Here is a 71907-nt window from a genome sequence, read left to right as displayed (position 1 = left end):
GACAATGAGAACAGCAAAAGATACAAGTGTTGTTAGAATGCATGACAATAACACTTGCATCCAACAGTTATGGGTGCCAGCCTATCACAAAAGTAGACAGAGTCGGAAGTGTTTTTTTTTTTTTTTTTTTTTTTTTTTTACGTGAACACCTATAGCGCCGGTAGGCTTTCCTGAGGGGCCTGGATGGTAGTCGGCCCCAGCCCGTCATGGCGCAGGCAAGTGTTTATAGTGGCGCCATCTTCTCTTGGCTCATGCTGCCCCCCGGAACTCGTTCTTGATTCACTTGGACGGCTTCCTCTAGAGTCCGGGTTGATGGGTGATCTTCAGGACAGCATGTGGGTAGTTTTAAGCCACTCGGCGGTGACTGAAAAATCCCAGGTGGTAGCGTGGGGATTCGAACCCGCGTCGTCCATCACGCGGTGAATGTGGGCCCAGCACGCTACCACTCAGCCAAAAAAAGGGAAGAGACAAAAGATCAAAGTTGACTGTCCACACGTGGTGACCAAATACAACAAGTGGAGTGGACCGGTTTGGTCGGAATATTGCTGTTCAGAGAGTGTCTTTCAGAGGGAAGAAATGGTGGTATCCTCTACTTGCTTTTGGAATTGATGCAGCTTGTCAGAATGGATGGCAGATACATCGAATGTGTGGGAATAGTAATATGACATCTTGCAAGCTTACTTAGGAACCTATCAGAAACCGTCCACAAAGTCACCTTACCGCGGTGCTAGAGTGGAGAAAAGAGTGCATGAGAAGGTACGCACCGATGCTGATGTATCTGGTCATGTACAAGTCATGCAAGCAATCCCGCGGTGCAGAGTGCCACCAGCGGACCAGAGTCATGTGCAGAAAGTGCAATGTTCCTCTTCATGTTCATTGCTTCTATGTTTTCCATAACAAATAAGAGAATGGATGCACAGGACTTTTGTTTTGCACGGATTACACATGTTATTCGGTAGGATTGGAAGTTATCAAGCAGGACTCACTTTTGTTTGGAAGTGTATCAAGCAGGACTTACTTTTGTTTGGACGTGTATCAAGCAGGACTCACTTTTGTTTGGAAGTGTATCAAGCAGGGCTTACTTTTGTTTGGAAGTGTATCAAGCAGGACTTACTTTTGTTTGGAAGTGTATCAAGCAGGGCTTACTTTTGTTTGGAAGTTATCAAGCAGGACTTACTTTTGTTTGGAAGTTATCAAGCAGGACTCACTTTTGTTTGGAAGTTATCAAGCAGGACTTACTTTTGTTTGGAAGTTATCAAGCAGGACTTACTTTTGTTTGGACGTGTATCAAGCAGGACTTACTTTTGTTTGGAAATGTATCAAGCAGGACTTACTTTTGTTTGGAAGTTATCAAGCAGGACTTACTTTTGTTTGGAAGTTATCAAGCAGGACTTACTTTTGTTTGGAAGTGTATAATGCAGCACTCACTTTTGTATAGAGAAATTTAACATTAGGTCTAGATAGCTCATATGCTAGCCAACAATTGCACACACACACACACACACAGAGAGAGAGAGAGAGAGAGAGAGAGAGAGAGAGAGAGAGAGAGAGAGAGAGAGAGAGAGAGAGAGAGAGAGAGAGAGAGAGAGAGAGAGAGAGAGAGATCCCACAGAGTCAAAATATATTAGTTCCCCCATGTCTAGAGAGAGAGAGAGAGAGAGAGAGAGATCCCACAGAGTCACAATATATTAGTTCCCCCGCAGATTAATGTTGACATCTACTGTTTTGATGGCGCATTAAAACATCGTCTCACCCAAGACATCAGTAGCCTTTGGAGTCCCCCAAGGTTCAACACTGGACCCAACATTATTCAATATACTCATATCTACCTATTTCAATAACTGCCTTCTAGCCCAACACGCCAATGACACACAGTTCCCCCACAGCGGTGATATCAACGAAATAAATATACTTTAATTAATCAAGCTGAGATCACTTTGAAACAACTAAGGACCTATTTTCTACAGACCGGCCTTCAGCTAAACATCAATAACACAATGGTTGGTTTTATAAGTCACTTCGCTTCTCACATTAACAATTTCTAAAGGTTAAAGAAGGGTCAGTCGGGTTCTAATGAGTGTTTCCTTAGGTTCACGGTACAGAGGAAGGGTCACACTACCACCAGGGTCATAAAACTACTCCTGGAAATGCCCACAACTCCTACGAAAGCCTTGTCAAATGTGTGTTTCCTTAGGTTCACGGTACAGAGGAAGGGTCAGACTAACACCAGGGTCACAAAACTACTCCTGGAAATGCCCACAACTCCTACGAAAGCCTTGTCAAATGTGTGTTTCCTTAGGTTCACGGTACAGAGGAAGGGTCACACTAACACCAGGGTCATAAAACTACTCCTGGAAATGCCCACAACTCCTACGAAAGCCTTGTCAAATGTGTGTTTCCTTAGGTTCACGGTACAGAGGAAGGGTCAGACTAACACCAGGGTCACAAAACTACTCCTGGAAATGCCCACAACTCCTACGAAAGCCTTGTCAAATGTGTGTTTCCTTAGGTTCACGGTACAGAGGAAGGGTCACACTAACACCAGGGTCACAAAACTACTCCTGGAAATGCCCACAACTCCTACGAAAGCCTTGTCAAATGTGTGTTTCCTTAGGTTCACGGTACAGAGGAAGGGTCAGACTAACACCAGGGTCACAAAACTACTCCTGGAAATGCCCACAACTCCTACGAAAGCCTTGTCAAATGTGTGTTTCCTTAGGTTCACGGTACAGAGGAAGGGTCAAACTACCACCAGGGTCATAAAACTACTCCTGGAAATGCCCACAACTCCTACGAAAGCCTTGTCAAATGTGTGTTTCCTTAGGTTCACGGTACAGAGGAAGGGTCAAACTAACACCAGGGTCATAAAACTACTCCTGGAAATGCCCACAACTCCTACGAAAGCCTTGTCAAATGTGTGTTTCCTTAGGTTCACGGTACAGAGGAAGGGTCAGACTAACACCAGGGTCATAAAACTACTCCTGGAAATGCCCACAACTCCTACGAAAGCCTTGTCAAATCTGTGTTTCCTTAGGTTCACGGTACAGAGGAAGGGTCAAACTAACACCAGGGTCATAAAACTACTCCTGGAAATGCCCACAACTCCTACGAAAGCCTTGTCAAATGTGTGTTTCCTTAGGTTCACGGTACAGAGGAAGGGTCAGACTACCACCAGGGTCATAAAACTACTCCTGGAAATGCCCACAACTCCTACGAAAGCCTTGGCAAATGTGTGTTTCCTTAGGTTCACGGTACAGAAGAAGGGTCAAACTAACACCAGGGTCACAAAACTACCCCTGGAAATGCCCACAACTCCTACGAAAGCCTTGTCAAATGTGTGTTTCCTTAGGTTCACGGTACAGAGGAAGGGTCACACTACCACCAGGGTCATAAAACTACTCCTGGAAATGCCCACAACTCCTACGAAAGCCTTGTCAAATGTGTGTTTCCTTAGGTTCACGGTACAGAGGAAGGGTCACACTACCACCAGGGTCATAAAACTACTCCTGGAAATGCCCACTACTCCTAGAAAAGCCTTGTCAAATGTGTGTTTCCTTAGGTTCACGGTACAGAGGAAGGGTCAAATTAACACCAGGGTCACAAAACTACCCCAGGAAATGCCCACAACTTCTACGAAAGCCTTGTCAAATGTGTGTTTCCTTAAGTTCACGGTACAGAGGAAGGGTCACACTACCACCAGGGTCACAAAACTACCCCTGGAAATGCCCACAACTCCTAGGAAAGCCTTGGCAAATGTGTGTTTCCTTAGGTTCACGGTACAGAGGAAGGGTCACACTACCACCAGGGTCATAAAACTACTCCTGGAAATGCCCACAACTCCTAGAAAAGCCTTGGCAAATGTGTGTTTCCTTAGGTTCACGGTACAGAGGAAGGGTCAGACTAACACCAGGGTCACAAAACTACCCCTGGAAATGCCCACAACTCCTACGAAAGCCTTGTCAAATGAGTGTTCTTGAAATGTCTTATAATACAACCTAAATGTATCTTCCTAGGTACACGCGAGCTCCGGGCACACATACTTAATAACACCAAGGAAAACAATGTGATCCTTAACTTTCCTGAACAGACTCAAAGATCTCTTCAACACAGAAACACGCTTAACGGTTATACAGACTTTGGTGTTGAGCATCATAAAATACGGATTCACAATATGGGGGACAGCAAACTCACCTTTAATAAACAAAAACTACAAAACTTCGCTATAAAAGTGTCAGATTGGAAAGCCAGGAAATACGATCATGTCTCTCCATTCTTTAAAGATTTACAATGGCTTAAAATCAAAGACCTAATCATAAGACCATAAGAACGCAGGAGTCTACAAGAGGCCGGTAGATCTGTACGAGGCAACTCCTTTAACCCAGACCACATCCTCTCTCTCCCAGCTGTTAACTCTATGACAGACTTTTCTTCTTATGTTCTTATGTTCTTATGACTCAATAACAAGACAACAAAACAATCTCTTCGTCCCCAGAACCAATATCGACACAGGTACAAGATTCTTTCCTGTATTAGCTCGTAAATTATGGAACCAATTATCGCATGAAATAAGACTCTCAAAATCTGACCACATTAAAATCAATTCTCTAAACGATGCTGTTGACCTCTGCATGAATGTGTTATCTACTCCACTGCCTTCTGTATACTCTACCATGTATACTTAGATGTATAAAACAACATGTATATTTAGATGTATAACCTACCATGTCTATTTAGATGTTTAGAATAACCAGTTTTTAGTGGAAATAAAAGTTTCTCTCTCTCTCTCTCTCTCTCTCTCTCTCTCTCTCTCTCTCATCCATAGATATATATATGAAATTTGACTGGAATGTAAAAATAGTTTATACTTTACTATCAAGACTATTGAAAATCACACACACACACACACACACACACACACACACACACACACACACACACACACACACACACACACACACACACACACACACACACACACGCACACAGATCGGGAGGGTACCTGCTGGTGTTTACGAGCCCAAAACTTCATCAGTCTGTGGTGAATTACACACATTCTCTCTCAATGTTTCTCAACTATTTCCTGAATGTATCCAAGTTGTTTCTCAAGTGCTTCCCGAAACACTTGGGAAACTCCTGGAATACATTGATGTCCTACAAAGATTCACATTTTAATCCTAACCCTTTCCCTTCTAATCCCCTAATCCTTTTCCTATTCCCACCTCCTCCTTCTCTCTCTCTCTCTCTCTCTCTCTCTCTCTCTCTCTCTCTCTCTCTCTGTCTTTTCTTTTCAATGGATCTTTACGTTTTTGTTGTTTTTTGTTGTTTTTTGAGAGAGAGAGAGAGAGAGAGAGAGAGAGAGAGAGAGAGAGAGAGAGAGAGAGAGAGAGAGAGAGAGAGAGAGAGAGAGAGAGAGAGAGAGAGAGAGAGAGAGAGAATACCACAGAGTCAAAATATATTAGTTCCCCATGTCTAGAGAGAGAGAGAGAGAGAGAGAGAGAGAGAGAGAGAGAGAGAGAGAGAGAGAGAGAGAGAGAGAGAGAGAGAGAGAGAGAGAGAGAGAGAGAGAGAGAGAGATACCACACAGACAAAATATATAAAAGATCCCAACACTCGAGAGAGAGAGAGAGAGAGAGAGAGAGAGAGAGAGAGAGAGAGAGAGAGAGAGAGAGAGAGAGAGAGAGAGAGAGAGAGAGAGAGAGAGAGAGAGAGAGAGAGAGAGAGAGAGAGAGAGATACCACAGAGTCAAAATATATTAGTTCCCCCATGTCTAGAGAGAGAGAGAGAGAGAGAGAGAGAGAGAGAGAGAGAGAGAGAGAGAGAGAGAGAGAGAGAGAGAGAGAGAGAGAGAGAGAGAGAGAGAGAGAGAGAGAGAGAGAGATACCAGGAAGAGAGAGAGAGAGAGAGAGAGAGAGAGAGAGAGAGAGAGAGAGAGAGAGAGAGAGAGAGAGAGAGAGAGAGAGAGAGAGAGAGAGAGAGAGAGAGAGAGAGAGAGAGAGAGAGAGATACCCCCCAACCACACCCACATACATGTACACACAAACAGACAAACACACACACACACACACCTACACACACCAAGAATCCCAGACCACCAAAAGTGCACCTGGCGGAAAAACATCAATGAGAACTTACCTGCCTTGCTAATCTCTTAATCACCTCCACCTGCTGCCGCACCGCATATAGGCCTACACGCGCCCGCCCTCTGTTTCGGCTAGCATCGCGTCGAAGTTAACACTCATGTGACCCTAGTCGGCAATAGAGGCATTTTTGGTCTGGTCTGGTCTGGGCGCCCTTCTCGCGGCAAGCTCTCCGCGTCTGTCTTGTGTTGGGGCTGGGTGCAACATGGCGGCGCTCATACAACAAGAATGACAGACAGTAAGATTGTGGGCCGGGAGTCCGAGGTGCTGGGATTACTGGAAGAAGCCTAAATACTTGTGGGAGCTGCAAGATAACTTCTCCGCGTCCGTCTTGTGTTGGGGCTGGGTGCAACATGTCGGCGCTCATACAAGAAGAAATAACAGACAGCATGATTTTGGGCCTGGAGTCCGAGGTGCTGGTATTACTGGAAGAAGCCTAAATACTTGTGGGAGGTACAAGACAAGTTCTCCGCGTCCGTCTTGTGTTGGGGCTGGGTGCAACATGTCGGCGCTCATACAACAAGAAATGACAGACAGTAAGATTGTGGGCCGGGGGTCAGAGGTGCTGGATTACTGGAAGAAGCCTAAATACTTGTGGGAGCTGCAAGACAAGCTCTCCGCGTCCGTCTTGTGTTGGGGCTGGGTGCAACATGGCGGCGCTCATACAAGAAATAACAGACAGTAAGATTTTGGGCCTGGAGTCCGAGGTGCTGGGATTACTGGAAGAGGCCTAAATACTTGTGGGAGCTGCAAGACAAGCTCTCCGCGTCCGTCTTGTGTTGGGGCTGGGTGCAACATGGCGGCGCTCATACAACAAGAAATGACAGACAGTAAGATTGTGGGCCTGGAGTCCGAGGTGCTGGGATTACTGGAAGAGACGTAAATACTTGTGGGAGCTACAGGATAACTTCTGTGCGTCCGTCTTGTGTTGGGGCTGGGTGCAACATGGCGGCGCTCATACAACAAGAAATGACAGACAGTAAGATTGTGGGCCTGGAGTCCGAGGTGCTGGGATTACTGGAAGAGACGTAAATACTTGTGGGAGCTACATGAGAACTTCTGCGTCCGTCTTGTGTTGGGGCTGGGTGCAACATGGCGCTCATACAACAAGAATGACAGACAGTAAGATTGTGGGCCTGGAGTCCGAGGTGCTGGGATTACTGGAAGAGACGTAAATACTTGTGGGAGCTACAGGATAACTTCTCTGCGTCCGTCTTGTGTTGGGGCTGGGTGCAACATGTCGGCGCTCATACAACAAGAAATGACAGACAGTAAGATTGTGGGCCTGGAGTCCGCGGTGTTGGGATTACTGGAAGAGACGTAAATACTTGTGGGAGCTACAGGATAACTTCTCTGCGTCCGTCTTGTGTTGGGGCTGGGTGCAACATGTCGGCGCTCATACAACAAGAAATGACAGACAGTAAGATTGTGGGCCTGGAGTCCGAGGTGCTGGGATTACTGGAAGAAGCCTAAATACTTGTGGGAGCTACAAGACAAGCTCTCTGCGTCCGTCTTGTGTTGGGGCTGGGTGCAACATGTCGGCGCTCATACAACAAGAAATGACAGACAGTAAGATTGTGGGCCTGGAGTCCGAGGTGCTGGGATTACTGGAAGAGACGTAAATACTTGTGGGAGCTACAGGATAACTTCTCTGCGTCCGTCTTGTGTTGGGGCTGGGTGCAACATGGCGGCGCTCATACAACAAGAAATGACAGACAGTAAGATTGTGGGCCTGGAGTCCGAGGTGCTGGGATTACTGGAAGAGACGTAAATACTTGTGGGAGCTACAGGATAACTTCTCTGCGTCCGTCTTGTGTTGGGGCTGGGTGCAACATGGCGGCGCTCATACAACAAGAATGACAGACAGTAAGATTGTGGGCCTGGAGTCCGAGGTGCTGGGATTACTGGAAGAGACGTAAATACTTGTGGGAGCTACAGGATAACTTCTCTGCGTCCGTCTTGTGTTGGGGCTGGGTGCAACATGTCGGCGCTCATACAACAAGAAATGACAGACAGTAAGATTGTGGGCCTGGAGTCCGCGGTGTTGGGATTACTGGAAGAGACGTAAATACTTGTGGGAGCTACAGGATAACTTCTCTGCGTCCGTCTTGTGTTGGGGCTGGGTGCAACATGTCGGCGCTCATACAACAAGAAATGACAGACAGTAAGATTGTGGGCCGGGAGTCCGAGGTGCTGGTATTACTGGAAGAGGCCTAAATACTTGTGGGAGCTACAAGATAACTTCTCTGCGTCCGTCTTGTGTTGGGGCTGGGTGCAACATGGCGGCGCTCATACAAGAAATGACAGACAGTAAGATTGTGGGCCGGGAGTCCGAGGTGCTGGGTTACTGGAAGAAGCTTAAATACTTGTGGGAGCTACAAGACAAGTTCTCTGCGCCCGTCTTGTGTTGGGGCTGGGTGCAACATGGCGGCGCTCATACAACAAGAATGACAGACAGTAAGATTGTGGGCCGGGAGTCCGAGGTGCTGGGATTACTGGAAGAAGCCTAAATACTTGTGGGAGCTGCAAGACAAGCTCTCTGCGTCCGTCTTGTGTTGGGGCTGGGTGCAACATGTCGGCGCTCATACAAGAAATGACAGACAGTAAGATTTTGGGCCTGGAGTCCGAGGTGCTGGGATTACTGGAAGAAGCCTAAATACTTGTGGGAGCTGCAAGACAAGCTCTCTGCGTCCGTCTTGTGTTGGGGCTGGGTGCAACATGTCGGCGCTCATACAAGAAATAACAGACAGTAAGATTTTGGGCCTGGAGTCCGAGGTGCTGGGATTACTGGAAGAGGCCTAAATACTTGTGGGAGCTGCAAGACAAGCTCTCTGCGTCCGTCTTGTGTTGGGGCTGGGTGCAACATGTCGGCGCTCATACAACAAGAAATGACAGACAGTAAGATTGTGGGCCGGGAGTCCGAGGTGCTGGGATTACTGGAAGAGACGTAAATACTTGTGGGAGCTACAGGATAACTTCTCCGCGTCCGTCTTGTGTTGGGGCTGGGTGCAACATGTCGGCGCTCATACAACAAGAAATGACAGACAGTAAGATTGTGGGCCTGGAGTCCGAGGTGCTGGGATTACTGGAAGAGACGTAAATACTTGTGGGAGCTACAGGATAACTTCTCTGCGTCCGTCTTGTGTTGGGGCTGGGTGCAACATGGCGGCGCTCATACAACAAGAAATGACAGACAGTAAGATTGTGGGCCGGGGGTCAGAGGTGCTGGGATTACTGGAAGAAGCCTAAATACTTGTGGGAGCTGCAAGACAAGCTCTCTGCGTCCGTCTTGTGTTGGGGCTGGGTGCAACATGTCGGCGCTCATACAACAAGAATGACAGACAGTAAGATTGTGGGCCGGGGGTCAGAGGTGCTGGGATTACTGGAAGAAGCCTAAATACTTGTGGGAGCTGCAAGACAAGCTCTCTGCGTCCGTCTTGTGTTGGGGCTGGGTGCAACATGTCGGCGCCAATACAACAAGAAATGACAGACAGTAAGATTGTGGGCCGGGAGTCCGAGGTGCTGGGATTACTGGAAGAAGCCTAAATACTTGTGGGAGCTGCAAGACAAGCTCTCCGCGTCCGTCTTGTGTTGGGGCTGGGTGCAACATGTCGGCGCTCATACAACAAGAAATGACAGACAGTAAGATTGTGGGCCGGGAGTCTGTGGTGCTGGGATTACTGGAAGAAGCCTAAATACTTGTGGGAGCTGCAAGACAAGCTCTCCGCGTCCGTCTTGTGTTGGGGCTGGGTGCAACATGTCGGCGCTCATACAACAAGAAATAACAGACAGTAAGATTTTGGGCCTGGAGTCCGAGGTGCTGGGATTACTGGAAGAGACGTAAATACTTGTGGGAGCTACAGGATAACTTCTCTGCGTCCGTCTTGTGTTGGGGCTGGGTGCAACATGTCGGCGCTCATACAACAAGAAATGACAGACAGTAAGATTGTGGGCCTGGAGTCCGAGGTGCTGGGATTACTGGAAGAGACGTAAATACTTGTGGGAGCTACAGGATAACTTCTCTGCGTCCGTCTTGTGTTGGGGCTGGGTGCAACATGTCGGCGCTCATACAACAAGAAATGACAGACAGTAAGATTGTGGGCCGGAGTCCGAGGTGCTGGGATTACTGGAAGAGACGTAAATACTTGTGGGAGCTACAGGATAACTTCTCTGCGTCCGTCTTGTGTTGGGGCTGGGTGCAACATGTCGGCGCTCATACAACAAGAAATGACAGACAGTAAGATTTTAGGCCTGGAGTCCGAGGTGCTGGGATTACTGGAAGAAGCCTAAATACTTGTGGGAGCTGCAAGACAAGCTCTCTGCGTCCGTCTTGTGTTGGGGCTGGGTGCAACATGTCGGCGCCAATACAACAAGAATGACAGACAGTAAGATTGTGGGCCGGGAGTCTGTGGTGCTGGGATTACTGGAAGAAGCCTAAATACTTGTGGGAGCTGCAAGACAAGCTCTCTGCGTCCGTCTTGTGTTGGGGCTGGGTGCAACATGGCGGCGCTCATACAACCAGGGCCGGATCAAGGGGGGGGGCCAAAGGGCCAGGGCCCCGGGCCACCCACCAAGAGGGGGCCTCCCACCAATTTAAACAATACATTTTGATTTAATAAGGTTAGTATTGTAATCATAACTAAACGAGTGTCAGTACCATGTAGTCAAGTGCCTGCACGTTTTCCTTTCTTTTGTTACCATGGTAATCCATGCAATTTGGATGGTCCATTTTCTCTTACGACAATAAGAGAGAATTGGCCCAGCTGTGTGATGTTAATGTTAATTAAACCATTAAAACCAACAAAAAATAAAATATTTCCCCGATTTTTTTTCTTTTGCTTCCCTGGACAGTCCAGGGAAGCAGGCGTAGGTTTTGTATCCCCGGGTTTATAGTGGCGCCATCTACACATTTCAACATTCATTATTGTCATTCTTATTACTAATGTTAATATATAGAAATACAAAGACAAGTATTTGCATATGTCTTCTGCGTGGCTTCCAAGAAATTGAGGCCGTTGGCGGAATGGTCCTCTATATCTATATACAGCTAGGAAGGTTCACTGGTCCCCTATTTATCATATTTTTAGTAATAATAATAGTAGTAGTAATTGTTTATTGTTGATATTATTGTCATTTTTATTATTAATATTATTATATAGAAATACAAAGACAAGTATTACTGTATTTGCATATGTCTTCTGCGTGGCTTAAAAAAAATGAGGTCGTTGGCGGAATGGTCCTCTATATCTATATACACGAAGGCGCAAAACAGGGCCCATATAGTAAAAATAGTAGTAGTAATAGCTTATTGTTGATATTATAACAGTATGAAAATAATTAAATACATGCACATACAGCTTACACGTTGTTACATTTATTAAAAAAAAAAAATTATATCACAGTTTCTCAAAAGTAAGTTATTTAAGTGCTGTTTTAGTTAGTATAAATTATAATAATATGAAGCGTGGCGACATTAGTGCAGTGGCGACTATTTTAGTGTTGTCGACTGTATCTTCTCTCGGTCAACGTCTGGAAGCATACAAAGTAAATTTAGTTTTTTTAGACATCTGCAAAGGCTTTCTTCAGATGAACTTTGCGACGCAGCAGAGCAACTCATCAGATCATATCCAGATGACTTGGATATAACATTTAAGGAGGAACTGTGCCAGTTTGTCACATTTGCTAATATATTCACAGATGAGGAGCCAACAGATGTCAGCACTGAGCTTTTCCTGTATAGACTTGTATTGGACAAGGGTGTGCAGGACACTTTCCCAAACATAGAGATAGCTCTGCGAATATACCTTGTCCTAATGGTGACAAACTGCAGTGGGGAGCGCTCTTTCTCAAAGCTAAAGTTAATTGAAAACAGGTTACGGACATCTATGACACAGAAACGTCTGGTAAATCTGACTATGATGAGCCTCGAGTCAGACATCTTGTGTGAACTGGACTCCAACGAGATCATCAGTGAATTTGCAATGAAAAAATCCAGAAAAGTGTCAAGAAAGTAATCATGACTTAACATGTAACTACATATGAAAGAATGAGGTATTATATTATGTGATAGTTACATTATTATATTCATATGAGTAACTGGAATTGTATGTATGTAAAAAAAAAAAGTAAGAATAACTTGTGCTTATTTTATTTTGAATTTTTGGATATTGATAATCGGAAGAATAGTCCCATTGTATTTTATTTTGAATTTATGGATATTGATAATCGGAAGAATAGTCCCGTTGTATTTTATTTTGAATTTATGGATATTGATAATCGGAAGAATAGTCCCGTTGTATTTTATTTTGAATTTATGGATATTGATAATCGGAAGAATAGTCCCGTTGTATTTTATTTTGAATTTTTGGATATTGATAATCGGAAGAATAGTCCCATTGTAGTGTTTCCTAAATAAAACCGACCTAATTAGTATTGCACTATTTTGGCCATTAGATTAATTAGACTATAGTTTGTGGTGTATGCAATGGGAGTTGGAAAGGGGGCCTCCCACCAGAGTAGGCCCCAGGCCTCCCACCAGCTTAATCCGGCCCTGTTACTAATGAGACTTTCTTTACAACTAAGTGAGGTCATTCTTTGTTGATTTATACTGTAAAGTGCTGGCTATCATGTGTTTGAAGATACCCTAAACTTAACCTAACATAACCTATCAAAACCCAAAACAGTTACTATAGGTCTTGTCTCAGAAAATTCATATATGCTTCCTTACTAATGAGACTTTCAATACAACTAAGTGAGGTCATTCTTTGTTGATTCATACTGTAAAGTGCTGGCTATCATGTGTTTGAAGATACCCTAAACTTAACCTAACATAACCTATCAAAACCCCAAACAGTTATTATATGGATTGACTCAGAAAATTCATATATGCTTCCTTACTAATGAGACTTTCTATACAACTAAGTGAGGTCATTCTTTGTTGATATATACTGTAAAGTGCTGGCTATCATGTGTTTGAAGATACCCTAAACTTAACCTAACATAACCTATCAAAACCCCAAACAGTTACTATATATGGATTAACTCAGAAAATTCATATATGCTTCCTTACTAATGAGACTTTGAATACAACTTAGTGAGGTCATTCTTTGTTGATATATACTGTAAAGTGCTGGCTATCATGTGTTTGAAGATACCCTAAACTTAACCTAACATAACCTATCAAAACCCCAAACAGTTACTATAGGTCTTGACTCAGAAAATTCATATATGCTTCCTTACTAATGAGACTTTCTATACAACTAAGTGAGGTCATTCTTTGTTGATATATACTGTAAAGTGCTGGCTATCATGTGTTTGAAGATACCCTAAACTTAACCTAACATAACCTATCAAAACCACTAACAGTTACTATAGGTCTTGTCTCAGAAAATTCATATATGCTTCCTTACTAATGAGACTTTCTATACAACTAAGTGAGGGAATTCTTTGATGATTTATACTGTAAAGTGCTGGCTATCATGTGTTTGAAGATACCCTAAACTTAACCTAACATAACCTATCAAAACCCCAAACAGTTATTATATGGATTGACTCAGAAAATTCATATATGCTTCCTTACTAATGAGACTTTCTATACAACTAAGTGAGGCCATTCTTTGTTGATTCATACTGTAAAGTGCTGGCTATCATGTGTTTGAAGATACCCTAAACTTAACCTAACATAACCTATCAAAACCCCAAACAGTTATTATATGGATTGACTCAGAAAATTCATATATGCTTCCTTACTAATGAGACTTTCTATACAACTAAGTGAGGTCATTCTTTGTTGATATATACTGTAAAGTGCTGGCTATCATGTGTTTGAAGATATCCTAAACTTAACCTAACATAACCTATCAAAACCCGAAACAGTTACTATATGGATTAACTCAGAAAATTCATATATGCTTCCTTACTAACGAGACTTTCTATACAACTAAGTGAGGTCATTCTTTGTTGATTTATACTGTAAAGTGCTGGCTATCATGTGTTTGAAGATACGCTAAACCTAACCTAACATAACCTATCAAAACCCAAAAGTTACTATATATGGATTGACTCAAAAAATTCATATATGCTTCCTTACTAACAAGACTCTCTATACAACTAAGTGAGGTCATTCTTTGTTGATTTATACTGTAAAGTGCTGGCTATCATGTGTTTGAAGATACCCTAAACTTAACCTAACATAACCTATCAAAACCCCAAACAGTTACTATATGGATTGACTCAGAAAATTCATATATGCTTCCTTACTAATGAGACTTTGAATACAACTTAGTGAGGTCATTCTTTGTTGATATATACTGTAAAGTGCTGGCTATCATGTGTTTGAAGATACCCTAAACTTAACCTAACAGAACCTATCAAAACCCCAAACAGTTACTATATGGATTGATTCAGAAAATTCATATATGCTTCCTTACTAGTGAGACTTTCTATAGAACTAAGTGAGGTCTTTCTTTGTTGATTCATACTGTAAAGTGCTGGCTATCATGTGTTTGAAGATACCCTAAACTTAACCTAACATAACCTATCAAAACCCCAAACAGTTACTTAAGGGATTGACTCAGAAAATTCATATATACTTCCTTACTAATGAGACTTTCTATAGAACTAAGTGAGGTCATTCTTTGTTGATATATACTGTAAAGTGCTGGCTATCATGTGTTTGAAGATACCCTAAACTTAACCTATCAAAACGTCAAACAGTTACTATATGGATTGACTCAGAAAATTCATATATGCTTCCTTACTTATGAGACTTTCTATATAACTAAGTGAGGTCATTCTTTGTTGATTTATACTGTAAAGTGCTGGCTATCATGTGTTTGAAGATACCCTAAACTTAACCTATCAAAACCCCAAACAGTTACTATAGGTCTTGACTCAGAAAATTCATATATGCTTCCTTACTAATGAGACTTTCTATACAACTAAGTGAGGTCATTCTTTGTTGATTTATACTGTAAAGTGCTGGCTATCATGTGTTTGAAGATACCCTAAACTTAACCTAACATAACCTATCAAAACCCCAAACAGTTACTATAGGTCTTGTCTCAGAAAATTCATAAATGCTTCCTTACTAATGAGACTTTCAATACAACTAAGTGAGGTCTTTCTTTGTTGATTCATACTGTAAAGTGCTGGCTATCATGTGTTTGAAGATACCCTAAACTTAACCTAACATAACCTATCAAAACCCCAAACAGTTACTACAGGTCTTGACTCAGAAAATTCATATATGCTTCCTTACTAATGAGACTTTCTATAGAACTAAGTGAGGTCATTCTTTGTTGATATATACTGTAAAGTGCTGGCTATCATGTGTTTGAAGATACCCTAAACTTAACCTAACATAACCTATCAAAACCCAAAAGTTACTATATATGGATTGACTCAAAAAATTCATATATGCTTCCTTACTAACAAGACTCTCTATACAACTAAGTGAGGTCATTCTTTGTTGATTTATACTGTAAAGTGCTGGCTATCATGTGTTTGAAGATACCCTAAACTTAACCTAACATAACCTATCAAAACCCCAAACAGTTACTATAGGTCTTGACTCAGAAAATTCATATATGCTTCCTTACTAATGAGACTTTCTATACAACTAAGTGAGGTCATTCTTTGTTGATTTATACTGTAAAATGCTGGCTATCATGTGTTTGAAGATACCCTAAACTTAACCTAACATAACCAATCAAAACCCGAAACAGTTACTATATGGATTGACTCAGAAAATTCATATATGCTTCCTTACTAATGAGACTTTCTATATAACTAAGTGAGGGAATTCTTTGATGATTTATACTGTAAAGTGCTGGCTATCATGTATTTGAAGATACCCTAAACTTAACCTAACATATCCTATCAAAACCCCAAACAGTTAGGGTGATGTGTTCACGACCCGGACAGTAAAGTGAATAATATTCATAAAAAAAAAAGTTATTGAGCTACAGGAGAGATTTTGTGCTTAAAAGAAAGCTTAACTAATTCCCCATCTTATGCTATGAGTTTCATATCTGTAGATATCATAGTATTGGTTTTACAGCCGTTTTAAATCCAGAATCAGAATTCTCTGTCCGGGTCGAGACCGCGTGTTCACGACGGACGGGGTTGTGGTCTCAACCGGACGGACGGATGGTCCACCAAAAAACACTTACACCAATGTTTTATATTTTTCTTACTAAGAACATCCAGAACATGACACTGAAAGGTGGAATAAAACAATTGGTTCAAATAATAATGTAATAATAAATATATAATATAAAAAAAAAAACCTGAATTCTAAAAACTACGCCTTTTTTCTTTCGTATCGTATGTTAATATATAGTAATATTGGTTTTAGGTTAAAATGAGAGTGATTGACAGAGTCATTTAAAAAAAAAAATCTTACTATACCTCCGTGTTCTCGACTCGGACATCACACACTGTCCACGAGTCGAGACCACCACATCATTTTTTAAAAATTCGTAAAAATATAAACAATTGGCCTAGGTTAAATATTTCAATTTGGAGAAGTAAACACTAATGGGGGCACATATTAATGCTAAAATAATTCACTTCCATCAATAAAACACTTTGAAAAATCACTCGATATTTAGCCGTGGCAAACACCCATTCAGCCCTTTTCCATGGCTTTTACATATGGTACATTATAGTTGTAAGAACTATGCAATCATTCACTTTTTAATTGGTTTTTCCAGTACACTTAATTTGCATGAATTGTCAAAAATTGTCCGAGTCGAGAACACGGCATAATTTTGTCTAGCGGGCACCCCAAACGAGTCCATTGTTGTTTAGGCACTCCGTATTATCACTGATTTTATGCCAATATGGCTATATTACATAACAAAACTTATCACAAGTTGATCACGCCTTATTCGTGGTCATGGCACAATATATCCTGATGCCGAAAATTAAGACCGCGACCTCTTAAAATCGAAATTCTTACCATGCTTACAAGCGGAGCGTCGGCGGGGAGGTTTGCAAATGGCGTCTAGTTAGGACCGCCCTCCCTCATACGTCATAGCTCTGACGTCATCCTAGGCTCGATCGTTCATTGGTTAATCAAGACTGTCCGGGTCGAGACCTTGTCCGGGTCGTGACCACACGACCCTACTATAGGTCTTGACTCAGAAACTTCATATATGCTTCCTTACTAATGAGACTTTCTATAGAACTAAGTGAGGTTATTCTTTGTTGATTCATACTGTAAAGTGCTGGCTATCATGTGTTTGAAGATACCCTAAACTTAACCTAACATAACCTATCAAATCCCCAAACAGTTACTATATGGATTGACTCAGAAAATTCATATATGCTTCCTTACTAATGAGACTTTCAATACAACTAAGTGAGGTCATTCTTTGTTGATTCATACTGTAAAGTGCTGGCTATCATGTGTTTGAAGATACCCTAAACTTAACCTAACATAACCTATCAAAACCCCAAACAGTTACTATAGGTCTTGACTCAGAAAATTCATATATGCTTCCTTACTAATGAGACTTTCTATACAACTAAGTGAGGTCATTCTTTGTTGATTTATACTGTAAAGTGCTGGCTATCATGTGTTTGAAGATACCCTAAACTTAACCTAACATAACCTATCAAAACAAAAAACATTTACTATATATGGATTGACTCAGAAAATTCATATATGCTTCCTTACTAGTGAGACTTTCTATAGAACTAAGTGAGGTCATTCTTTGTTGATATATACTGTAAAATACTGGCTATCAAGTGTTTGAAGATACCCTAAACTTAACCTAACATAACCTATCAAAAACCCCAAACAGTTACTATATATGGATTAACTCAGAAAATTCATATATGCTTCCTTACTAATGAGAATTTCTATACAACTAAGTGAGGGAATTCTTTGATGATTTATATTGTAAAGTGCTGGCTATCATGTGTTTGAAGATACCCTAAACTTAACCTAACATAACCTATCAAAACCCGAAACAGTTACTATATATGGATTAACTCAGAAAATTCATATATGCTTCCTTACTAATGAGACTTTGAATACAACTTAGTGAGGTCATTCTTTGTTGATATATACTGTAAAGTGCTGGCTATCATGTGTTTGAAGATACCCTAAACTTAACCTAACGTAACCTATCAAAACCCCAAACAGTTACTATATGGATTAACTCAGAAAATTCATATATGCTTCCTTACTTATGAGACTTTCTATATAACTAAGTGAGGTCATTCATTGTTGATTCATACTGTAAAGTGCTGGCTATCATGTGTTTGAAGATACGCTAAACCTAACCTAACATAACCTATCAAAACCCAAAACAGTTACTATAGGTCTTGACTCAGAAAATTCATATATGCTTCCTTACTTATGAGACTTTCTATATAACTAAGTGAGGTCATTCATTGTTGATTCATACTGTAAAGTGCTGGCTATCATGTGTTTGAAGATACCCTAAACTTAACCTAACATAACCTATCAAAACCTGAAACAGTTATTATATGGATTGACTCAGAAAATTCATATATGCTTCCTTACTAATGAGACTTTCTATACAACTAAGTGAGGTCATTCTTTGTTGATTTATACTGTAAAGTGCTGGCTATCATGTGTTTGAAGATACCCTAAACTTAACCTAACATAACCTATCAAAACCACTAACAGTTACTATAGGTCTTGTCTCAGAAAATTCATATATGCTTCCTTACTAATGAGACTTTCAATATAACTAAGTGAGGTCATTCTTTGTTGATTCATACTGTAAAGTGCTGGCTATCATGTGTTTGAAGATACCCTAAACTTAACCTAACATAACCTATCAAAACCCCAAACAGTTACTATATGGATTGACTCAGAAAATTCATATATGCTTCCTTACTAACAAGACTCTCTATACAACTAAGTGAGGTCATTCTTTGTTGATTTATACTGTAAAGTGCTGGCTATCATGTGTTTGAAGATACCCTAAACTTAACCTAACATAACCTATCAAAACCCCAAACAGTTACTATATATGGATTAACTCAGAAAATTCATATATGCTTCCTTACTAATGAGACTTTGAATACAACTTAGTGAGGTCATTCTTTGTTGATATATACTGTAAAGTGCTGGCTATCATGTGTTTGAAGATACCCTAAACTTAACCTAACATAACCTATCAAAACCACTAACAGTTACTATAGGTCTTGACTCAGAAAATTCATATATGCTTCCTTACTAATGAGACTTTCTATACAACTATGTGAGGTCATTCTTTGTTGATTTATACTGTAAAGTGCTGGCTATCATGTGTTTGAAGATACCCTAAACTTAACCTAACATAACCTATCAAAACCCCAAACAGTTACTATATATCTTGATACAGAAAATTCATATATGCTTCCTTACTAACGAGACTTTCTATACAACTAAGTGAGGTCATTCTTTGTTGATTTATATTGTAAAGTGCTGCCTATCATGTGTTTGAAGATACCTTAAACTTAACCTAACATAACCTATCAAAACCACTAACAGTTACTACAGGTCTTGTCTCAGAAAATTCATATATGCTTCCTTACTAATGAGACTTTCTATACAACTAAGTGAGGTCATTCTTTGTTGATTTATACTGTAAAGTGCTGGCTATCATGTGTTTGAAGATACCCTAAACTTAACCTAACATAACCTATCAAAACCCCAAACAGTTACTATAGGTCTTGACTCAGAAAATTCATATATGCTTCCTTACTTATGAGACTTTCTATATAACTAAATGAGGTCATTCTTTGTTGATTCATACTGTAAAGTGCTGGCTATCATGTGTTTGAAGATACCCTAAACTTAACCTAACATAACCTATCAAAACCCCAAACAGTTACTATAGGTCTTGACTCAGAAAATTCATATATGCTTCCTTACTAATGAGACTTTCTTTACAACTAAGTGAGGGAATTCTTTGTTGATATATACTGTAAAGTGCTGGCTATCATGTGTTTGAAGATGCCCTAAACTTAACCTAACATAACCTATCAAAACCCCAAACAGTTACTATATGGATTGACTCAGAAAATTCATATATGCTTCCTTACTAATGAGACTTTCTATACCACTATGTGAGGTCATTCATTGTTGATTTATACTGTAAAGTGCTGGCTATCATGTGTTTGAAGATACCCTAAACTTAACCTAACATAACCTATCAAAACAAAAAACAGTTACTATATATGGATTGACTCAGAAAATTCATATATGCTTCCTTACTAATGAGACTTTCTATACAACTAAGTGAGGTCATTCTTTGTTGATTTATACTGTAAAGTGCTGGCTATCATGTGTTTGAAGATACCCTAAACTTAACCTAACATAACCTATCAAAACCCCAAACAGTTACTATAGGTCTTGACTCAGAAAATTCATATATGCTTCCTTACTAATGAGACTTTCTATACAACTAAGTGAGGTCATTCTTTGTTGATATATACTGTAAAATGCTGGCTATCATGTGTTTGAAGATACCCTAAACTTAACCTAACATAACCTATCAAAACCCCAAACAGTTACTATATGGATTGACTCAGAAAATTCATATATGCTTCCTTACTAATGAGACTTTCAATACAACTAAGTGAGGTCATTCTTTGTTGATTTATACTGTAAAGTGCTGGCTATCATGTGTTTGAAGATACCCTAAACTTAACCTAACATAACCTATCAAAACCCCAAACAGTTATTATATGGATTGACTCAGAAAATTCATATATGCTTCCTTACTAATGAGACTTTCTATACAACTAAGTGAGGTCATTCTTTGTTGATTTATATTGTAAAGTGCTGGCTATCATGTGTTTGAAGATACCCTAAACTTAACCTAACATAACCTATCAAAACCCCAAACAGTTACTATAGGTCTTGTCTCAGAAAATTCATATATGCTTCCTTACTAATGAGACTTTCTATACAACTAAGTGAGGTCATTCTTTGTTGATTTATACTGTAAAGTGCTGGCTATCATGTGTTTGAAGATACCCTAAACTTAACCTAACATAACCTATCAAAACCACTAACAGTTACTATAGGTCTTGTCTCAGAAAATTCATATATGCTTCCTTACTAATGAGACTTTCAATACAACTAAGTGAGGTCATTCTTTGTTGATTCATACTGTAAAGTGCTGGCTATCATGTGTTTGAAGATACCCTAAACTTAACCTAACATAACCTATCAAAACCCCAAACAGTTACTATATGGATTGACTCAGAAAATTCATATATGCTTCCTTACTAATGAGACTTTCTATACAACTAAGTGAGGTCATTCTTTGTTGATTTATACTGTAAAGTGCTGGCTATCATGTGTTTGAAGATACCCTAAACTTAACCTAACATAACCTATCAAAACCCCAAACAGTTACTATATGGATTGACTCAGAAAATTCATATATGCTTCCTTACTAATGAGACTTTCTATACAACTAAATGAGGTCATTCTTTGTTGATTTATACTGTAAAGTGCTGGCTATCATGTGTTTGAAGATACCCAAAACTTAACCAAACATAACCTATCAAAACCCGAAACAGTTACTATATATGGATTAACTCAGAAAATTCATATATGCTTCCTTACTAATGAGACTTTGAATACAACTTAGTGAGGTCATTCTTTGTTGATATATACTGTAAAGTGCTGGCTATCATGTGTTTGAAGATACCCAAACTTAACCTAACATAACCTATCAAAACCCCAAACAGTTACTATATGGATTGACTCAGAAAATTCATATATGCTTCCTTACTAATGAGACTTTCTATACAACTAAGTGAGGGAATTCTTTGATGATTTATACTGTAAAGTGCTGGCTATCATGTGTTTGAAGATACCCTAAACTTAACCTAACATAACCTATCAAAACCACTAACAGTTACTATAGGTCTTGACTCAGAAAATTCATATATGCTTCCTTACTAATGAGACTTTCAATACAACTAAGTGAGGTCATTCTTTGTTGATTTATACTGTAAAGTGCTGGCTATCATGTGTTTGAAGATACCCTAAACTTAACCTAACATAACCTATCAAAACCCCAAACAGTTACTATATGGATTGACTCAGAAAATTCATATATGCTTCCTTACTAATGAGACTTTCTATACAACTAAGTGAGGTCATTCTTTGTTGATTTATACTGTAAAGTGCTGGCTATCATGTGTTTGAAGATACCCTAAACTTAACCTAACATAACCTATCAAAACCCCAAACAGTTACTATAGGTCTTGACTCAGAAAATTCATATATGATTCCTTACTAATGAGACTTTCTATACAACTATGTGAGGTCATTCATTGTTGATTTATACTGTAAAGTGCTGGCTATCATGTGTTTGAAGATACCCTAAACTTAACCTAACATAACCTATCAAAACCCCAAACAGTTACTATAGGTCTTGTCTCAGAAAATTCATATATGCTTCCTTACTAATGAGACTTTCAATACAACTAAGTGAGGTCATTCTTTGTTGATTCATACTGTAAAGTGCTGGCTATCATGTGTTTGAAGATACCCTAAACTTAACCTAACATAACCTATCAAAACCCCAAACAGTTACTATAGGTCTTGACTCAGAAAATTCATATATGCTTCCTTACTAATGAGACTTTCTATACAACTAAGTGAGGTCATTCTTTGTTGATATATACTGTAAAGTGCTGGCTATCATGTGTTTGAAGATACCCTAAACTTAACCTAACATAACCTATCAAAACCCGAAACAGTTACTATATGGATTGACTCAGAAAATTCATATATGCTTCCTTACTAATGAGACTTTCTATACAACTAAGTGAGGTCATTCTTTGTTGATTTATACTGTAAAGTGCTGGCTATCATGTGTTTGAAGATACCCTAAACTTAACCTAACATAACCTATCAAAACCCCAAACAGTTACTATAGGTCTTGACTCAGAAAATTCATATATGCTTCCTTACTAATGAGACTTTCTATACAACTAAGTGAGGTCATTCTTTGTTGATATACTGTAAAGTGCTGGCTATCATGTGTTTGAAGATACCCTAAACTTAACCTAACATAACCTATCAAAACCCCAAACAGTTACTATATGGATTGACTCAGAAAATTCATATATGCTTCCTTACTAATGAGACTTTCAATACAACTAAGTGAGGTCATTCTTTGATGATTTATACTGTAAAGTGCTGGCTATCATGTGTTTGAAGATACCCTAAACTTAACCTAACATAACCTATCAAACCCCCAAACAGTTACTATATGGATTGACTCAGAAAATTCATATATGCTTCCTTACTAATGAGACTTTGAATACAACTTAGTGAGGTCATTCTTTGTTGATATATACTGTAAAGTGCTGGCTATCATGTGTTTGAAGATACCCTAAACTTAACCTAACATAACCTATCAAAACCCGAAACAGTTATTATATGGATTGACTCAGAAAATTCATATATGCTTCCTTACTAATGAGACTTTCTATACAACTAAGTGAGGTCATTCTTTGTTGATATATACTGTAAAGTGCTGGCTATCATGTGTTTGAAGATACCCTAAACTTAACCTAACATAACCTATCAAACCCCCAAACAGTTACTATATGGATTGACTCAGAAAATTCATATATGCTTCCTTACTAATGAGACTTTCTATACAACTAAGTGAGGTCATTCTTTGTTGATTTATACTGTAAAGTGCTGGCTATCATGTGTTTGAAGATACCCTAAACTTAACCTAACATAACCTATCAAAACCACTAACAGTTACTATATGGATTGACTCAGAAAATTCATATATGCTTCCTTACTAATGAGACTTTCTATACAACTAAGTGAGGTCATTCTTTGTTGATATATACTGTAAAGTGCTGGCTATCATGTGTTTGAAGATACCCTAAACTTAACCTAACATAACCTATCAAAACCCCAAACAGTTACTATAGGTCTTGTCTCAGAAAATTCATATATGCTTCCTTACTAATGAGACTTTCAATACAACTAAGTGAGGTCATTCTTTGTTGATTCATACTGTAAAGTGCTGGCTATCATGTGTTTGAAGATACCCTAAACTTAACCTAACATAACCTATCAAAACCACTAACAGTTACTATAGGTCTTGACTCAGAAAATTCATATATGCTTCCTTACTAATGAGACTTTCAATACAACTAAGTGAGGTCATTCTTTGTTGATTCATACTGTAAAGTGCTGGCTATCATGTGTTTGAAGATACCCTAAACTTAACCTAACATAACCTATCAAAACCCCAAACAGTTACTATATGGATTGACTCAGAAAATTCATATATGCTTCCTTACTAATGAGACTTTCTATACAACTAAGTGAGGTCATTCTTTGTTGATTTATACTGTAAAGTGCTGGCTATCATGTGTTTGAAGATACCCAAAACTTAACCTATCAAAACCCGAAACAGTTACTATATGGATTGACTCAGAAAATTCATATATGCTTCCTTACTAATGAGACTTTCTATACAACTAAGTGAGGTCATTCTTTGTTGATATATACTGTAAAGTGCTGGCTATCATGTGTTTGAAGATACCCTAAACTTAACCTAACATAACCTAACCCCAAACAGTTACTATATGGATTGACTCAGAAAATTCATATATGCTTCCTTACTAATGAGACTTTCTATACAACTAAGTGAGGTCATTCTTTGTTGATTTATACTGTAAAGTGCTGGCTATCATGTGTTTGAAGATACCCTAAACTTAACCTAACATAACCTATCAAAACCCCAAACAGTTACTATAGGTCTTGACTCAGAAAATTCATATATGCTTCCTTACTAATGAGACTTTCTATACAACTAAGTGAGGTCATTCTTTGTTGATTTATACTGTAAAGTGCTGGCTATCATGTGTTTGAAGATACCCTAAACTTAACCTAACATAACCTATCAAAACCCAAAAGTTACTATATATGGATTGACTCAAAAAATTCATATATGCTTCCTTACTAATGAGACTTTCTATACAACTAAGTGAGGTCATTCTTTGTTGATTTATACTGTAAAGTGCTGGCTATCATGTGTTTGAAGATAACCTAAACTTAACCTAACATAACCTATCAAAACCCCAAACAGTTACTATATGGATTGACTCAGAAAATTCATATATGCTTCCTTACTAATGAGACTTTCTATACAACTAAGTGAGGTCATTCTTTGTTGATTTATACTGTAAAGTGCTGGCTATCATGTGTTTGAAGATACCCTAAACTTAACCTAACATAACCTATCAAAACCCCAAACAGTTACTATATGTCTTGACTCAGAAAATTCATATATGCTTCCTTACTAATGAGACTTTCTATACAACTAAGTGAGGTCATTCTTTGTTGATTTATACTGTAAAGTGCTGGCTATCATGTGTTTGAAGATACCCTAAACTTAACCTAACATAACCTATCAAAACCCCAAACAGTTACTATAGGTCTTGTCTCAGAAAATTCATATATGCTTCCTTACTAATGAGACTTTCTATACAACTAAGTGAGGTCATTCTTTGTTGATATATACTGTAAAGTGCTGGCTATCATGTGTTTGAAGATACCCTAAACTTAACCTAACATAACCTATCAAAACCCCAAACAGTTACTATATGGATTGACTCAGAAAATTCATATATGCTTCCTTACTAATGAGACTTTCTATACAACTAAGTGAGGTCATTCTTTGTTGATTTATACTGTAAAGTGCTGGCTATCATGTGTTTGAAGATACCCTAAACTTAACCTAACATAACCTATCAAAACCCCAAACAGTTACTATAGGTCTTGACTCAGAAAATTCATATATGCTTCCTTACTAATGAGACTTTCTATACAACTAAGTGAGGTCATTCTTTGTTGATTTATACTGTAAAGTGCTGGCTATCATGTGTTTGAAGATACCCTAAACTTAACCTAACATAACCTATCAAAACCACTAACAGTTACTATAGGTCTTGTCTCAGAAAATTCATATATGCTTCCTTACTAATGAGACTTTCAATACAACTAAGTGAGGTCATTCTTTGTTGATATATACTGTAAAGTGCTGGCTATCATGTGTTTGAAGATACCCTAAACTTAACCTAACATAACCTATCAAAACCCCAAACAGTTACTATAGGTCTTGACTCAGAAAATTCATATATGCTTCCTTACTAATGAGACTTTCTATACAACTAAGTGAGGTCATTCTTTGTTGATATATACTGTAAAGTGCTGGCTATCATGTGTTTGAAGATACCCTAAACTTAACCTAACATAACCTATCAAAACCCCAAACAGTTACTATATGGATTGACTCAGAAAATTCATATATGCTTCCTTACTAATGAGACTTTCTATACAACTAAGTGAGGTCATTCTTTGTTGATTTATACTGTAAAGTGCTGGCTATCATGTGTTTGAAGATACCCAAACTTAACCTAACATAACCTATCAAAACCCCAAACAGTTACTATAGGTCTTGACTCAGAAAATTCATATATGCTTCCTTACTAATGAGACTTTCTATACAACTAAGTGAGGTCATTCTTTGTTGATTTATACTGTAAAGTGCTGGCTATCATGTGTTTGAAGATACCCTAAACTTAACCTAACATAACCTATCAAAACCCCAAACAGTTACTATAGGTCTTGACTCAGAAAATTCATATATGCTTCCTTACTAATGAGACTTTCTATACAACTAAGTGAGGTCATTCTTTGTTGATTTATACTGTAAAGTGCTGGCTATCATGTGTTTGAAGATACCCTAAACTTAACCTAACATAACCTATCAAAACCACAAACAGTTACTATAGGTCTTGTCTCAGAAAATTCATATATGCTTCCTTACTAATGAGACTTTCAATACAACTAAGTGAGGTCATTCTTTGTTGATTTATACTGTAAAGTGCTGGCTATCATGTGTTTGAAGATACCCTAAACTTAACCTAACATAACCTATCAAAACCCCCAAACAGTTACTATATGGATTGACTCAGAAAATTCATATATGCTTCCTTACTAATGAGACTTTCTATACAACTAAGTGAGGTCATTCTTTGTTGATATATACTGTAAAGTGCTGGCTATCATGTGTTTGAAGATACCCTAAACTTAACCTAACATAACCTATCAAAACAAAAAACATTTACTATATATGGATTGACTCAGAAAATTCATATATGCTTCCTTACTAATGAGACTTTCTATAGAACTAAGTGAGGTCATTCTTTGTTGATATACTGTAAAGTGCTGGCTATCATGTGTTTGAAGATACCCTAAACTTAACCTAACATAACCTATCAAAACCCCAAACAGTTACTATAGGTCTTGACTCAGAAAATTCATATATGCTTCCTTACTAATGAGACTTTCAATACAACTAAGTGAGGTCATTCTTTGTTGATTCATACTGTAAAGTGCTGGCTATCATGTGTTTGAAGATACCCTAAACTTAACCTAACATAACCTATCAAAACCCCAAACAGTTACTATAGGTCTTGACTCAGAAAATTCATATATGCTTCCTTACTAATGAGACTTTCTATACAACTAAGTGAGGTCATTCTTTGTTGATTTATACTGTAAAGTGCTGGCTATCATGTGTTTGAAGATACCCTAAACTTAACCTAACATAACCTATCAAAACCCCAAACAGTTACTATATGGATTGACTCAGAAAATTCATATATGCTTCCTTACTAATGAGACTTTCAATACAACTTAGTGAGGTCATTCTTTGTTGATTTATACTGTAAAGTGCTGGCTATCATGTGTTTGAAGATACCCTAAACTTAACCTAACATAACCTATCAAAACCCCAAACAGTTACTATAGGTCTTGACTCAGAAAATTCATATATGCTTCCTTACTAATGAGACTTTGAATACAACTTAGTGAGGTCATTCTTTGATGATTTATACTGTAAAGTGCTGGCTATCATGTGTTTGAAGATACCCTAAACTTAACCTAACATAACCTATCAAAACCCCCAAACAGTTACCATATGGATTGACTCAGAAAATTCATATATGCTTCCTTACTAATGAGACTTTCTATACAACTAAGTGAGGTCATTCTTTGTTGATTTATACTGTAAAGTGCTGGCTATCATGTGTTTGAAGATACCCTAAACTTAACCTAACATAACCTATCAAAACCCCAAACAGTTACTATAGGTCTTGACTCAGAAAATTCATATATGCTTCCTTACTAATGAGACTTTCTATACAACTAAGTGAGGTCATTCTTTGTTGATATATACTGTAAAGTGCTGGCTATCATGTGTTTGAAGATACCCAAACTTAACCTAACATAACCTATCAAAACCCCAAACAGTTACTATAGGTCTTGACTCAGAAAATTCATATATGCTTCCTTACTAATGAGACTTTCAATACAACTAAGTGAGGTCATTCTTTGTTGATTTATACTGTAAAGTGCTGGCTATCATGTGTTTGAAGATACCCAAACTTAACCTAACATAACCTATCAAAACCCCAAACAGTTACTATAGGTCTTGACTCAGAAAATTCATATATGCTTCCTTACTAATGAGACTTTCAATACAACTAAGTGAGGTCATTCTTTGTTGATTTATACTGTAAAGTGCTGGCTATCATGTGTTTGAAGATACCCTAAACTTAACCTAACATAACCTATCAAAACCACAAACAGTTACTATAGGTCTTGACTCAGAAAATTCATATATGCTTCCTTACTAATGAGACTTTCTATACAACTAAGTGAGGTCATTCTTTGTTGATTTATACTGTAAAGTGCTGGCTATCATGTGTTTGAAGATACCCTAAACTTAACCTAACATAACCTATCAAAACCCAAAACAGTTACTATATGGATTGACTCAGAAAATTCATATATGCTTCCTTACTAATGAGACTTTCTATACAACTAAGTGAGGTCATTCTTTGTTGATATATACTGTAAAGTGCTGGCTATCATGTGTTTGAAGATACCCTAAACTTAACCTAACATAACCTATCAAAACCCCAAACAGTTACTATATGGATTGACTCAGAAAATTCATATATGCTTCCTTACTAATGAGACTTTCTATACAACTAAGTGAGGTCATTCTTTGTTGATTTATACTGTAAAGTGCTGGCTATCATGTGTTTGAAGATACCCTAAACTTAACCTAACATAACCTATCAAAACCCCAAACAGTTACTATAGGTCTTGACTCAGAAAATTCATATATGCTTCCTTACTAATGAGACTTTCTATACAACTAAGTGAGGTCATTCTTTGTTGATTTATACTGTACAGTGCTGGCTATCATGTGTTCGAAGATATCCTATTCTTAACCTAACATAGCCTATCAAAACCCAAAGAGTTACTATAGGTCTTGACTCAGAAAATTCATATATGCTTCCTTACTAACGAGACTTTCTATACAACTAAGTGAGGTCATTCTTTGTTGATTTATACTGTAAAGTGCTGGCTATCATGTGTTTGAAGATACCCTAAACTTAACCTAACATAACCTATCAAAACCCCAAACAGTTACTATATGGATTGACTCAGAAAATTCATATATGCTTCCTTACTAATGAGACTTTCTATACAACTAAGTGAGGTCATTCTTTGTTGATTTATACTGTAAAGTGCTGGCTATCATGTGTTTGAAGATACCCTAAACTTAACCTAACATAACCTATCAAAACCCCAAACAGTTACTATATGGATTGACTCAGAAAATTCATATATGCTTCCTTACTAATGAGACTTTCTATACAACTAAGTGAGGTCATTCTTTGTTGATTTATACTGTAAAGTGCTGGCTATCATGTGTTTGAAGATACCCTAAACTTAACCTAACATAACCTATCAAAACCCCAAACAGTTACTATAGGTCTTGACTCAGAAAATTCATATATGCTTCCTTACTAATGAGACTTTCTATACAACTAAGTGAGGTCATTCTTTGTTGATTTATACTGTAAAGTGCTGGCTATCATGTGTTTGAAGATACCCTAAACTTAACCTAACATAACCTATCAAAACCCCAAACAGTTACTATAGGTCTTGACTCAGAAAATTCATATATGCTTCCTTACTAATGAGACTTTCTATACAACTAAGTGAGGTCATTCTTTGTTGATTTATACTGTAAAGTGCTGGCTATCATGTGTTTGAAGATACCCTAAACTTAACCTAACATAACCTATCATACCCCAAACCAGTTACTATAGGTCTTGACTCAGAAAATTCATATATGCTTCCTTACTAATGAGACTTTCTATACAACTAAGTGAGGTCATTCTTTGTTGATTTATACTGTAAAGTGCTGGCTATCATGTGTTTGAAGATACCCTAAACTTAACCTAACATAACCTATCAAAACCCCAAACAGTTACTATAGGTCTTGACTCAGAAAATTCATATATGCTTCCTTACTAATGAGACTTTCTATACAACTAAGTGAGGTCATTCTTTGTTGATATATACTGTAAAGTGCTGGCTATCATGTGTTTGAAGATACCCTAAACTTAACCTAACATAACCTATCAAAACCCCAAACAGTTACTATATGGATTGACTCAGAAAATTCATATATGCTTCCTTACTAATGAGACTTTCTATACAACTAAGTGAGGTCATTCTTTGTTGATTTATACTGTAAAGTGCTGGCTATCATGTGTTTGAAGATACCCTAAACTTAACCTAACATAACCTATCAAAACCCCAAACAGTTACTATAGGTCTTGACTCAGAAAATTCATATATGCTTCCTTACTAATGAGACTTTCAATACAACTAAGTGAGGTCATTCTTTGTTGATTTATACTGTAAAGTGCTGGCTATCATGTGTTTGAAGATACCCTAAACTTAACCTAACATAACCTATCAAAACCCCAAACAGTTACTATATGGATTGACTCAGAAAATTCATATATGCTTCCTTACTAATGAGACTTTCAATACAACTAAGTGAGGTCATTCTTTGTTGATATATACTGTAAAGTGCTGGCTATCATGTGTTTGAAGATACCCTAAACTTAACCTAACATAACCTATCAAAACCCCAAACAGTTACTATAGGTCTTGACTCAGAAAATTCATATATGCTTCCTTACTAATGAGACTTTCTATACAACTAAGTGAGGTCATTCTTTGTTGATTTATACTGTAAAGTGCTGGCTATCATGTGTTTGAAGATACCCTAAACTTAACCTAACATAACCTATCAAAACCCCAAACAGTTACTATAGGTCTTGACTCAGAAAATTCATATATGCTTCCTTACTAATGAGACTTTCTATACAACTAAGTGAGGTCATTCTTTGTTGATTTATACTGTAAAGTGCTGGCTATCATGTGTTTGAAGATACCCTAAACTTAACCTAACATAACCTATCAAAACCCCAAACAGTTACTATAGGTCTTGACTCAGAAAATTCATATATGCTTCCTTACTAATGAGACTTTCTATACAACTAAGTGAGGTCATTCTTTGTTGATTTATACTGTAAAGTGCTGGCTATCATGTGTTTGAAGATACCCTAAACTTAACCTAACATAACCTATCAAAACCCCAAACAGTTACTATAGGTCTTGACTCAGAAAATTCATATATGCTTCCTTACTAATGAGACTTTCTATACAACTATGTGAGGTCATTCTTTGTTGATTTATACTGTAAAGTGCTGGCTATCATGTGTTTGAAGATACCCTAAACTTAACCTAACATAACCTATCAAAACCCCAAACAGTTACTATAGGTCTTGACTCAGAAAATTCATATATGCTTCCTTACTAATGAGACTTTCTATACAACTAAGTGAGGTCATTCTTTGTTGATTTATACTGTAAAGTGCTGGCTATCATGTGTTTGAAGATACCCTAAACTTAACCTAACATAACCTATCAAAACCCCAAACAGTTACTATATATGGATTAACTCAGAAAATTCATATATGCTTCCTTACTAATGAGACTCTCTATACAACTAAGTGAGGTCATTCTTTGTTGATTTATACTGTAAAGTGCTGGCTATCATGTGTTTGAAGATACCCTAAACTTAACCTAACATAACCTATCAAAACCCCAAACAGTTACTATAGGTCTTGACTCAGAAAATTCATATATGCTTCCTTACTAATGAGACTTTCTATACAACTAAGTGAGGTCATTCTTTGTTGATTTATACTGTAAAGTGCTGGCTATCATGTGTTTGAAGATACCCTAAACTTAACCTAACATAACCTATCAAAACCCCAAACAGTTACTATAGGTCTTGACTCAGAAAATTCATATATGCTTCCTTACTAATGAGACTTTCAATACAACTAAGTGAGGTCATTCTTTGTTGATTTATACTGTAAAGTGCTGGCTATCATGTGTTTGAAGATACCCTAAACTTAACCTAACATAACCTATCAAACCCAAAACAGTTACTATATGGATTGACTCAGAAAATTCATATATGCTTCCTTACTAATGAGACTTTCTATACAACTAAGTGAGGTCATTCTTTGTTGATTTATACTGTAAAGTGCTGGCTATCATGTGTTTGAAGATACCCTAAACTTAACCTAACATAACCTATCAAAACCCCAAACAGTTACTATAGGTCTTGACTCAGAAAATTCATATATGCTTCCTTACTAATGAGACTTTCTATACAACTAAGTGAGGTCATTCTTTGTTGATATATACTGTAAAGTGCTGGCTATCATGTGTTTGAAGATACCCTAAACTTAACCTAACATAACCTATCAAAACCCCAAACAGTTACTATAGGTCTTGACTCAGAAAATTCATATATGCTTCCTTACTAATGAGACTTTCTATACAACTGAGTGAGGTCATTCTTGGTTGATTTATACTGTAAAGAGCTGGCTATCATGTGTTTGAAGATACCCTAAACTTAACCTAACATAAACTATCAAAACCACAAACAGTTACAATAGGTCTTGACTCAGAAAATTCATATCTCCTTCCTTAGTAATGAGACTTTCTATACAACTAAGTGAGGTCATTCTTTGTTGATTTATACTGTAAAGTGCTGGCTATCATGTGTTTGAAGATACCCTAAACTTAACCTAACATAACCTATCAAAACCCCAAACAGTTACTATAGGTCTTGACTCAGAAAATTCATATATGCTTCCTTACTAATGAGACTTTTAATACAACTAGGTGAGGTCATTCTTTGTAGATTTATATTGTAAAGTGCTGGCTATCATGTGTTTGAAGATACCCTAAACTTAACCTAACATAACCTATCAAAACCCCAAACAGTTACTATAGGTCTTGACTCAGAAAATTCATATATGCTTCCTTACTAATGAGACTTTCTATACAACTAAGTGAGGTCATTCTTTGTTGATTTATACTGTAAAGTGCTGGCTATCATGTGTTTGAAGATACCCTAAACTTAACCTAACATAACCTATCAAAACCACTAACAGTTACTATAGGTCTTGACTCAGAAAATTCATATATGCTTCCTTACTAATGAGACTTTCAATACAACTAAGTGAGGTCATTCTTTGTTGATTTATACTGTAAAGTGCTGGCTATCATGTGTTTGAAGATACCCTAAACTTAACCTAACATAACCTATCAAAACCCCAAACAGTTACTATATGGATTGACTCAGAAAATTCATATATGCTTCCTTACTAATGAGACTTTGAATACAACTTAGTGAGGTCATTCTTTGTTGATATATACTGTAAAGTGCTGGCTATCATGTGTTTGAAGATACCCTAAACTTAACCTAACATAACCTATCAAAACCCCAAACAGTTACTATAGGTCTTGACTCAGAAAATTCATATATGCTTCCTTACTAATGAGACTTTCTATACAACTAAGTGAGGTCATTCTTTGTTGATTTATACTGTAAAGTGCTGGCTATCATGTGTTTGAAGATACCCTAAACTTAACCTAACATAACCTATCAAAACCCCAAACAGTTACTATAGGTCTTGACTCAGAAAATTCATATATGCTTCCTTACTAATGAGACTTTCTATACAACTAAGTGAGGTCATTCTTTGTTGATTTATACTGTAAAGTGCTGGCTATCATGTGTTTGAAGATACCCTAAACTTAACCTAACATAACCTATCAAAACCCCAAACAGTTACTTAAGGGATTGACTCAGAAAATTCATATATGCTTCCTTACTAATGAGACTTTCAATACAACTAAGTGAGGTCATTCTTTGTTGATTTATACTGTAAAGTGCTGGCTATCATGTGTTTGAAGATACCCTAAACTTAACCTAACATAACCTATCAAAACCCCAAACAGTTACTATAGGGATTGACTCGGAAAATTCATATATGCTTCCTTACTAATGAGACTTTCTATACAACTATGTGAGGTCATTCTTTGTTGATTTATACTGTAAAGTGCTGGATATCATGTGTTTGAAGATACCCAAACTTAACCTAACATAACCTATCAAAACCCCAAACAGTTACTATAGGTCTTGACTCAGAAAATTCATATATGCTTCCTTACTAATGAGACTTTCTATACAACTAAGTGAGGTCATTCTTTGTTGATTTATACTGTAAAGTGCTGGCTATCATGTGTTTGAAGATACCCTAAACTTAACCTAACATAACCTATCAAAACCCCAAACAGTTACTATATGGATTGACTCAGAAAATTCATATATGCTTCCTTACTAATGAGACTTTCTATACAACTAAGTGAGGTCATTCTTTGTTGATTTATACTGTAAAGTGCTGGCTATCATGTGTTTGAAGATACCCTAAACTTAACCTAACATAACCTATCAAAACCCCAAACAGTTACTATAGGTCTTGACTCAGAAAATTCATATATGCTTCCTTACTAATGAGACTTTCTATACAACTAAGTGAGGTCATTCTTTGTTGATTTATACTGTAAAGTGCTGGCTATCATGTGTTTGAAGATACCCTAAACTTAACCTAACATAACCTATCAAAACCCCAAACAGTTACTATAGGTCTTGACTCAGAAAATTCATATATGCTTCCTTACTAATGAGACCTTACATACAACTAAGTGAGGTCATTCTTTGTTGATTTATACTGTAAAGTGCTGGCTATCATGTGTTTGAAGATACCCTAAACTTAACCTAACATAACCTATCAAAACAAAAAACAGTTACTATATGGATTGATTCAGAAAATTCATATATGCTTCCTTACTAGTGAGACTTTCTATAGAACTAAGTGAGGTCATTCTTTGTTGATTTATACTGTAAAGTGCTGGCTATCATGTGTTTGAAGATACCCAAAACTTAACCTAACATAACCTATCAAAACCCAAAACAGTTACTATAGGTCTTGACTCAGAAAATTCATATATGCTTCCTTACTAATGAGACTTTCTATACAACTAAGTGAGGTCATTCTTTGTTGATTTATACTGTAAAGTGCTGGCTATCATGTGTTTGAAGATACCCTAAACTTAACCTAACATAACCTATCAAAACCCCAAACAGTTACTATAGGTCTTGACTCAGAAAATTCATATATGCTTCCTTACTAATGAGACTTTCTATACAACTAAGTGAGGTCATTCTTTGTTGATATATACTGTAAAGTGCTGGCTATCATGTGTTTGAAGATACCTTAAACTTAACCTAACATAACCTATCAAAACCCCAAACAGTTACTATATGGATTGACTCAGAAAATTCATATATGCTTCCTTACTAATGAGACTTTGAATACAACTCAGTGAGGTCATTCTTTGTTGATATATACTGTAAAGTGCTGGCTATCATGTGTTTGAAGATACCCTAAACTTAACCTAACATAACCTATCAAAACCCCAAACAGTTACTATAGGTCTTGACTCAGAAAATTCATATATGCTTCCTTACTAATGAGACTTTCTATACAACTAAGTGAGGTCATTCTTTGTTGATATATACTGTAAAGTGCTGGCTATCATGTGTTTGAAGATACCCTAAACTTAACCTAACATAACCTATCAAAACCCCAAACAGTTACTATAGGGATTGACTCAGAAAATTCATATATGCTTCCTTACTAATGAGACTTTCTATACAACTAAGTGAGGTCATTCTTTGTTGATTTATACTGTAAAGTGCTGGCTATCATGTGTTTGAAGATACCCTAAACTTAACCTAACATAACCTATCAAAACCCCAAACAGTTACTATATGGATTGACTCAGAAAATTCATATATGCTTCCTTACTAATGAGACTTTGAATACAACTTAGTGAGGTCATTCTTTGTTGATATATACTGTAAAGTGCTGGCTATCATGTGTTTGAAGATACCCTAAACTTAACCTAACATAACCTATCAAAACCCCAAACAGTTACTATAGGTCTTGACTCAGAAAATTCATATATGCTTCCTTACTAATGAGACTTTCTTTACAACTAAGTGAGGTCATTCTTTGTTGATTTATACTGTAAAGTGCTGGCTATCATGTGTTTGAAGATACCCTAAACTTAACCTAACATAACCTATCAAAACCCCAAACAGTTACTATAGGTCTTGACTCAGAAAATTCATATATGCTTCCTTACTAATGAGACTTTCAATACAACTAAGTGAGGTCATTCTTTGTTGATTTATACTGTAAAGTGCTGGCTATCATGTGTTTGAAGATACCCTAAACTTAACCTAACATAACCTATCAAAACCCCAAACAGTTACTATAGGTCTTGACTCAGAAAATTCATATATGCTTCCTTACTAATGAGACTTTCAATACAACTAAGTGAGGTCATTCTTTGTTGATTTATACTGTAAAGTGCTGGCTATCATGTGTTTGAAGATACCCTAAACTTAACCTAACATAACCTATCAAAACCCCAAACAGTTACTATATGGATTGACTCAGAAAATTCATATATGCTTCCTTACTAATGAGACTTTCTATACAACTAAGTGAGGTCATTCTTTGTTGATTTATACTGTAAAGTGCTGGCTATCATGTGTTTGAAGATACCCTAAACTTAACCTAACATAACCTATCAAAACCCCAAACAGTTACTATAGGGATTGACTCGGAAAATTCATATATGCTTCCTTACTAATGAGACTTTCTATACAACTAAGTGAGGTCATTCTTTGTTGATATATACTGTAAAGTGCTGGCTATCATGTGTTTGAAGATACCCTAAACTTAACCTAACATAACCTATCAAAACCCCAAACAGTTACTATAGGTCTTGACTCAGAAAATTCATATATGCTTCCTTACTAATGAGACTTTCTATACAACTAAGTGAGGTCATTCTTTGTTGATTTATACTGTAAAGTGCTGGCTATCATGTGTTTGAAGATACCCTAAACTTAACCTAACATAACCTATCAAATCCGCAAACAGTTACTATATATGGATTGACTCAGAAAATTCATATATGCTTCCTTACTAATGAGACTTTCTATACAACTAAGTGAGGTCATTCTTTGTTGATTTATACTGTAAAGTGCTGGCTATCATGTGTTTGAAGATACCCTAAACTTAACCTAACATAACCTATCAAAACCCCAAACAGTTACTATAGGTCTTGACTCAGAAAATTCATATATGCTTCCTTACTAATGAGACTTTCTATACAACTAAGTGAGGTCATTCTTTGTTGATTTATACTGTAAAGTGCTGGCTATCATGTGTTTGAAGATACCTAAACTTAACCTAACATAACCTATCAAACCCCAAACAGTTACTATAGGTCTTGACTCAGAAAATTCATATATGCTTCCTTACTAATGAGACTTTCAATACAACTAAGTGAGGTCATTCTTTGTTGATTTATACTGTAAAGTGCTGGCTATCATGTGTTTGAAGATACCCTAAACTTAACCTAACATAACCTATCAAAACCCCAAACAGTTACTATAGGTCTTGACTCAGAAAATTCATATATGCTTCCTTACTAATGAGACTTTCAATACAACTAAGTGAGGTCATTCTTTGTTGATTTATACTGTAAAGTGCTGGCTATCATGTGTTTGAAGATACCCTAAACTTAACCTAACATAACCTATCAAAACCCCAAACAGTTACTATATGGATTGACTCAGAAAATTCATATATGCTTCCTTACTAATGAGACTTTCTATACAACTAAGTGAGGTCATTCTTTGTTGATTTATACTGTAAAGTGCTGGCTATCATGTGTTTGAAGATACCCTAAACTTAACCTAACATAACCTATCAAAACCCCAAACAGTTACTATATATGGATTGACTCAGAAAATTCATATATGCTTCCTTACTAATGAGACTTTCTATACAACTAAGTGAGGTCATTCTTTGTTGATATATACTGTAAAGTGCTGGCTATCATGTGTTTGAAGATACCCTAAACTTAACCTAACATAACCTATCAAAACCCCAAACAGTTACTATAGGTCTTGACTCAGAAAATTCATATATGCTTCCTTACTAATGAGACTTTCTATACAACTAAGTGAGGTCATTCTTTGTTGATATATACTGTAAAGTGCTGGCTATCATGTGTTTGAAGATACCCTAAACTTAACCTAACATAACCTATCAAAACCCCAAACAGTTACTTAAGGGATTGACTCAGAAAATTCATATATGCTTCCTTACTAATGAGACTTTCAATACAACTAAGTGAGGTCATTCTTTGTTGATTTATACTGTAAAGTGCTGGCTATCATGTGTTTGAAGATACCCTAAACTTAACCTAACATAACCTATCAAAACCCCAAACAGTTACTATATGGATTGACTCAGAAAATTCATATATGCTTCCTTACTAATGAGACTTTCTATACAACTAAGTGAGGTCATTCTTTGTTGATATATACTGTAAAGTGCTGGCTATCATGTGTTTGAAGATACCCTAAACTTAACCTAACATAACCTATCAAAACCCCAAACAGTTACTATATGGATTGACTCAGAAAATTCATATATGCTTCCTTACTAATGAGACTTTCTATACAACTAAGTGAGGTCATTCTTTGTTGATTTATACTGTAAAGTGCTGGCTATCATGTGTTTGAAGATACCCTAAACTTAACCTAACATAACCTATCAAAACCCCAAACAGTTACTATAGGTCTTGACTCAGAAAATTCATATATGCTTCCTTACTAATGAGACTTTCTATACAACTAAGTGAGGGAATTCTTTGATGATTTATACTGTAAAGTGCTGGCTATCATGTGTTTGAAGATACCCTAAACTTAACCTAACATAACCACGCTGTGGCCTCTAATGACTCACTCTTTGTTCTCCACACAGGTACAAACGACGTCACCACGACCCGGTCTGAGGAACTGCTGGACAAGTACCGTAGAGTAGTTCTCCAAAATGATCTGAAATAGGTCGTTTTGTATTAGTGCATTTACAGAGGAAAGTTTGGTTTAGTCGGCGCAACATCTGTGGTCATATGCCGGAGGGAGGCAGAAGGCAACATCTGTGGTCATATGCCGGAGAGAGACAGAAGGGGAAGGAATTATAGGAGAAGGGAACAGACCCCAGGAGACGGGACACAACCCCCGATTAATACCTGGTACACTGCTGGGTGGACAGGGGCGTAGGGTATCGGAAAAGCCGCCCAAATTTTTCCACTCCACCCGGGAATCGAATCCGGGCTCTCTCGGTTCTAACAAGTGTTTCTTGAGGTTCATGGTACAGAAGAAGGGTCAGACTACCACCAGGGTCATAAAACTACTCCTGGAAATGCCCACAACTCCTACGAAAGCCTTGTCAAATATGTGTTTCTAGGTTCACAGTACAGAAGAAGGGTCACACCACCACCAGGGTCATAGAACTACTCCTGGAAATGCCCACAACTCCCACGAAAGCCTTGTCAAATATGTGTTTCTAGGTTCACAGTACAGAAGAAGGGTCACACCACCACCAGGGTCATAGAACTACTCCTGGAAATGCCCACAACTCCTACGAAAGCCTTGTCAAATATGTGTTTCTAGGTTCACAGTACAGAAGAAGGGTCACACCACCACCAGGGTCATAGAACTACTCCTGGAAATGCCCACAACTCCCACGAAAGCCTTGTCAAATATGTGTTTCTAGGTTCACAGTACAGAAGAAGGGTCACACCACCACCAGGGTCATAGAACTACTCCTGGAAATGCCCACAACTCCTACGAAAGCCTTGTCAAATATGTGTTTCTAGGTTCACAGTACAGAAGAAGGGTCACACCACCACCAGGGTCATAGAACTACTCCTGGAAATGCCCACAACTCCTACGAAAGCCTTGTCAAATATGTGTTTCTAGGTTCACAGTACAGAAGAAGGGTCACACCACCACCAGGGTCATAGAACTACTCCTGCAATTGTCCACAACAACTCCCACGAAAGCTTGTCAAATAGGTGTTCTTGGGCGCCGAAATGTCTTATGATACAACTCTTACTGTATGCATCAATTCATGTATGTATATGTTACAGTAAGATTGTGAAACTAGGGATATCGTGAAATCCCTAGAACTTTCAGAGAATTCGTGAAATTACTGTTTCATTTCGGGACTTCATGAAATTACTGAAATATTTATGGATTTCATGTATTTACTGGTTTCACTGCAAACCCTCGTCACCTCAAAGCATCGTCATGAGTAAACAAAATGTACAGCCATGGCCGATAGTCCTTGACCAGGTGGTGGGTGATATGTACGTAGATTAAGCATAGTATTAAGTATTTATAAGTTATGCATTAATGTTAAGTTTTCTTTGTAAGCACCCAGACAAAACTATGTACGTAGATTAAGCATAGTATTAAGTATTTATAAGTTATGCATTAATGTTAAGTTTTCTTTGTAAGCACCCAGACAAAACTATGTAGTAACAAGGAATCCAAATCCCTTTATATAAGTTTTGATACCTTTATACTTTTGTATGTTTATATACTAGGATTGTATACCATATGTAAGTTTCAGCTACATATAGCCCCTAGAGGATTCCACACACACACACACACACACACACACACACACGAGGACACAAGGCGCTGAGATTCAGGGTGTAATGTAGAGCTTACTCAATAAATACTGTGTGCCTCCACGCCTATCCATCCCCCTCAAGACCGACACCACGGACACGTCGACGAGGATGGGACATAACCAGTTGTCACATATTACAGGTACGTTATAGTGCTGTCAAGAGTAATTAAGTGATGGTGGACTACAAACACAACAATGGGGAATAACTGTACAGGGCGCTCCAACCACTTGATCTTTCAAACCACTCTCAACTTACAGAGGGAATGCTCGGAACTTCAGTGGTTCCAAAACTTGCTTCTAGAATTGGAACTTCAGTGGTTCCAAAACTTGCTTCTAGAATTGGAACTTCAGTGGTTCCAAAACTTGCTTCTAGAATTGGAACTTCAGTGGTTCCAAAACTTGCTTCTAGAATTGGAACTTCAGTGGTTCCAAAACTTGCTTCTAGAATTGGAACTTCAGTGGTTCTAAAACTTGCTTCTAGAATTGGAACTTCAGTGGTTCCAAAACTTGCTTCTAGAATTGGAACTTCAGTGGTTCCAAAACTTGCTTCTAGAATTGGAACTTCAGTGGTTCCAAAACTTGCTTCTAGAATTGGAACTTCAGTGGTTGGAAAACTTGCTTCTAGAATTGGAACTTCAGTGGTTCCAAAACTTGCTTCTAGAATTGGAACTTCAGTGGTTCCAAAACTTGCTTCTAGAATCGGAACTTCAGTGGTTCCAAAACTTGCTTCTAGAATCGGAACTTCAGTGGTTCCAAAACTTGCTTCTAGAATTGGAACTTCAGTGGTTGGAAAACTTGCTTCTAGAATCGGAACTTCAGTGGTTCCAAAACTTGCTTCTAGAATCGGAACTTCAGTGGTTGGAAAACTTGCTTCTAGAATCGGAACTTCAGTGGTTCCAAAACTTGCTTCTAGAATTGGAACTTCAGTGGTTCCAAAACTTGCTTCTAGAATTGGAACTTCAGTGGTTGGAAAACTTGCTTCTAGAATTGGAATTGGAACTTCAGTGGTTCCAAAACTTGCTTCTAGAATTGGAACTTCAGTGGTTCCAAAACTTGCTTCTAGAATTGGAACTTCAGTGGTTCCAAAACTTGCTTCTAGAATTGGAACTTCAGTGGTTCCAAAACTTGCTTCTAGAATTGGAACTTCAGTGGTTCCAAAACTTGCTTCTAGAATTGGAACTTCAGTGGTTCCAAAACTTGCTTCTAGAATTGGAACTTCAGTGGTTCCAAAACTTGCTTCTAGAATTGGAACTTCAGTGGTTGGAAAACTTGCTTCTAGAATCGGAACTTCAGTGGTTCCAAAACTTGCTTCTAGAATTGGAACTTCAGTGGTTCCAAAACTTGCTTCTAGAATCGGAACTTCAGTGGTTCCAAAACTTGCTTCTAGAATTGGAACTTCAGTGGTTCCAAAACTTGCTTCTAGAATTGGAACTTCAGTGGTTCCAAAACTTGCTTCTAGAATCGGAACTTCAGTGGTTCCAAAACTTGCTTCTAGAATTGGAACTTCAGTGGTTCCAAAACTTGCTTCTAGAATTGGAACTTCAGTGGTTCTAAAACTTGCTTCTAGAATTTGAACTTCAGTGGTTCCAAAACTTGCTTCTAGAATTGGAACTTCAGTGGTTGGAAAACTTGCTTCTAGAATTTGAACTTCAGTGGTTCCAAAACTTGCTTCTAGAATTGGAACTTCAGTGGTTCCAAAACTTGCTTCTAGAATTGGAACTTCAGTGGTTGGAAAACTTGCTTCTAGAATTGGAACTTCAGTGGTTCCAAAACTTGCTTCTAGAATTGGAACTTCAGTGGTTGGAAAACTTGCTTCTAGAATTGGAACTTCAGTGATTGGAAAACTTGCTTCTAGAATTGGAACTTCAGTGGTTGGAAAACTTGCTTCTAGAATTGGAGCTTCAGTGGTTGGAAAACTTGCTTCTAGAATTGGAACTTCAGTGGTTCCAAAACTTGCTTCTAGAATTGGAACTTCAGTGGTTGGAAAACTTGCTTCTAGAATTGGAACTTCAGTGGTTGGAAAACTTGCTTCTAGAATTGGAACTTCAGTGGTTGGAAAACTTGCTTCTAGAATTGGAACTTCAGTGGTTGGAAAACTTGCTTCTAGAATTGGAACTTCAGTGGTTCCAAAACTTGCTTCTAGAATTGGAACTTCAGTGGTTGGAAAACTTGCTTCTAGAATTGGAACTTCAGTGGTTGGAAAACTTGCTTCTAGAATTGGAACTTCAGTGGTTGGAAAACTTGCTTCTAGAACTGGAACTTCAGTGGTTCCAAAACTTGCTTCTAGAATTGGAACTTCAGTGGTTCCAAAACTTGCTTCTAGAATTGGAACTTCAGTGGTTCCAAAACTTGCTTCTAGAATTGGAACTTCAGTGGTTGGAAAACTTGCTTCTAGAATTGGAACTTCAGTGGTTCCAAAACTTGCTTCTAGAATTGGAACTTCAGTGGTTGGAAAACTTGCTTCTAGAATTGGAACTTCAGTGATTGGAAAACTTGCTTCTAGAATTGGAACTTCAGTGGTTGGAAAACTTGCTTCTAGAATTGGAACTTCAGTGGTTCCAAAACTTGCTTCTAGAATTGGAACTTCAGTGGTTCCAAAACTTGCTTCTAGAATTGGAACTTCAGTGGTTCTAAAACTTGCTTCTAGAATTTGAACTTCAGTGGTTCCAAAACTTGCTTCTAGAATTGGAACTTCAGTGGTTGGAAAACTTGCTTCTAGAATTTGAACTTCAGTGGTTCCAAAACTTGCTTCTAGAATTGGAACTTCAGTGGTTCCAAAACTTGCTTCTAGAATTGGAACTTCAGTGGTTGGAAAACTTGCTTCTAGAACTGGAACTTCAGTGGTTCCAAAACTTGCTTCTAGAATTGGAACTTCAGTGGTTGGAAAACTTGCTTCTAGAATTGGAACTTCAGTGGTTGGAAAACTTGCTTCTAGAATTGGAACTTCAGTGGTTGGAAAACTTGCTTCTAGAATTGGAACTTCAGTGGTTGGAAAACTTGCTTCTAGAATTGGAACTTCAGTGGTTGGAAAACTTGCTTCTAGAATTGGAACTTCAGTGGTTCCAAAACTTGCTTCTAGAATTGGAACTTCAGTGGTTGGAAAACTTGCTTCTAGAATTGGAACTTCAGTGGTTGGAAAACTTGCTTCTAGAATTGGAACTTCAGTGGTTGGAAAACTTGCTTCTAGAACTGGAACTTCAGTGGTTCCAAAACTTGCTTCTAGAATTGGAACTTCAGTGGTTCCAAAACTTGCTTCTAGAATTGGAACTTCAGTGGTTCCAAAACTTGCTTCTAGAATCGGAACTTCAGTGGTTGGAAAACTTGCTTCTGGACCTGTCAGTGTAGGTAATGATGCGCTGCCCAGTGAACAGGTGTGCGTGTGGTGCTGTGTGGTGGAGGGTTACAACTTACTATTAAAGGCCAGTGTTAACTTTAAGTGATTGTGTTTGCTTTTCTCTCTCTCTCTCTCTCTCTCTCTCTCTCTCTCTCTCTCTCTCCCAGTGTTAACTTTAAGTGATTGTGTTTGCCTTAACCCAAAGTTTGACTGCAAGTTTGGCATAACACACATTAACACAATTAACCTAACAAGGCTACTTTTGATCATCACTTGAACTTTACACAGTTTGTTACTTGAACTTTACACAGTTTGTTTATTGAGTTTGTTTGTTTGTTTCAGATTGCTTTTGAAACACAGCCACAGCTAAACACAGGGACGGTAGAGCATGCTGAGTCAGTCTATTCTAAAATAACATGAATGTTATACTAATACATTGTACTTGATTTTATACATGATTTTTATGATATGATGATTTATGAATAAAATTTCAAAATAAATCTTTTGTTGTTCTATGTATTTACAATCATCAGGGATTTCATGAAATAACTGTATTATCATTTCAGTAAACACATCAAATCCCTAGATATTTCAGTAATTTCATGAAGTCCCTAAGTGAAACAGTAATTTCACGAATTCCCTGAAAGTTTTAGGGATTTCACGAATTCCCTAGTTTCACAATCTTCCTGTAACATATATATGAAGGAATAAAATCTCTGCACTTCAACAAGGGAGGTTTTGAGATGACTTTTAGGGGGAAACAATTCTGCTGTGAACCGTAAAAAGTCCCCAAGCACATATAAGTGGGGTATTTTGTTGCCCCTGAGCTGTCTCCTCTCTTGTGAAAAATATATAAACAAATGAAGTAACAGCTGTGATTCCTTGTGACCTGCCTGATGAATAATCCCAGAGCCAGGCTTCCAGAATCCAACTCCATACTTGGCCCCAGCAGTAGCCGGGAAATTGTAGACCTCTTTGCTGATTTCAATGGCTCGCTGGAGATCCTGAGGGCCATCGATCTGTAAGTCAGGCAGCGTTAACACCTCGACTGTGGATTTCCTACAAGAACACCTCGCCAAGCTACAGAAATGGAACAAAAAGTGGCTGCTACAATTCAATGAAGAAATGTAATCTTGGAGAATCACAAGCTACAGATTCACAAAGGAAAAGTTGGAAAGTTTGGTTTAGTCGGCGCAACATCTGTGGTCATATGCCGGAGAGAGACAGAAGGGGAAGGAATTATAGGAGAAGGGAACAGTTGGAAAGTTTGGTTTAGTGGGCGCAACATCTGTGGTCATATGCCGGAGAGAGACAGAAGGGGAAGGAATTATAGGAGAAGGGAACAGTTGGAAAGTTTGGTTTAGTCGGCACAACATCTGTGGTTGTATGCCGGAGACAGACAGGCGGGGAAGGAATTATAGGAGAAGGGAACAGTTGGAAAGTTTGGTTTAGTGGGCGCAACATCTGTGGTCATATGCCGGAGAGAGACAGAAGGGGAAGGAATTATAGGAGAAGGGAACAGTTGGAAAGTTTGGTTTAGTGGGCGCAACATCTGTGGTCATATGCCGGAGAGAGACAGAAGGGGAAGGAATTATAGGAGAAGGGAACAGTTGGAAAGTTTGGTTTAGTGGGTGTAACATCTGTGGTCATATGCCGGAGAGAGACAGGAGGGGAAGGAATTATAGGAGAAGGGAACAGTTGGAAAGTTTGGTTTAGTCGGAGCAACATCTGTGGTCATATGCCGGAGAGAGACAGAAGGGGAAGGAATTATAGGAGAAGGGAACAGTTGGAAAGTTTGGTTTAGTCGGCAACATCTGTGGTTATATCCCGGAGAGTTTCAGAAGGGGAAGGAATTATAGGAGAAGTGAACAGTTGGAAAGTTTGGTATAGTGGGCGCAACATCTGTGGTTATATACCGGAGAGAGACAGAAGGGGAAGGAATTATAGGAGAAGGGAACAGTTGGCAAGTTTGGTTTAGTCTGCGCAACATCTGTGGTCATATGCGGAGAGAGACAGAAGGGGAAGGAATTATAGGAGAAGCGAACAGTTGCAAAGTTTGGTTTAGTCGGCACAACATCTGTGGTTGTATGCCGGAGAGACAGAAGGGGAAGGAATTATAGGAGAAGGAACAGTTGGAAAGTTTGGTTTAGTGGGCAACATCTGTGGTCATATGCCGAGAGAGACAGAAGGGGAAGGAATTATAGGAGAAGGAACAGTTGGAAAGTTTGGTTTAGTGGGCGCAACATCTGTGGTCATATGCGGAGAGAGACAGAAGGGGAAGGAATTATAGGAGAAGGAACAGTTGGAAAGTTTGGTTTAGTCGGCACAACATCTGTGGTTGTATGCGGAGAGAGACAGAAGGGGAAGGAATTATAGGAGAAGGGAACAGTTGGAAAGTTTGGTTTAGTGGGCTCATCTGTGGTCATATGCCGGAGAGAGACAGAAGGGGAAGGAATTATAGGAGAAGGGAACAGTTGGAAAGTTTGGTTTAGTCGGCGCAACATCTGTGGTCATATGCCGGAGAGAGACAGAAGGGGAAGGAATTATAGGAGAAGGGAACAGTTGGAAAGTTTGGTTTAGTGGGTGTAACATCTGTGGTCATATGCCGGAGAGAGACAGGAGGGGAAGGAATTATAGGAGAAGGGAACAGTTGGAAAGTTTGGTTTAGTCGGAGCAACATCTGTGGTCATATGCCGGAGAGAGACAGAAGGGGAAGGAATTATAGGAGAAGGGAACAGTTGGAAAGTTTGGTTTAGTGGGCGCAACATCTGTGGTTATATACCGGAGAGAGACAGAAGGGGAAGGAATTATAGGAGAAGGGAACAGTTGGAAAGTTTGGTATAGTGGGCGCAACATCTGTGGTTATATACCGGAGAGAGACAGAAGGGGAAGGAATTATAGGAGAAGGGAACAGTTGGAAAGTTTGGTTTAGTGGGTGTAACATCTGTGGTCATATGCCGGAGAGAGACAGAAGGGGAAAGGAATTATAGGAGAAGAGAAACAGAAGAGGGAAGGAATTATAGGAGAAGGGAACAGTTGGAAAGTTTGGTTTAGTCGGCGCAACATCTGTGGTCATATGCCGGAGAGAGACAGAAGGGGAAGGAATTATAGGAGAAGGAAACAGTTGGAAAGTTTGGTTTAGTGGGCGCAACATCTGTGGTCATATGCCGGAGAGAGACAGAAGGGGAAGGAATTATAGGAGAAGGGAACAGTTGGAAAGTTTGGTTTAGTCGGCGCAACATCTGTGGTCATATGCCGGAGAGAGACAGAAGGGGAAGGAATTATAGAAGAGGGAACAGTTGGAAAGTTTGGTATAGTGGGCGCAACATCTGTGGTCATATGCCGGAGAGAGACAGGAGGGGAAGGAATTATAGGAGAAGTGAACAGTTGGAAAGTTTGGTTTAGTGGTCGCAACATCTGTGGTCATATGCCGGAGAGAGACAGAAGGGGAAGGAATTATAGGAGAAGGGAACAGTTGGAAAGTTTGGTTTAGTGGGAGCAACATCTGTGGTCATATGCCGGAGAGAGACAGAAGGGGAAGGAATTATAGGAGAAGGGAACAGTTGGAAAGTTTGGTTTAGTGGGTGTAACATCTGTGGTCATATGCCGGAGAGAGACAGGAGGGGAAGGAATTATAGGAGAAGGGAACAGTTGGAAAGTTTGGTTTAGTCGGAGCAACATCTGTGGTCATATGCCGGAGAGAGACAGAAGGGGAAGGAATTATAGGAGAAGGGAACAGTTGGAAAGTTTGGTTTAGTGGGCGCAACATCTGTGGTTATATACCGGAGAGAGACAGAAGGGGAAGGAATTATAGGAGAAGGGAACAGTTGGAAAGTTTGGTATAGTGGGCGCAACATCTGTGGTTATATACCGGAGAGAGACAGAAGGGGAAGGAATTATAGGAGAAGGGAACAGTTGGAAAGTTTGGTTTAGTCGGCGCAACATCTGTGGTCATATGCCGGAGAGAGACAGAAGGGGAAAGGAATTATAGGAGAAGAGAAACAGAAGAGGGAAGGAATTATAGGAGAAGGGAACAGTTGGAAAGTTTGGTTTAGTCATCGCAACTTCTGTGGTTCTCGGCCTGAGAGAGACAGGAGGGGAAGGAATTATAGGAGAAGGGAACAGTTGGAAAGTTTGGTTTAGTGGGCGCAACATCTGTGGTCATATGCCGGAGAGAGACAGAAGGGGAAGGAATTATAGGAGAAGGGAACAGTTGGAAAGTTTGGTTTAGTCGGCACAACATCTGTGGTTGTATGCCGGAGACAGACAGGCGGGGAAGGAATTATAGGAGAAGGGAACAGTTGGAAAGTTTGGTTTAGTGGGCACAACATCTGTGGTCATATGCCGGAGAGAGACAGAAGGGGAAGGAATTATAGGAGAAGGGAACAGTTGGAAAGTTTGGTTTAGTCGGCGCAACATCTGTGGTCATATGCCGGAGAGAGACAGAAGGGGAAGGAATTATAGGAGAAGGGAACAGTTGGAAAGTTTGGTTTAGTCTGAGCAACATCTGTGGTCATATGCCGGAGAGACAGAAGGGGAAGGAATTATAGGAGAAGGAACAGTTGGAAAGTTTGGTTTAGTGGGCAACATCTGTGGTCATATGCCGGAGAGAGACAGAAGGGGAAGGAATTATAGGAGAAGGAACAGTTGGACAGTTTGGTTTAGTCGGAGCAACATCTGTGGTCATATGCCGGAGAGAGACAGAAGGGGAAGGAATTATAGAAGGGAACAGTTGGAAAGTTTGGTTTAGTGGGCGCAACATCTGTGGTCATATGCCGGAGAGAGACAGAAGGGGAAGGAATTATAGGAGAAGAGAAACAGAAGAGGGAAGGAATTATAGGAGAAGGGAACAGTTGGAAAGTTTGGTTTAGTCGGCGCAACATCTGTGGTCATATGCCGGAGAGAGACAGAAGGGGAAGGAATTATAGGAGAAGGGAACAGTTGGAAAGTTTGGTTTAGTCGGCGCAACATCTGTGGTCATATGCCGGAGAGAGACAGAAGGGGAAGGAATTATAGGAGAAGGGAACAGTTGGAAAGTTTGGTTTAGTCAGCGCAACATCTGTGGGTATATGCCGGAGAGAGACAGAAGGGGGAAGGAATTATAGGAGAAGGGAAACAGAAGAAGGAAGGAATTATAGGAGAAGGGAACAGTTGGAAAGTTTGGTTTAGTCGGCGCAACATCTGTGGTCATATGCCGGAGAGAGACAGAAGGGGAAGGAATTATAGGAGAAGGGAAACAGAGGAGGGAAGGACTTAGGGGAGCCATTTACCAGTTTACATAAGTCATACCTTGAAAGAAATGATAACATACGAGAGACATTGTGGACAAAGAAAAAGAAAATGCAGACAGAGACTGATGACAGGAGTGACTATGCTGCGGGAGGGTTTTAAACTTTAAATACCCTCTCCTGAAAAGTTCATCTTTTTTCTGTTTTGCCGGACATAACTTCATTATTTAAGCACCTATTTTCACCATTTCTTTTGCATTTTAAAGAGGAATGTAATGTCTTTCATTCTCACACAGCAAAATAAATGAATATGAAACTGTTTCATCTGTATAATTTTCCAAACCTAATTTTATCAACTTTTTTCATGGTTAAAAATAAAAAAAATAACAAAAAAAGAACTATGGCATTTAAATGAAATATTTTGTGTCAGAACTGTCTGCCAGACACTGATCTTTCATTCCATGCTTAGCTAATTGATATGAGAGTTTTGTTTTTTTATGATGTTTTTTTTAATGTTTATCACTTTGCATCACGAAAATATTCACTACACAGGAAATATAAATGATAATGAACTGAAATCTTAAGGAAATACATTCTATTGGAAGTGGTAAGTATACACACATTTACAGAGAAAAATTGGAAACTTAAGAAATTTTCACTTAATAACAGGGTGTAGATCCCCTTCCCCCACTGGGGTGCCCGAGCGCACCTGAGGGAGATAGTCTTGTTGCAAGCGCTTAGCAAGGAAAGGGTTAAAAGAGATCCCCTTCCCCCACTGGGGTGCCCGAGCGCACCTGAGGGAGATAGTCTTGTTGCAAGCGCTTAGCAAGGAAAGGGTTAAAAGAGATCCCCTTCCCCCACTGGGGTGCCCGAGCGCACCTGAGGGAGATAGTCTTGTTGCAAGCGCTTAGCAAGGAAAGGGTTAAAAGAGATCCCCTTCCCCCGCTGGGGTGCCCGAGCGCACCTGAGGGAGATAGTCTTGTTGCAAGCGCTTAGCAAGGAAAGGGTTAAAAGAGATCCCCTTCCCCCACTGGGGTGCCCGAGCGCACCTGAGGGAGATAGTCTTGTTGCAAGCGCTTAGCAAGGAAAGGGTTAAAAGAGATCCCCTTCCCCCACTGGGGTGCCCGAGCGCACCTGAGGGAGATAGTCTTGTTGCAAGCGCTAGGCAAGGAAAGGGTTAAAAGAGATCCCTTCTCACTGGGGTGCCCGAGCGCACCTGAGGGAGATAGTCTTGTTGCAAGCGCTTAGCAAGGAAAGGGTTAAAAGAGATCCCCTTCCCCCTCTGGGGTGCCCGAGCGCACCTGAGGGAGATAGTCTTGTTGCAAGCGCTTAGCAAGGAAAGGGTTAAAAGAGATCCCCTTCACTGGGGTGCCCGTGCGGACCAGAGGGAGATAGTCTTGTTGCAAGCGCTTAGCAAGGAAAGGGTTAAAGAGATCCCTTCCCCCACTGGGGTGCCCGAGCGCACCTGAGGGAGATAGTCTTGTTGCAAGCGCTTAGCAAGGAAAGGGTTAAAGAGATCCCTTCCCCACTGGGGTGCCCGAGCACCTGAGGGAGATAGTCTTGTTGCAAGCGCTTAGCAAGGAAAGGGTTAAAAGAGATCCCCATCCCCCACTGGGGTGCCCGAGCGCACCTGAGGGAGATAGTCTTGTTGCAAGCGCTTAGCAAGGAAAGGGTTAAAAGAGATTCCCTTCCCCCGCTGGGGTGCCCGAGCGCACCTGAGGGAGATAGTCTTGCAAGCGCTTAGCAAGGTAAGGGTTAAAAGAGATCCCCATTCCCCACTGGGGTGCCCGAGCGCACCTGAGGGAGATAGTCTTGTTGCAAGCGCTTAGCAAGGAAAGGGTTAAAAGAGATCCCCTTCCCCCACTGGGGTGCCCGAGCGCACCTGAGGGAGATAGTCTCATTACGAGCACTTAGCAAGGAAAGGGTTAAAAGAGATCCCCTTCCCCCACTGGGGTGCCCGAGCGCACCTGAGGGAGATAGTCTTGTTGCAAGCGCTTAGCAAGGAAAGGGTTAAAAGAGATACCCTTCCCCCACTGGGGTGCCCGAGCGCACCTGAGGGAGATAGTCTTGTTGCAAGCGCTTAGCAAGGAAAGGGTTAAAAGAGATCCCCTTCCCCCACTGGGGTGCCCGAGCGCACCTGAGGGAGATATTAGCAAGGAAAGGGTTAAAAGAGATCCCCTTCCCCCGCTGGGGTGCCCGAGCGCACCTGAGGGAGATAGTCTTGTTGCAAGCACTTAGCAAGGAAAGGGTTAAAAGAGATCCCCTTCCCCCACTGGGGTGCCCGAGCGCACCTGAGGGAGATAGTCTTGTTGCAAGCGCTTAGCAAGGAAAGGGTTAAAAGAGATCCCCTTCCCCCACTGGGGTGCCCGAGCGCACCTGCGGGAGATAGACTTCTTGCACGCGCTCAGCCATGTAATGGTTAACCGAGATCCCCGGCCTCCCCTGGTGTGCCCGAGCGCACCTGAGGGAGATAGTCTTGTTGAGCACTTAGCAAGGAAAGGGTTAAAGAGATCCCTTCCCCACTGGGGTGCCCGAGCACCTGAGGGAGATAGTCTTGTTGCAAGCGCTTAGCAAGGAAAGGGTTAAAGAGATCCCTTCCCCACTGGGGTGCCCGAGCGCACCTGAGGGAGATAGTCTTGTTGCAAGCGCTTAGCAAGGAAAGGGTTAAAAGAGATCCCTTCCCACTGTGGTGCCCGAGCGCACCTGAGGGAGATAGTCTCTTTGCAAGCGCTTAGCAAGGAAAGGGTTAAAGATCCCTTCCCCACTGGGGTGCCCGAGCGCACCTGAGGGAGATAGTCTTGTTGCAAGCACTTAGCAAGGAAAGGGTTAAAGAGATCCCTTCTCACTGCGGTGCCCGAGCGCACCTGAGGGAGATAGTCTTGTTGCAAGCGCTTAGCAAGGAAAGGGTTAAAGAGATCCCTTCCCCACTGGGGTGCCCGCGAGCACCTGAGGGAGATAGTCTCATTACGAGCACTTAGCAAGGAAAGGGTTAAAAGAGATCCCCTTCCCCCACTGGGGTGCCCGAGCGCACCTGAGGGAGATAGTCTTGTTGCAAGCACTTAGCAAGGAAAGGGTTAAAAGAGATCCCCTTCCCCCGCTGGGGTGCCTGAGCGCACCTGAGGGAGATAGTCTTGTTGCAAGCGCTTAGCAAGGAAAGGGTTGAGAGATCCCCTTCCCCCGCTGGGGTGCCCGAGCGCACCTGAGGGAGATAGTCTTGTTGCAAGCGCTTAGCAAGGAAAGGGTTAAAAGAGATCCCCTTCCCCCACTGGGGTGCCCGAGCGCACCTGAGGGAGATAGTCTCATTACAAGCACTTAGCAAGGAAAGGGTTAAAAGAGATCCCCTTCCCCCACTGGGGTGCCCGAGCGCACCTGAGGGAGATAGTCTTGTTGCAAGCACTTAGCAAGGAAAGGGTTAAAAGAGATCCCCTTCCCCCACTGGGGTGCCCGAGCGCACCTGAGGGAGATAGTCTTGTTGCAAGCGCTTAGCAAGGAAAGGGTTAAAAGAGATCCCCTTCCCATGCTGGGGTGCCCGAGCGCACCTGAGGGAGATAGTCTTGTTGCAAGCGCTTAGCAAGGAAAGGGTTAAAAGAGATCCCCTTCCCCCACTGGGGTGCCCGAGCGCACCTGAGGGAGATAGTCTTGTTGCAAGCGCTTAGCAAGGAAAGGGTTAAAAGAGATCCCGTTCCCCCCGGGGGGTCCCCGAGCACCTGAGGGAGATAGTCTTGTTGCAAGCGCTTAGCAAGGAAAGGGTTAAAAGAGATCCCCTTCCCCCACTGGGGTGCCCGAGCGCACCTGAGGGAGATAGTCTTGTTGCAAGCGCTTAGCAAGGAAAGGGTTAAAAGAGATCCCCTTCCCCCACTGGGGTGCCCGAGCGCACCTGAGGGAGATAGTCTCATTACGAGCACTTAGCAAGGAAAGGGTTAAAAGAGATCCCCTTCCCCCACTGGGGTGCCCGAGCGCACCTGAGGGAGATAGTCTTGTTGCAAGCGCTTAGCAAGGAAAGGGTTAAAAGAGATCCCCTTCCCCCCTGGGGTGCCCGAGCGCACCTGAGGGAGATAGTCTTGTTGCAAGCGCTTAGCAAGGAAAGGGTTAAAAGAGATCCCTTCTCGCTGGGGTGCCCGAGCACCTGAGGGAGATAGTCTTGTTGCAAGCGCTTAGCAAGGAAAGGGTTAAAAGAGATCCCTTCCCACTGGGGTGCCCGAGCACCTGAGGGAGATAGTCTTGTTGCAAGCGCTTAGCAAGGAAAGGGTTAAAAGAGATCCCCTTCCCCCACTGGGGTGCCCGAGCGCACCTGAGGGAGATAGTCTTGTTGCAAGCGCTTAGCAAGGAAAGGGTTAAAAGAGATCCCCTTCCCCCACTGGGGTGCCCGAGCGCACCTGAGGGAGATAGTCTTGTTGCAAGCACTTAGCAAGGAAAGGGTTAAAAGAGATCCCTTCCCACTGGGGTGCCCGAGCACCTGAGGGAGATAGTCTTGTTGCAAGCGCTTAGCAAGGAAAGGGTTAAAGAGATCCCTTCCACTGGGGTGCCCGAGCGCACCTGAGGGAGATAGTCTTGTTGCAAGCGCTTAGCAAGGAAAGGGTTAAAGAGATCCCTTCCCCACTGGGTGCCCGAGCGCACCTGAGGGAGATAGTCTTGTTGCAAGCGCTTAGCAAGGAAAGGGTTAAAAGAGATCCCTTCCCCACTGGGGTGCCCGAGCGCACCTGAGGGAGATAGTCTTGTTGCAAGCGCTTAGCAAGGAAAGGGTTAAAAGAGATCCCTTCCCCACTGGGGTGCCCGAGCACCTGAGGGAGATAGTCTTGTTGCAAGCACTTAGCAAGGAAAGGGTTAAAAGAGATCCCCTTCACTGGGGTGCCCGAGCGCACCTGAGGGAGATAGTCTTGTTGCAAGCGCTTAGCAAGGAAAGGGTTAAAGAGATCCCTTCCCCACTGGGGTGCCCGAGCGCACCTGAGGGAGATAGTCTTGTTGCAAGCGCTTAGCAAGGAAAGGGTTAAAATATATAACCTTCCCCCACTGGGGTGCCCGAGCGCACCTGAGGGAGATAGTCTTGTTGCAAGCACTTAGCAAGGAAAGGGTTAAAAGAGATACCCTTCTCACTGGGGTGCCCGAGCGCACCTGAGGGAGATAGTCTTGTTGCAAGCGCTTAGCAAGGAAAGGGTTAAAGAGATCCCTTCTCTCTGGGGTGCCTGAGCACCTGAGGGGATAGTCTTGTTGCAAGCGCTTAGCAAGGAAAGGGTTAAAAGATATACCCATCAACCGCTGGGGTGCCCGAGCGCACCTGAGGGAGATAGTCTTGTTGCAAGCGCTTAGCAAGGAAAGGGTTAAAAGAGATCCCATTCACCCGCTGGGGTGCCCGAGCGCACCTGAGGGAGATAGTCTTGTTGCAAGCGCTTAGCAAGGAAAGGGTTAAAAGAGATCCCCTTCCCCCTCTGGGGTGCCCGAGCGCACCTGAGGGAGATAGTCTTGTTGCAAGCACTTAGCAAGGAAAGGGTTAAAAGAGATCCCCTTCCCCCACTGGGGTGCCCGAGCGCACCTGAGGGAGATAGTCTTGTTGCAAGCGCTTAGCAAGGAAAGGGTTAAAAGAGATCCCTTCCCCACTGGGGTGCCCGAGCGCACCTGAGGGAGATAGTCTTGTTGCAAGCGCTTAGCAAGGAAAGGGTTAAAAGATCCCTTCCCCACTGGGGTGCCCGAGCGCACCTGAGGGAGATAGTCTTGTTGCAAGCGCTTAGCAAGGAAAGGGTTAAAAGAGATCCCTTCCCACTGGGGTGCCCGAGCGCACCTGAGGGAGATAGTCTTGTTGCAAGCACTTAGCAAGGAAAGGGTTAAAAGAGATCCCATTCCCCCGCTGGGGTGCCCGAGCGCACCTGAGGGAGATAGTCTTGTTGCAAGCGCTTAGCAAGGAAAGGGTTAAAAGAGATCCCCTTCCTCACTGGGGTGCCCGAGCACCTGAGGGAGATAGTCTTGTTGCAAGCGCTTAGCAAGGAAAGGGTTAAAAGAGATCCCTTCTCACTGGGGTGCCCGAGCGCACCTGAGGGAGATAGTCTTGTTGCAAGCGCTTAGCAAGGAAAGGGTTAAAAGGATCTCCTTCCCCCACTGGGGTGCCCGAGCGCACCTGAGGGAGATAGTCTTGTTGCAAGCACTTAGCAAGGAAAGGGTTAAAAGAGATCCCCTTCCCCCCCTGGGGTGCCCGAGCGCACCTGAGGGAGATAGTCTTGTTGCAAGCGCTTAGCAAGGAAAGGGTTAAAAGAGATCCCTTCCCTGGGGTGCCCGAGCGCACCTGAGGGAGATAGTCTTGTTGCAAGCGCTTAGCAAGGAAAGGGTTAAAAGAGATCCCTTCCCACTGGGGTGCCCGAGCGCACCTGAGGGAGATAGTCTTGTTGCAAGCGCTTAGCAAGGAAAGGGTTAAAAGAGATCCCCTTCCCCCACTGGGGTGCCCGAGCGCACCTGAGGGAGATAGTCTCATTACGAGCACTTAGCAAGGAAAGGGTTAAAAGAGATCCCCTTCCCCCGCTGGGGTGCCCGAGCGCACCTGAGGGAGATAGTCTTGTTGCAAGCGCTTAGCAAGGAAAGGGTTAAAAGAGATCCCCTTCCCCACTGGGGTGCCCGAGCACCTGAGGGAGATAGTCTTGTTGCAAGCGCTTAGCAAGGAAAGGGTTAAAAGAGATCCCTTCCCCACTGGGGTGCCCGAGCGCACCTGAGGGAGATAGTCTTGTTGCAAGCGCTTAGCAAGGAAAGGGTTAAAGAGATCCCCTTCCCCCACTGGGGTGCCCGAGCGCACCTGAGGGAGATAGTCTTGTTGCAAGCGCTTAGCAAGGAAAGGGTTAAAAGAGATCCCCTTCCCCCACTGGGGTGCCCGAGCGCACCTGAGGGGATAGTCTTGTTGCAAGCGCTTAGCAAGGAAAGGGTTAAAAGAGATCCCCTTCCCCCGCTGGGGTGCCCGAGCGCACCTGAGGGAGATAGTCTTGTTGCAAGCGCTTAGCAAGGAAAGGGTTAAAAGAGATCCCCTTCCCCCGCTGGGGTGCCCGAGCGCACCTGAGGGAGATAGTCTTGTTGCAAGCGCTTAGCAAGGAAAGGGTTAAAAGAGATCCCCTTCCCCCACTGGGGTGCCCGAGCGCACCTGAGGGAGATAGTCTTGTTGCAAGCGCTTAGCAAGGAAAGGGTTAAACGAGATCCCCGTCCCCCACTGGGGTGCCCGAGCGCACCTGAGGGAGATAGTCTTGTTGCAAGCACTTAGCAAGGAAAGGGTTAAAAGAGATCCCCTTCCCCCGCTGGGGTGCCCGAGCGCACCTGAGGGAGATAGTCTTGTTGCAAGCGCTTAGCAAGGAAAGGGTTAAAAGAGATTCCCTTCTCACTGGGGTGCCCGAGCGCACCTGAGGGAGATAGTCTTGTTGCAAGCGCTTAGCAAGGAAAGGGTTAAAAGAGATCCCTTCCCCACTGGGGTGCCCGAGCGCACCTGAGGGAGATAGTCTTGTTGCAAGCGCTTAGCAAGGAAAGGGTTAAAGAGATCCCTTCCCCACTGGGGTGCCCGAGCGCACCTGAGGGAGATAGTCTTGTTGCAAGCGCTTAGCAAGGAAAGGGTTAAAGAGATCCCTTCCCCACTGGGGTGCCCGAGCGCACCTGAGGGAGATAGTCTTGTTGCAAGCGCTTAGCAAGGAAAGGGTTAAAAGAGATCCCTTCCCCACTGGGGTGCCCGAGCGCACCTGAGGGAGATAGTCTTGTTGCAAGCACTTAGCAAGGAAAGGGTTAAAAGAGATCCCTTCCACTGGGGTGCCCGAGCGCACCTGAGGGAGATAGTCTTGTTGCAAGCGCTTAGCAAGGAAAGGGTTAAAAGAGATCCCTTCCCCACTGGGGTGCCCGAGCACCTGAGGGAGATAGTCTTGTTGCAAGCGCTTAGCAAGGAAAGGGTTAAAGAGATCCCTTCCCACTGGGGTGCCCGAGCGCACCTGAGGGAGATAGTCTTGTTGCAAGCGCTTAGCAAGGAAAGGGTTAAAAGAGATCCCCTTCCTTCACTGGGGTGCCCGAGCGCACCTGAGGGAGATAGTCTTGTTGCAAGCGCTTAGCAAGGAAAGGGTTAAAAGAGATCCCCTTCCCCCACTGGGGTGCCCGAGCGCACCTGAGGGAGATAGTCTTGTTGCAAGCGCTTAGCAAGGAAAGGGTTAAAAGAGATCCCTTCCCCACTGGGGTGCCCGAGCGCACCTGAGGGAGATAGTCTTGTTGCAAGCGCTTAGCAAGGAAAGGGTTAAAGAGATCCCTTCCCCCACTGGGGTGCCCGAGCGCACCTGAGGGAGATAGTCTTGTTGCAAGAGCTTAGCAAGGAAAGGGTTAAAGAGATCCCTTCCCACTGGGGTGCCCGAGCGCACCTGAGGGAGATAGTCTTGTTGCAAGCACTTAGCAAGGAAAGGGTTAAAAGAGATCCCCTTTCCCCACTGGGGTGCCCGAGCGCACCTGAGGGAGATAGTCTTGTTGCAAGCGCTTAGCAAAAAAAGGGTTAAAAGAGATCCCTTCCCCACTGGGGTGCCCGAGCGCACCTGAGGGAGATAGTCTTGTTGCAAGCACTTAGCAAGGAAAGGGTTAAAAGAGATCCCTTCCCACTGGGGTGCCCGAGCGCACCTGAGGGAGATAGTCTTGTTGCAAGCGCTTAGCAAGGAAAGGGTTAAAAGAGATCCCTTCCCACTGGGGTGCCCGAGCGCACCTGAGGGAGATAGTCTTGTTGCAAGCGCTTAGCAAGGAAAGGGTTAAAAGAGATCCCCTTCCCCCACTGGGGTGCCCGAGCGCACCTGAGGGAGATAGTCTTGTTGCAAGCGCTTAGCAAGGAAAGGGTTAAAAGAGATCCCTTCTCACTGGGGTGCCCGAGCGCACCTGAGGGAGATAGTCTTGTTGCAAGCGCTTAGCAAGGAAAGGGTTAAAAGAGATCCCTTCCCCACTGGGGTGCCCGAGCGCACCTGAGGGAGATAGTCTTGTTGCAAGCGCTTAGCAAGGAAAGGGTTAAAGAGATCCCTTCTCACTGGGGTGCCCGAGCGCACCTGAGGGAGATAGTCTTGTTGCAAGCGCTTAGCAAGGAAAGGGTTAAAAGAGATCCCCTTCCCCCGCTGGGGTGCCCGAGCGCACCTGAGGGGATAGTCTTGTTGCAAGCGCTTAGCAAGGAAAGGGTTAAAAGAGATCCCCTTCCCCCACTGGGGTGCCCGAGCGCACCTGAGGGAGATAGTCTTGTTGCAAGCGCTTAGCAAGGAAAGGGTTAAAAAGATCCCTTCCCACTGGGGTGCCCGAGCGCACCTGAGGGAGATAGTCTTGTTGCAAGCGCTTAGCAAGGAAAGGGTTAAAGAGATCCCTTCCCACTGGGGTGCCCGAGCGCACCTGAGGGAGATAGTCTTGTTGCAAGCGCTTAGCAAGGAAAGGGTTAAAGAGATCCCTTCCCCACTGGGGTGCCCGAGCGCACCTGAGGGAGATAGTCTTGTTGCCAGCGCTTAGCAAGGAAAGGGTTAAAAGAGATCCCCTTCCCCCACTGGGGTGCCCGAGCGCACCTGAGGGAGATAGTCTTGTTGCAAGCGCTTAGCAAGGAAAGGGTTAAAAGAGATCCCCTTCACTGGGGTGCCCGAGCGCACCTGAGGGAGATAGTCTTGTTGCAAGCGCTTAGCAAGGAAAGGGTTAAAAGATCCCTTCCCACTGGGGTGCCCGAGCGCACCTGAGGGAGATAGTCTTGTTGCAAGCGCTTAGCAAGGAAAGGGTTAAAAGAGATCCCTTCTCACTGGGGTGCCCGAGCACCTGAGGGAGATAGTCTTGTTGCAAGCTCTTAGCAAGGAAAGGGTTAAAAGAGATCCCCTTCCCCTGCTGGGGTGCCCGAGCGCACCTGAGGGAGATAGTCTTGTTGCAAGCGCTTAGCAAGGAAAGGGTTAAAGAGATCCCTTCCCCACTGGGGTGCCCGAGCGCACCTGAGGGAGATAGTCTTGTTGCAAGCGCTTAGCAAGGAAAGGGTTAAAAGAGATCCCTTCCCCACTGGGGTGCCCGAGCGCACCTGAGGGAGATAGTATTGTTGCAAGCGCTTAGCAAGGAAAGGGTTAAAAGAGATCCCTTCCCCACTGGGGTGCCCGAGCGCACCTGAGGGAGATAGTCTTGTTGCAAGCGCTTAGCAAGGAAAGGGTTAAAAGAGATCCCTTCCCCACTGGGGTGCCCGAGCGCACCTGAGGGAGATAGTCTTGTTGCAAGCGCTTAGCAAGGAAAGGGTTAAAAGAGATCCCTTCCCACTGGGGTGCCCGAGCGCACCTGAGGGAGATAGTCTTGTTGCAAGCGCTTAGCAAGGAAAGGGTTAAAGAGATCCCTTCCCCACTGGGGTGCCCGAGCACCTGAGGGAGATAGTCTTGTTGCAAGCGCTTAGCAAGGAAAGGGTTAAAAGAGATCCCTTCCCCACTGGGGTGCCCGAGCGCACCTGAGGGAGATAGTCTTGTTGCAAGCGCTTAGCAAGGAAAGGGTTAAAGAGATCCCTTCTCACTGGGGTGCCCGAGCGCACCTGAGGGAGATAGTCTTGTTAAGCGCTTAGCAAGGAAAGGGTTAAAAGAGATCCCTTCCCACTGGGTGCCAGCGCACCTGAGGGAGATAGTCTTGTTGCAAGCGCTTAGCAAGGAAAGCGTTAAAAGAGATCCCTTCCCCACTGGGGTGCCCGAGCGCACCTGAGGGAGATAGTCTTATTACCAGCGCTTAGCAAGGAAAGGGTTAAAAGAGATCCCTTCCCACTGGGGTGCCCGAGCACCTGAGGGAGATAGTCTTGTTGCAAGCGCTTAGCAAGGAAAGGGTTAAAGAGATCCCTTCCCCCCTGGGGTGCCCGAGCGCACCTGAGGGAGATAGTCTTGTTGCAAGCGCTTAGCAAGGAAAGGGTTAAAAGAGATCCCCTTCCCCCGCTGGGGTGCCCGAGCGCACCTGAGGGAGATAGTCTTGTTGCAAGCGCTTAGCAAGGAAAGGGTTAAAAGAGATACCATTACCCCACTGGGGTGCCCGAGCGCACCTGAGGGAGATAGTCTTGTTGCAAGCGCTTAGCAAGGAAAGGGTTAAAAGAGATCCCTTCCCACTGGGGTGCCCGAGCGCACCTGAGGGAGATAGTCTTGTTGCAAGCGCTTAGCAAGGAAAGGGATAAAAGAGATCCCCTCCCGCTGGGGTGCCCGAGCGCACCTGAGGGAGATAGTCTTGTTGCAAGCGCTTAGCAAGGAAAGGGTTAAAAGAGATCCCCTTCCCTGGGGTGCCCGAGCACCTGAGGGAGATATTCTTGTTGCAAGCGCTTAGCAAGGAAAGGGTTAAAAGAGATCCCTTCCCACTGGGGTGCCCGAGCACCTGAGGGAGATAGTCTTGTTGCAAGCGCTTAGCAAGGAAAGGGTTAAAGAGATCCCTTCCCCACTGGGGTGCCCGAGCGCACCTGAGGGAGATAGTCTTGTTGCAAGCGCTTAGCAAGGAAAGGGTTAAAAGATCCCTTCTCACTGGGGTGCCCGAGCGCACCTGAGGGAGATAGTCTTGTTGCAAGCGCTTAGCAAGGAAAGGGATAAAGAGATCCCTTCCCACTGGGGTGCCCGAGCACCTGAGGGAGATAGTCTTGTTGCAAGCGCTTAGCAAGGAAAGGGTTAAAAGAGATCCCTTCCCCACTGGGGTGCCCGAGCGCACCTGAGGGAGATAGTCTAGTTGCGAGCGCTTAGCAAGGAAAGGGTTAAAAGAGATCCCTTCCCCACTGGGGTGCCCGAGCGCACCTGAGGGAGATAGTCTTGTTGCAAGCGCTTAGCAAGGAAAGGGTTAAAAGAGATCCCTTCCCCACTGGGGTGCCCGAGCGCACCTGAGGGAGATAGTCTTGTTGCAAGCGCTTAGCAAGGAAAGGGTTAAAAGAGATCCCTTCCGCACTGGGGTGCCCGAGCGCACCTGAGGGAGATAGTCTGGTTGCAAGCGCTTAGCAAGGAAAGGGTTAAAAGAGATCCCCTTCCCCACTGGGGTGCCCGAGCACCTGAGGGAGATAGTCTTGTTGCAAGCGCTTAGCAAGGAAAGGGTTAAAAGAGATCCCTTCCCACTGGGGTGCCCGAGCGCACCTGAGGGAGATAGTCTTGTTGCAAGCGCTTAGCAAGGAAAGGGTTAAAGAGATCCCTTCCCCACTGGGGTGCCCGAGCGCACCTGAGGGAGATAGTCTTGTTGCAAGCGCTTAGCAAGGAAAGGGTTAAAAGAGATCCCTTCACTGGGGTGCCCGAGCGCACCTGAGGGAGATAGTCTTGTTGCAAGCGCTTAGCAAGGAAAGGGTTAAAAGAGAGCCCCTTCCCCACTGGGGTGCCCGAGCACCTGAGGGAGATAGTCTTGTGCAAGCGCTTAGCAAGGAAAGGGTTAAAGAGATCCCTTCCCCACTGGGGTGCCCGAGCGCACCTGAGGGAGATAGTCTTGTTGCAAGCGCTTAGCAAGGAAAGGGTTAAAAGAGATCCCTTCCCACTGGGGTGCCCGAGCGCACCTGAGGGAGATAGTCTTGTTGCAAGCGCTTAGCAAGGAAAGGGTTAAAGAGATCCCTTCCCCACTGGGGTGCCCGAGCACCTGAGGGAGATAGTCTTGTTGCAAGCGCTTAGCAAGGAAAGGGTTAAAAGAGATCCCTTCCCACTGGGGTGCCCGAGCGCACCTGAGGGAGATAGTCTTGTTGCAAGCGCTTAGCAAGGAAAGGGTTAAAAGAGATCCCTTCCGCTGGGGTGCCCGAGCGCACCTGAGGGAGATAGTCTTGTTGCAAGCGCTTAGCAAGGAAAGGGTTAAGAGATCCCCTTCCCCCGCTGGGGTGCCCGAGCGCACCTGAGGGAGATAGTCTTGTTGCAAGCGCTTAGCAAGGAAAGGGTTAAAAGAGATCCCGTTCCCCCCCTGGGGTGCCCGAGCGCACCTGAGGGAGATAGTCTTGTTGCAAGCGCTTAGCAAGGAAAGGGTTAAAGAGATCCCTTCCCCACTGGGGTGCCCGAGCGCACCTGAGGGAGATAGTCTTGTTGCAAGCGCTTAGCAAGGAAAGGGTTAAAAGAGATCCCTTCCCCACTGGGGTGCCCGAGCGCACCTGAGGGAGATAGTCTTGTTGCAAGCGCTTAGCAAGGAAAGGGTTAAAAGAGATCCCCTTCCCCCGCTGGGGTGCCCGAGCGCACCTGAGGGAGATAGTCTTGTTGCAAGCGCTTAGCAAGGAAAGGGTTAAAAGAGATCCCGTTCCCCCACTGGGGTGCCCGAGCGCACCTGAGGGAGATAGTCTTGTTGCAAGCGCTTAGCAAGGAAAGGGTTAAAAGAGATCCCTTCCCCACTGGGGTGCCCGAGCGCACCTGAGGGAGATAGTCTTGTTGCAAGCGCTTAGCAAGGAAAGGGTTAAAAGAGATCCCTTCCCACTGGGGTGCCCGAGCGCACCTGAGGGAGATAGTCTTGTTGCAAGCGCTTAGCAAGGAAAGGGTTAAAAGAGATCCCTTCCCACTGGGGTGCCCGAGCGCACCTGAGGGAGATAGTCTTGTTGCAAGCTTAGCAAGGAAAGGGTTAAAAGATCCCTTCCCCACTGGGGTGCCCGAGCACCTGAGGGAGATAGTCTTGTTGCAAGCGCTTAGCAAGGAAAGGGTTAAAGAGATCCCTTCCCCACTGGGGTGCCCGAGCACCTGAGGGAGATAGTCTTGTTGCAAGCGCTTAGCAAGGAAAGGGTTAAAGAGATCCCTTCCCCACTGGGGTGCCCGAGCGCACCTGAGGGAGATAGTCTTGTTGCAAGCGCTTAGCAAGGAAAGGGTTAAAAGAGATCCCTTCCCCACTGGGGTGCCCGAGCACCTGAGGGAGATAGTCTTGTTGCAAGCGCTTAGCAAGGAAAGGGTTAAAGAGATCCCTTCCCCACTGGGGTGCCCGAGCACCTGAGGGAGATAGTCTTGTTGCAAGCACTTAGCAAGGAAAGGGTTAAAGAGATCCCTTCCCCACTGGGGTGCCAGCGCACCTGAGGGAGATAGTCTTGTTGAGCGCTTAGCAAGGAAAGGGTTAAAGAGATCCCTTCCCCACTGGGGTGCCCGAGCACCTGAGGGAGATAGTCTTGTTGCAAGCGCTTAGCAAGGAAAGGGTTAAAAGAGATCCCTTCCCCACTGGGGTGCCCGAGCGCACCTGAGGGAGATAGTCTTGTTGCAAGCGCTTAGCAAGGAAAGGGTTAAAGAGATCCCTTCCCCCGCTGGGGTGCCCGAGCGCACCTGAGGGAGATAGTCTCTTTTCTAGCACTTAGCAAGGAAAGGGTTTAAAGAGATCCCATTCCCCACCTGGGGTGCCCGAGCGCACCTGAGGGAGATAGTCTTGTTGCAAGCGCTTAGCAAGGAAAGGGTTAAAAGAGATCCCCCTCCCCCGCTGGGGTGCCCGAGCGCACCTGAGGGAGATAGTCTTGTTGCAAGCGCTTAGCAAGGAAAGGGTTAAAGAGATCCCCTTCTACCACTGGGGTGCCCGAGCGCACCTGAGGGAGATAGTCTTGTTGCAAGCGCTTAGCAAGGAAAGGGTTAAAAGAGATCCCCTTCCCCCACTGGGGTGCCCGAGCGCACCTGAGGGAGATAGTCTTGTTGCAAGCGCTTAGCAAGGAAAGGGTTAAAAGAGATCCCCTACCCCCACTGGGGTGCCCGAGCGCACCGGAGGGGATAGTCTTACAAGCGCTTAGCAAGGAAAGGGTTAAAAGATCCCTTCCCCTACTGGGGTGCCCGATCGCACCTGAGGGAGATAGTCTTGTTGCAAGCGCTTAGCAAGGAAAGGGTTAAAAGAGATCCCCTTCCCCCGCTGGGGTGCCCGAGCGCACCTGAGGGAGATAGTCTTGTTGCAAGCACTTAGCAAGGAAAGGGTTAAAAGAGATCCCCTTCCCCCGCTGGGGTGCCCGAGCGCGCCTGAGGGAGATATTAGCAAGGAAAGGGTTAAAAGAGATCCCCTTCCCCCGCTGGGGTGCCCGAGCGCACCTGAGGGAGATAGTCTTGTTGCAAGCGCTTAGCAAGGAAAGGGTTAAAAGAGATCCCCTTCCCCCACTGGGGTGCCCGAGCGCACCTGAGGGAGATAGTCTTGTTGCAAGCACTTAGCAAGGAAAGGGTTAAAGAGATCCCTGCCCCCCTGGGGTGCCCGAGCGCACCTGAGGGAGATAGTCTTGTTGCAAGCGCTTAGCAAGGAAAGGGTTAAAAGAGATCCCCTTCCCCCACTGGGGTGCCCGAGCGCACCTGAGGGAGATAGTCTTGTTGCAAGCGCTTAGCAAGGAAAGGGTTAAAAGAGATCCCTTCCCCACTGGGGTGCCCGAGCGCACCTGAGGGAGATAGTCTTGTTGCAAGCGCTTAGCAAGGAAAGGGTTAAAAGAGATCCCTTCCCACTGGGGTGCCCGAGCACCTGAGGGAGATAGTCTGTTACAAGCACTTAGCAAGGAAAGGGTTAAAAGAGATCCCTTCCCCACTGGGGTGCCCGAGCGCACCTGAGGGAGATAGTCTTGTTGCAAGCGCTTAGCAAGGAAAGGGTTAAAAGAGATCCCTTCCCCACTGGGGTGCCCGAGCACCTGAGGGAGATAGTCTTGTTGCAAGCGCTTAGCAAGGAAAGGGTTAAAAGAGATCCCTTCCCACTGGGGTGCCCGAGCGCACCTGAGGGAGATAGTCTTGTTGCAAGCGCTTAGCAAGGAAAGGGTTAAAAGAGATCCCTTCCCCACTGGGGTGCCCGAGCGCACCTGAGGGAGATAGTCTTGTTGCAAGAACTTAGCAAGGAAAGGGTTAAAGAGATCCCTTCCCCACTGGGGTGCCCGAGCGCACCTGAGGGAGATAGTCTTGTTGCAAGCACTTAGCAAGGAAAGGGTTAAAAGAGATCCCTTCCCACTGGGGTGCCCGAGCGCACCTGAGGGAGATAGTCTTGTTGCAAGCGCTTAGCAAGGAAAGGGTTAAAGAGATCCCTTCCCCACTGGGGTGCCCGAGCGCACCTGAGGGAGATAGTCTCAAGAGCACTTAGCAAGGAAAGGGTTAAAAGAGATCCCTTCCCCACTGGGGTGCCCGAGCGCACCTGAGGGAGATAGTCTGTTTTCTAGCACTTAGCAAGGAAAGGGTTAAAAGAGATCCCCTTCACCACTGGGGTGCCCGAGCACCCGAGGGAGATAGTCTTGTTGCAAGCGCTTAGCAAGGAAAGGGTTAAAAGAGATCCCTTCCCCACCGGGGTGCCCGCGCGCACCTGATGGAGATAGTCTTGTTGCAAGCACTTAGCAAGGAAAGGGTTAAAGAGATCCCTTCCCACTGGGGTGCCCGAGCGCACCTGAGGGAGATAGTCTTGTTGCAAGCGCTTAGCAAGGAAAGGGTTAAAGAGATCCCTTCCCCACTGGGGTGCCCAGCACCTGAGGGAGATAGTCTTGTTGCAAGCGCTTAGCAAGGAAAGGGTTAAAAGAGATCCCTTCCCCACTGGGGTGCCCGAGCGCACCTGAGGGAGATAGTCTTGTTGCAAGCGCTTAGCAAGGAAAGGGTTAAAAGAGATCCCTTCCCCACTGGGGTGCCCGAGCACCTGAGGGAGATAGTCTTGTTGCGCTTAGCAAGGAAAGGGTTAAAAGAGATCCCTTCCCACTGGGGTGCCCGAGCGCACCTGAGGGAGATAGTCTTGTTGCAAGCGCTTAGCAAGGAAAGGGTTAAAAGAGATCCCTTCCCACTGGGGTGCCCGAGCACCTGAGGGAGATAGTCTTGTTGCAAGCTTAGCAAGGAAAGGGTTAAAGAGATCCCTTCCCCACTGGGGTGCCCGAGCGCACCTGAGGGAGATAGTCTTGTTGCAAGCACTTAGCAAGGAAAGGGTTAAAGAGATCCCTTCCCCACTGGGGTGCCCGAGCGCACCTGAGGGAGATAGTCTTGTTGCAAGCGCTTAGCAAGGAAAGGGTTAAAAGAGATCCCTTCCCCACTGGGGTGCCCGAGCGCACCTGAGGGAGATAGTCTTGTTGCAAGCGCTTAGCAAGGAAAGGGTTAAAAGAGATCCCTTCCCCACTGGGGTGCCCGAGCACCTGAGGGAGATAGTCTTGTTGCAAGCGCTTAGCAAGGAAAGGGTTAAAGAGATCCCTTCCCCACTGGGGTGCCCGAGCGCACCTGAGGGAGATAGTCTTGTTGCAAGCGCTTAGCAAGGAAAGGGTTAAAGAGATCCCTTCCCCACTGGGGTGCCCGAGCGCGCCTGAGGGAGATAGTCTTGTTGCAAGCACTTAGCAAGGAAAGGGTTAAAAGAGATCCCTTCCCCACTGGGGTGCCCGAGCACCTGAGGGAGATAGTCTTGTTGCAAGCACTTAGCAAGGAAAGGGTTAAAGAGATCCCTTCCCACTGGGGTGCCCGAGCGCACCTGAGGGAGATAGTCTTGTTGCAAGCGCTTAGCAAGGAAAGGGTTAAAAGAGATCCCCTTCCCCCACTGGGGTGCCCGAGCGCACCTGAGGGGATAGTCTTGTTGCAAGCACTTAGCAAGGAAAGGGTTAAAAGAGATCCCCTTCCCCCGCTGGGGTGCCCGAGCGCGCCTGAGGGAGATAGTCTCATTACGAGCACTTAGCAAGGAAAGGGTTAAAAGAGATCCCCTTCCCACCCTGGGGTGCCCGAGCGCACCTGAGGGAGATAGTCTTGTTGCAAGCGCCAGCAAGGAAAGGGTTAAAAGAGATCCCCTTCCCCCACTGGGGTGCCCGAGCGCACCTGAGGGAGATAGTCTTGTTGCAAGCGCTTAGCAAGGAAAGGGTTAAAAGAGATCCCTTCCCCACTGGGGTGCCCGAGCGCACCTGAGGGAGATAGTCTTGTTGCAAGCACTTAGCAAGGAAAGGGTTAAAAGAGATCCCCTTCCCCCGCTGGGGTGCCCGAGCGCACCTGAGGGGATAGTCTCATTACGAGCACTTAGCAAGGAAAGGGTTAAAAGAGATCCCCTTCCCCCACTGGGGTGCCCGAGCGCACCTGAGGGAGATAGTCTTGTTGCAAGCACTTAGCAAGGAAAGGGTTAAAAGAGATCCCCTTCCCCCACTGGGGTGCCTGTGCGCACCTGAGGGAGATAGTCTTGTTGCAAGCGCTTAGCAAGGAAAGGGTTAAAGAGATCCCTTCTCTGGGTGCCCGAGCGCACCTGAGGGAGATAGTCTTGTTGCAAGCACTTAGCAAGGAAAGGGTTAACACATTGTAGCAACACCAAATTTTGACCTATTGGTGCGGATTTGGCGAAAGTTTATTTAGTTTATGTTTGTTAAGCAATATATATATATATATATATATATATATATATATATATATATATATATATATATATATATATATATATATATATATATATTTTTTTTTTTTTATAACAGAGGAGACAGCTCAAGGGCACACACAAAAAAGTAAACGATAATAAAAAAGCCCGCTACTCGCTGCTCCTATAAAGAATCCAGAGGTTGCTGAAATAGGGGTCAATTTCGGGAGGAGAGGTGTCCTGATACCCTCCTATTGAAAGAGTTCAAGTCGTAGGCAGGAGGAAATACAGATAAGAAAGATTGTTCCATAATTTACCAGCATGAGGGATGAAAGAGTGAAGATGCTGGTTAACTTGTGCAGAAGGGATTTGGACAATAAAGGAATGAGCTTTAGTAGAAAGTCGTGTGCAGTGGGGCTGCGGTAGGGGGGAGGCATGCAGTTAGCAAGTTCAGAAGAGCAGTCAGCGTGACCAGAGTTTCCTATTCATCGGCAGTTCCTTATTTGTTCTTCTTCTTTGACTAAATGTGTCTTTAGGGAAGAACCGAGGAGGGGGAAGGAGGAAGCCGAGGCCTCGGAAGGAGGGAACATCTTTGCAGAAGTGAAGAGGCTGAAGGAAGAGAATACCATTATGAAAAAACAAATGCAGGAACTAAAGTCAGAAGAGAAAAGTGGAAGAAGCTGTAAAGAGAATGGAAAAGCTTCTGGAAGAGTCAGAGAAACAGAGGGAGGAGAAGGAGGATAGAGAGAGGAGGAGGAAGAGTTTAATTGTCTTTAACTTGCCAGAATCAAGAAAGGAGCAAGGAAAAGACAGAGAGTTTGAAGATAAGGAGAGTTGTGACCAGGTGTTTGGAGAGATCCTGCATATAGAAGGATGCAAGATAGAAAAGACTGGGAAAGAAACAAGATGGGAAAGTGAGGCCAACACTTGTGAAACTAGAGGATGAACTTTCAAAATGGCAGATTATCTCAAGAGCAAAGACTAAAACAGGAGGAAGATGAAACATTTAAGAGATTAATTATTGCACTGGGCATGACACATCAACAGAGAGAAGAGGATTACAGACTGAGGCAAGAGCTAAGGAGGAGGAGAGAGGAAAAATAGTAGCAAAGGAAGATATTGAAGGAAATGTGACGAAAAAAATAAAATGAAAGACTATTTATACGTGAAAGGGTCAGCATTTGGAATTAACATAAATATTGTGGTGGTCTATTTTGCAACAAACAACAAGGAAAGGAACAAAAGTATCAGAAAAGAAGTTGAGAAAATAATTGAAGAAAATATTGAAGATAATTTAGTATTATTAGGAGACTTTAATGGGCATGTTGGATTTAAAGGAACACAAGAATTGGATGATAATTTTGGAAGGGATGGAAGTTTATGGTCTCCTAATGCTTAACCATGACCTTGAGTGTACTGGTGGAGTGATATGAAGAGGAAATGATCTAGAAAGTACAATCGACTATGTACAGAGAATATATAGGTATGGAAATTAATGAAAAGCAGGAAAAGTTTGATTTATCGGACCATAACCTGATTACAGTGACATTGAAAAGGAAAGATAAGGAGTCAAATGGAGTAAAACCAGAAAGATGGAAAGAGTATGAATACCTTAAAACTGATAAAGACTCACTTATGAGGTATAGACGAGAAGTGGAAAAGAGATTAGAAAACAAAGACACAATAAGTATAGGAAATCTGAAGCAAATAAAACCCTTAAGAAGAAAAGTAGGAGGAAAATTAAAGGATGTGAACAGGAAGAAAATTTAGAACAACAACAGACAAAATTAAGCAGTGCATAAAACAGAGGAAAGAATATATCCGAGCCAGGAGAAATGCTACAACACCACAAGAAGAAATATATTATAAAGAAAAATATCTACTAGCAAAAACAGAGACCAATACGGAAGTGAAGTCTGCAGTGTATGATTATGAGGAAAAAATAGCAAAGGAAATAAAGGAAAATATTGATCGGAAAAAGTTATGGGAACTTATTGATATATTGAGGAAAAAGGAAAGAAAGAAAGGTGAACTGAGAATCCACGATGAAAGGGGAAAGGAGTTACCTAGAGAGGAAATTCAAGGAGTGATTCAAGACTACTGGAAGAATAGCTATAGAATGAATGAAAATAATGTAAAAGAAATGTGGAATGCAGAAACACAAAGAGTATATACAAGAAAAAGAGAGGAAAACTTACTCTCAGAAAATATTGTACGAATACTAATAGAGAACGAACAGGGGGAAGACTTGGCCGTGTGGGATGAAAGAACACTGGAACATTTTGATACAGTGAGTAAACATAGTTCAAGAGAAAGAAGTAAAAGAACGCTTAACCTGTAACCTGCAGGACTGAGGTTCTGAGTGCGTCGCCTAGTGCGGCTATATCAGCGAGAGATTGACCTTCAATAAATGATATCTAAGTTACATAAACGTGTCATAAATATTACAATACACATATCTGTAGCTCGAAATGTGTTGTATCCTGCATATTTCTTAGATTTTTCTATCACAAAAATGTTTTTCTGGCAGTATCTGCTGGGGGCTTTTGGCAGCCTTTTGAAAAGCCCGCCCCAGAAAGCCTACAGCAGCTACCAAGCCCCCAGAAGGCGACAGCAGCTACCACCAGCCCCCAGAAGGCTTACAGCAGCTACCACTCAGCCCCCAGAAGGCTTACAGCAGCCACCACTCAGCCCCCAGAAGGCTTACAGCAGCCACCACTCAGCCCCCAGAAGGCTTACAGCAGCTACCACCAGCCCCCAGAAGGCGCACAGCAGCTACCACTCAGCCGCCCAGAAGGCTTACAGCAGCTTACCACTCAGCCCCCCAGAAGGCTTACAGCAGCTTACCACTCAGCCGCCCAGAAGGTTTACAGCAGCTTACCACTCAGCCCCCCAGAAGGCGTACAGCAGCTTACCACTCAGCCCCCCAGAAGGCGTACAGCAGCCACCACCAGCCCCCAGAAGGCTTACAGCAGCTTACCACTCAGCCCCCCAGAAGGCTTACAGCAGCTTACCACTCAGCCCCCCAGAAGGCTTACAGCAGCTTACCACTCAGCCCCCCAGAAGGCTTACAGCAGCTTACCACTCAGCCCCCCAGAAGGCTTACAGCAGCTTACCACTCAGCCGCCCAGAAGGCGACAGCAGTTTGCGTTAAAGAGGCTAAAGAACAAGAAGGCAGCGGGTCCGGACAAAATGAAGGGGGAATTCTATAAAGCACTTCAAGACAGTGATAAATTTATAAAGTTATTGACAGAAAGTTTCAGGGAAATATTAGAAAAACGGAACAGTACCTGATGAATGGAAAGAGTCAAGAACATTAATGGTGCCAAAGAAAAATAAGCCAAAAGTTTCCGAGTTAAGGCCAATAGCAATAACAAATGTGTCATATAAGTTATTCATGTCAGTACAAGAACATATTGAAAAACACTTCATTGATAATAAACTAGTAAAAGATAACCAAAACGGATTCACAAAAAAGGGCAGAATAGAAAACAATTTAATGGTGTTAAAACATTGTATTGACAATACATTCAAAAATAGAAAAACATTATATGTGATGTCAGTGGACTATGCTAAAGCCTATGATTCAGTAAAAAGGGAGAGCTTGATCAGCATATTAATGGACTACAAAATTCATCCCAACTTAATAGATGCAGTGACTGGAATACATACAGACAATACCACAGATATAGCAATAGGAGGAGATATGTAGTGACTGGAATACATACAGACGATACCACAGATATAGCAATAGGAGGAGATATGTAGTGACTGGAATACATACAGACGATACCACAGATATAGCAATAGGAGGAGATATGTAGTGACTGGAATACATACAGACAATACCACAGATATAGCAATAGGAGGAGATATGCAGTGACTGGAATACATACAGACAATACCACAGATATAGCAATAGGAGGAGATATGCAGTGACTGGAATACATACAGACAATACCACAGATATAGCAATAGGAGGAGATATGTAGTGACTGGAATACATACAGACGATACCACAGATATAGCAATAGGAGGAGATATGTAGTGACTGGAATACATACAGACAATACCACAGATATAGCAATAGGAGGAGATA

General features: G+C 42.6%; 1 protein-coding gene and 3 long non-coding RNA genes across 8 annotated transcripts; 2 read left to right on the top strand and 2 right to left on the bottom strand.

The window, feature by feature from the left end:
* Positions 1 to 1966: 1966 nt before the first annotated feature.
* Positions 1967 to 4410, top strand: LOC126993461 (uncharacterized). The gene is made up of 3 exons (XM_050852601.1): positions 1967 to 2929; positions 3035 to 3514; positions 4404 to 4410. Exons 1-3 carry the CDS (start codon positions 2148 to 2150, stop codon positions 4408 to 4410), a joined length of 1269 nt encoding a protein of 422 aa, XP_050708558.1. The 5' UTR covers positions 1967 to 2147.
* Positions 4411 to 12926: 8516 nt separating this feature from the next.
* LOC126993463 (uncharacterized) lies at positions 12927 to 32529 on the top strand. The gene is made up of 8 exons (XR_007747840.1): positions 12927 to 13063; positions 13576 to 15595; positions 19217 to 19322; positions 21025 to 22045; positions 24084 to 24253; positions 26958 to 27364; positions 27533 to 27638; positions 31049 to 32529. It is a non-coding gene; the product is annotated as an uncharacterized LOC126993463 (long non-coding RNA).
* On the bottom strand, positions 22555 to 33831 carry LOC126993464 (uncharacterized). 2 transcript variants are annotated; one of them, XR_007747842.1, is made up of 3 exons: positions 33560 to 33831; positions 23546 to 24395; positions 22555 to 22697 (listed from the first exon to the last, which is right to left on the bottom strand). It is a non-coding gene; the product is annotated as an uncharacterized LOC126993464 (long non-coding RNA). The 2 variants fall into 2 exon arrangements; XR_007747841.1 differs by lacking the exon at positions 33560 to 33831 and adding an exon at positions 26081 to 26207.
* A 15250-nt stretch (positions 33832 to 49081) lies between these two features.
* LOC126993462 (uncharacterized) lies at positions 49082 to 67622 on the bottom strand. 4 transcript variants are annotated; one of them, XR_007747839.1, is made up of 11 exons: positions 67372 to 67622; positions 64429 to 64513; positions 58770 to 58853; positions 56440 to 56778; positions 56106 to 56190; positions 53457 to 53626; positions 52611 to 52695; positions 51871 to 52040; positions 51547 to 51631; positions 50881 to 50965; positions 49082 to 50628 (listed from the first exon to the last, which is right to left on the bottom strand). It is a non-coding gene; the product is annotated as an uncharacterized LOC126993462 (long non-coding RNA). The 4 variants fall into 4 exon arrangements; XR_007747836.1 differs by lacking the exons at positions 50881 to 50965; positions 51547 to 51631; positions 51871 to 52040; positions 64429 to 64513 and having other exon boundaries at positions 49082 to 50798; positions 67372 to 67621; XR_007747838.1 differs by lacking the exons at positions 50881 to 50965; positions 51547 to 51631; positions 51871 to 52040; positions 64429 to 64513 and having other exon boundaries at positions 49082 to 50798; positions 67457 to 67614.
* Positions 67623 to 71907: the final 4285 nt, after the last annotated feature.

The sequence above is a fragment of the Eriocheir sinensis genome, unplaced genomic scaffold (genome assembly GCF_024679095.1).
Source record: "Eriocheir sinensis breed Jianghai 21 unplaced genomic scaffold, ASM2467909v1 Scaffold617, whole genome shotgun sequence".
Classification (NCBI taxonomy): domain Eukaryota; kingdom Metazoa; phylum Arthropoda; class Malacostraca; order Decapoda; family Varunidae; genus Eriocheir; species Eriocheir sinensis.
This window is presented reverse-complemented; position numbering and strand designations above follow the sequence as displayed.

Bases quoted from the DNA above. Each gene is read 5' to 3' on its own strand.
- LOC126993461 (XM_050852601.1), top strand. From the start codon at position 2,148: ATGCCCACAACTCCTACGAAAGCCTTGTCAAATGTGTGTTTCCTTAGG. The intron at 2,930-3,034 runs GTTCACGGTACA...GTGTTTCCTTAG, and splicing joins TCAAATGTGTGTTTCCTTAG to GTTCACGGTACAGAGGAAGG.